General features: G+C 65.4%; 1 protein-coding gene across 3 annotated transcripts; it reads right to left on the bottom strand.

Moving 5' to 3' along the window:
- Positions 1–1,515: 1,515 nt before the first annotated feature.
- Positions 1,516–49,198, bottom strand: BRSK2 (BR serine/threonine kinase 2). 3 transcript variants are annotated; one of them, XM_061156301.1, is made up of 21 exons: positions 49,105–49,198; positions 20,890–20,984; positions 20,611–20,696; positions 18,253–18,393; positions 17,269–17,385; positions 16,803–16,836; positions 16,547–16,615; positions 16,223–16,369; positions 15,632–15,663; positions 15,175–15,339; positions 14,992–15,089; positions 14,770–14,920; positions 13,220–13,285; positions 11,333–11,393; positions 10,459–10,666; positions 10,173–10,221; positions 6,910–7,033; positions 6,187–6,367; positions 6,014–6,103; positions 3,730–3,777; positions 1,516–2,588 (listed from the first exon to the last, which is right to left on the bottom strand). In XM_061156301.1, the coding sequence occupies exons 1-21, from the start codon at positions 49,196–49,198 to the stop codon at positions 2,413–2,415; spliced, it is 2,232 nt and encodes a 743-aa protein (XP_061012284.1). In that variant the 3' UTR covers positions 1,516–2,412. The 3 variants fall into 3 exon arrangements, with proteins under 3 accessions (XP_061012284.1, XP_061012288.1, XP_061012293.1); XM_061156305.1 differs by lacking the exon at positions 13,220–13,285; XM_061156310.1 differs by lacking the exon at positions 13,220–13,285 and having other exon boundaries at positions 1,516–2,187.
- Positions 49,199–60,948: the final 11,750 nt, after the last annotated feature.

Raw genomic sequence — 60,948 nt, 5'->3', positions numbered from 1 at the left:
ACGGCAGCATCTAGGAACAGCCGGTTGGGTGGCTGGAAGCCAGGGATGTTGCCGCCCCCACCACGGGCGAGACGGCCGCCCAGCCCCCAGACCGGGACGCTGCGCTGGTGCGGACGGCTGGGTGCAGAGAGGCCCCTCCACGCGCCGGGTGGCGGCTCCGAGGGCCTCGTGCTCCCCGCTGGGGGCCCAGTCAGGGGCTGCCCTGCGTCCCTCCTCCCGGCTGCTGCCCTCGCGTCGTGCGGCTGGGCGGCCCGGGGCCCTCAGGAGGCTGGGCCTGTCCCCAGCATTGCAGCAAGGGCGGGGAGGGGGGGGTGGGCTGCCTGCCAGGGGGTTGTGGTGCCTCCACCCCTGGCAGGGACCACGCTGCCCTGCCGGCCCGCTGTCCCAGGGCTGCCCACCCGCCAGCCCGTCACTCCAGGGCTGGGCCACACGCCCCTCTGCCTCTTCCCGCAGAAGGGAGTGGCGAAAAGGAAGGTCATCGTCCCAGAAGGGCTCAGGTGTGATTTCAGGGTGTGGTCTCAGGGAGGCAGAAGAGGCACAGTGGCTGGGCGGGGGCGCGCCCGCCCGGCGCCCGTCCCCAGCAGAATGCCCTCCTGGCGTCCGCGCCCCACCTGGCCCAGCCCCCGCGACGCCCACTCAGGTCCGCGGCCCAGGTCCTCGCTGGCCAGGCAGACGTCGCGCCATCACACCTGCTGGCTCAGTCCCAGGCCGCCCCACGTCCCCGCCCGCCCACCCGCCCGCATGGAGACTGGCGTGGGTGACTTTACGGAAGGAATTTATTGTTCGGAACTAAAGTTGCTCACAGTTATTTGATGGGGTACACTGGGTGGGGCTCGTCCAATTCCGTGACGTCTGTGTGTGTCCGAGTACAAAAGAGGGAGGCTAACGAGAGGTATTGCTTTCCGGTCCTCGTCTCTGGAGGAGCCCCTCCCACGGGGGCCGCGTGGCTTTTGCTGTTATAGGTGTTTCGTTTTTTGTTATGTACTGAGATCCCAGCCTGGGGCGGGGTCAATGGAAGAGAAGCATTAAAATGTATCCACGACGGGCGAGCAGGCAGGTGGACGCGACGTGGCCTTGTGGCGGCGCGGGCATGCAACCCCACCTGCCGCGCGGCCCTCCGGGTGCAGTGACTCGCTGCCTTTCTTTGTCCTTGGTTGTTTTTCTTTTTTTTTTAACTTTTTGTCATTTTAGTAAAAAAAAAAAACCCTTGCAATGCCCCCTGCCGTCTTGCATGTTACGTGTAGGGGGCCAACTCGGGCCTTCCCCGGGCCCCACACTCGGACACAAAACCAAGATGGGCCCCGGCCTGGGCCCCCCAGGATGGAGTTGCGTCTCCTCGGGACCGAACCTGGGACAGAGCGAACCACGCCATTCTCTAAATATATTTATATGTGTGTGTATAGAAAGAACCGAACTCCAAGTCTAGCCCTGCCCCGCGGCCCGCCCCCCCACCCCAACACCCTTCTCCAAAAACAACCAAGAAAAAAAGTTTATAAAAATATCTTGCAGGAATTCTTTAAAGTTTACAGTAGCTTGCCGGCGCTGCACCGGCCGGCTGCCCCCAGCACCCCAACGGCTCTGTCCACGGGGCACCTCGGCCCAGACCCCACCCTGCCCAAGACGCACACACACAGACAGACAGACGGATGGACAGACGGCAGGACGGCGCTGCTGCTGCCCCTTCCCTGAACAGAGAAGAAACTCAATAAGTTAAAACAGCAAATAAATAATACTGATCTCGGCCAGCCTCCGGGCGGGCGGGCACGCTCGGCCCTGGGTCTCTTTCCACCTGCGGCGCCCAGGGAGCTGGGGTGGGACGCGGCGGGTCAGGTGGGCAGCGCTGAGGTGCATGGATGTGGACGAGGAGCGGCGGGGAGGGGTGGGGCGCGCCGGGAAGAGGCCGAGGTGGCCGGGCCAGACGACTGCTTCGCCCCCTCGGGCCCGCCCCGGAGGCCGGCTGGACCGGCCGAGGGCGCTGGTCAGCGCGCGTCCAGTCGGGGGGCCCGGGTCCTCCTCCCCATGGCCATGCGGAGCTGAAACTGGGCAGAGCTGCCGCGCGGGTGGGCAGGCGGGCGGGCGGCGGGAGGAGGGCGGGTCTGCGGCAGCTGCCTTCGGTCAGCCAGAGTCCGGCGCGGAGCACGGAGGACGGCCTCGTGGAGGTGACATGTTAACTTTTCGGGATAATTCCTGGTATCAGAGTGGAGACAGTGGCGTTGTCAGAGACAGGCAGAGAGAGAGACAGCGAGAGAAAGAGAGAGCGGGCCCGGGCGGCCCGGCCTGGGCTGCAGACCCCGGGGCCCCCTTTCCTTTCCTCCCCGGCTTCACGACAGTCTAGACGGACAGACGGGCGTGGCCCTCGGTCCACACGGGGCGGGCGGCGGGCCGCGCGAGGGGAGGGGGCTATGTGTCTGTCTAAGGCTGCTCCCGGCGGGCGGCGGGCAGCCCCGTCCTGGCCGCGTCCTTGCCCGCTGGGTACTCGGCGTCCCCTCCAGGGCCGGGGCCAGCGGCCGCGGAGTCCCCGAGTGGGCCGTGGGCACTCCGCTTGGCGGGTGTGCTGGGGGCCTGGGCCGCCTGCCCGTTCTTCTCGTCTGAAAAAAGTTGTTTAATTACGTCAAAGAAGTTACTCAATGGGCTGCCTGGGTGCACAGAACAGAAGACAAAAGAAAAAAAGAAAAGAGAGAAAAGGGGGGAGGGAGGGAAGAGAGAGAACAAGACGAATGAACCAGGGGCCCGAGAGGGCGTCTGCGCGGGCGCACGGGGCCGCGGCAGCAAGCGGGGCGGGTGGCCGGGGGGCTCGAGGCCTCTGGGCAGCGGGCTGGGGCCCAGGCCGGCAGGGACCCTCCTCCTCCGCCAGGCCTCCTGTCACCCTGCATCTTCAGCGGCAGGCCGGCCCAGCTCTGGAGTCAGAGGCGGAAAGGCCAGGGCCAGGCGGGACCCAGGGACTGGAGGCCAGAGCCAGTGTGCCCATCACACTCCTCCCGGGAGGCCTGGAGCCCGGCCCCCGGCCAGCCCAGATGGCACAGCGTGGACACAGAGGTCAGCAGCGGACAGACAGACGGACGGATGGGTGGACACGCATGGAGCTTGAGTGTGGTGGGGGCTGGGGCAGGCAGCCAGAGTGGGAGCCCTGGTCCCGGCGAGACCGTCCCAAGGGAAGAGGAAGGGGCAGCCATGGGGGCCCAGCCCACCAGGGACCCTGTGCTCCTGGCCCCGGGACACCTCAGCCCCTCCTCCTAAGCCGGGCCCCACCCGGGCAAGAACGGGCAGGACCCCCTCTCTGCTCCGACGACGGAGCAGCAGGAGCCCCACCCCGCCCCTTCCAGGGGGCAGAGGGCCTGACCCCAGCCTGCGGCCCAGGGATTAGGGGACCCCTGACCTTGGGCCGGAGCCCGCAGCTGGGAGCCTTGCTGGCCTTGGGGCCGAGGCGGCCCTTCCTGCTCTGAGCCTTGAAGTCCCTCCCTGGCCTGCCCTGATCTTGGGTTGGGCCTGCGGCCGCTCTGGGGACTGAGTGAGGGAGGCAGCTGGTGGCAGAGGCTGGGGGCTGGGCACAGCCGGGCTCCTTGGGGGCCAGCGCGGCCACGTGTGCATGTCCAGGCTCCTCAGGTACACGGGCACCCCAGGACAGCCGGGGGTGGGGGCAGCACCCACCAGGAGCAGGCTGCAGGGGGTGCAGGGGTGAGCGATGGGGTGACAGGCTGGGGGGCCCAGGTGCGCGTGAGGGCTTCTTACCACATTTGGAAAGCCTCCCCGTCATCATTTCCATACAGTTAGTGGTGTCTGGAGCACAGAACGGAGAGAGGAGGGGAGACGTGTGAACACAGCTTCCAGCTCAGACCTCCAGCTGGGGGCAGCCTCAGGCCGGGCCCTGGGAGGGGGCGGGGCCCTGGGAGGGGCGGGGCCGAGGGCAGGGCCCTAGCCACGGGGTGGGCGGGGCCGGGGCCAAGGGTGGGTGGGGCTGTGGCCAAGGGGTGGGGCCAACGCAGGCGGGCTAAGAGGGCCGGGGCTCAGAGCCGGGCAGGGCTCCGCAGAGGGCAGCGGAAAGCGGGGCCCCTCTCCTGGGCACTGGGGGGGGTCGTGCCTGGCCCTCCCTCCCCTCTGACTCTGGGCCCAGAGCATGTGCATCGAAGCTGAGAGGTCCAAGCCTCTGGTTGGGGTCTGTGCTGGCTACCTTTGGGTCCTCAGCCTACCACTCACTCTTTGACCCGCTGGCTACAAGGCTCCCCTTTGCCCCAGACTCAGGGAGGCACCCTTTTCCCTACCCTCTCCACCCCCTGCTGGGCTGGGTCGGGTGGGCTGGGGGTGGGGAAGGCAGCCAGGCCCTCTAAGGGCCCCTCCCTGGGCTGTGGCGGGGCCCTGCCGGAGTGGCCACCAGGTCTCAGCCTGGAGCCCCAGGGGGACCCCAGCTTCTGCACCCCTCCCCTCGTCCAGTGGCTCTAGGGATGAACTCTCTGGACAAGCGAGTCCAGTATGAGAGGGAGGGAACAGGTAAGGGCCAACCCCTGGAAGGGGCTGGGACTCCTCAAGTCCAGGGCTCCCTGAAAGAAGGCAGGGCAGAGGCCCAGAGCCGGCACCCAGCAGCCTCCAGGGAGGAGGTTCAGACCCAGAGCTGACGCGGGGGTGGGGCCTTGCAAAAAGGCTCGGTCCACCAGGTTTGCTACTGGGCCGGGGCCTAGCGGGGGGATACTGGCTGACGGGAGGGGGTCCCCTAGGATGGGACTCTGCCTGGCCAGGAGCAAAGAGGGCCCGTGTCCCTGTCCTCCAGGCAGTTCGCCAGGCCCCCTGCTCGCCTCCCGGGACAAGCTGTTCTTCCCCAGCTTCGGCCTCCCCCTGGAAACACTGCCTCCTCTGAGGTGGGGGCATTAAAGGCACAGCCCCCAGGCCAGCCAGCCCCCAGGGCCAGGGGAGTGGGCCCCCTCTGTGGGTCAGAGCCCCCCAGCCCCAGCCCCCCCACCAGTGGGGCACACGTGACAAGGGGCAAAGGTGGAACACAGACGATGGAATGAGCATGGCAGGGCGGAATGGACGGGGGCCGCTTGGCCTCTAGGACCCCACACACAAGCACAGACGGTCACGGGGGCCCTGAGAGGGGGGCTCTGAGGGGGGCTCTGGGCTGGACCCTGTGCTCCCCAGGCCCACAAGGGCCTCGCGGTCAGCTGGCATCTCCCACCGCGAACCCGCGCCGCACGCCCTCCCTGACACGCCGCTCACCACTCATGCACGAGCCCCAGGGCTCACCCACACCTGTGCGGCTGCAGCCCCTCCCCGGCAGGGCCCAGCAGGGCTGACGCTCAGGCTCCCGGGCCTCCAGCACTGCAGGCCTGGGCAGCGCCGGCCCCTGTGTGCCCCGCTCTAGGCCCAGCTGGGGGGCCCCTGCTTTGGATCCCCCTGTCCTGCCCGTCTAGGGGAGGGTGGGTGTGGGGGACAGCCCCTCACATCAGCCAGAGTGGGTACCAGAGTGGGTACCACCCCCGCCCAGGAGGATGCTCTGTGGGGGACCCCAAGGGCGCAGGGCCCCGGCAGGACCCTGGTCACTCCAGAGGAGCCCGCTCTCGCTGGCCTGGGGCCGGGTCGCCCCAAGTCCAGCTGCTCAGCTGGGTGCTGGGCCCGCGTGGCCTGTCCAGGGCCGGGAGGCGGCCGCTGGATGTGTGGGCGGGCGCAGGGCGCCCTCCTTGGGCCGGCCTGGCTCTCGCAGAGGACCTGCCCACAGCCCCCTCCCTGCCCCGGCGGTGGGGCCGGACACCTTACCTGCCAGCGTCAGAGGCTACTCTCGTAGCTGGTGGCCACCTTCTGGCCCTTAAGCCCAGCACCCCAGCTCAGTCCCGGAGCTGGCGGGGGGGGTTCTACAGTGGACAAGAGGCGCCTTTCAGCGTGCGTGCGGCCCTACCTCCCTGGTGTGCAGACGCCGCTGGTGGGTGGGCCCTGCTCCCTGGGCGCGCGGCTGCGGGCCAGGCGGCTCGTGGATGGGCCGCGCCCCGTCCCCAGCCCTCGCGGCCGAGCGGGGCCCCACCCTCACCTGACAAGTGCTGGGCAGAGGGCTGCTCATGTGTGCTCAGCAACTGGGCCTGAATGGTCTCCACGACCCTCTTGAAGCGGCGGCTCGGGCCTGGGGGAGACAGGGCAGGTGAGGGGCAGGGCCGGTGGGGCCCCCGCGCCCGGGGGCGGCCCCGGGCCTCCCCAGCGACTCACCAGACAAGAGCGTGAACGTGACCGAGTAAATGCCGTTCTCCTTCTGCGCGGCCCCGCCCTCCGTGTACGTGATGTCCACCTGGAACTTGACCGGCTTCTGGAACACGGCCGGGCCCCCCGTCGCCTTGTACTCGGCCCGGAAGCTCGTCTGGGAGATGACGCTGTGGCTGAGGCTGGGGATCTGTGGGCGCAGGCGGCGTGAGCGCGGCCTCCCCTTGTGGAGCCGCCCCCTCCAGCCCTGGCCCCCAGGCCCCAGCGGCGGGGGCTCTCCGCCTCAGGCGGGTGGACCCCGACACAGGGTGGACCCCGACACAGGGCAGAAAGCAGGGCTCGAGTGGTGGGAGGGGAGAGGCCGGGCCAGAGTCTGGGCCGCGTGTAGGGGATGTGCACCCCCGGGGTCAAGGCCCGGCTCTGCTGGATGCAGACCTGCGGTTCTGGTTGGGCCAAGCAGCCTCTGCATGGAGGGGCTGCAGGGCGACCCACCAGGGGGCGCGCGGGGCTGCGGGAGGCGGGCAGTCTTGAGGCCCCAGGCGAACCCCCCAGACCTGCAGAGCCCCCCGCCCCATGACGAGGCCTCAGGCCCCTCCTCAGAGCAGCTGTGTGTCACCCCACCTCACCCCCGCCCCCAGCCTGGGCCCGCCCCAGGGGACCCCCGTCTCCCGCCCCCCCGGCCCTGCCCAGGCCGGGGTCCCGGGGGCAGGGACCTCGTGGCATGAGGCTTACCGACAGGAAGGCGTGGACGATGTCCGCTTTGATGGAGCTCAGCGGCTTGTCCTTGATGACCACAAAGATCTGCTCCTCCTTCTCCAGGCTGATGAAGTTCCCGAACCAGGACTTCTTGGCGAGCCTGGGTGCAGGCGGGCGGCTGGTCAGCTCAGGGCAAGCCAGCGTGCCGTGAGCGCCGGCCTGTCCACCCCCTGGGCTGCGGGCAGCTCGCTGTCCTAACTGGACCCCTACCCTGGCCCCAGCATCCTGACCCTCAGCCCACAGCCCTGACCCCCACCATCCTGACCTGACCTCTGACCCCATCATCCTGACCCTCACCCCACAGCCCTGACCCCCACCATCCTGACCTGACCTCTGACTCCATTCTGACCCTCACCCCACAGCTCCTGCCTTGACCCCATCATGGTGACTGTGACCCCCCACCCTGACCCCCATCCCGGCTGTGACTGTGACCCCATCTTGACTCCACTACCCTGACCGACTCCCCACCCTAATCGTCCCTGCATCCTGACCCCCGACCACCCCCGCCCGGCCCCGCAGCCCTCACGCTGGTCCCACAGCCACCCCCCTCCCACCTGGGTGTGGGCAGCAGCCACTGAGACCCCATCAGGAGGGGAGAGTGGGGGGCGCCCTGCCCTCAAGCGCCCCCGACCCCAGCCTTGCGTTACGCCGCGGTTTGGGGGTGACTTGCGGAGCGGCCTCCCTGCAGTTTCCAGGGAGAGGTACCCATCGGGGGCTCTGTGGGTGGGGCGGGGGGGGGGACCCTGCGCAGGTCTGCCCAGGGTGGGGGCAGGGATGGGGTCAGAGGACAGGGTTTGCGCCCCAGATGCCACCTGCCCTCCCTCTGTGCCCGGGGACTGGTGCCCGGTGCCCCCGCCCAGGTTACTCCTGGAACACCGAGCTCGCTTCGACCCCAGGGGGCCCAGCTGCTGCGTGGGGCGGAGCAGGGGCCACCCCGGGGACCCAGGGCAGCAGCACCCTCTCGCATGAGAGCCCGCATCTCGTGGGCACCCAGCCTGCACTGCCCATCACCCTCCGTCCCTCTGCTGCGTCCGAGGCCCTTCTCTGGGCTGGGCCGCCCCTCAGCACACACGTCCTGCCTCCCGCATTCAGCCTGTGTGGGCCCCTCCCGCAGAGGACAAGGCCTGGGACTTGCTTCTGAGCAGGAGGGCGGTGGGCCTCTCCCCGGAGATCAGGCTCTGAAAGGCCGGCCTCCCCCTGGCCAGGGGCCTCCACCTCTTGTGGACAAACTGACACGGTCAGACACAGCGGGGACAGACAGATGTGATGCGGAGGCCTGCATGGCCAGGAGCCTGAATCCTGCCAGTGACCAGCTGAGCCTGGAGGTGGATGGAGCCCCAGATGGGCCTTGAGATGACTGTCACTGGCCAAGACTCTAAGACGGGACCCAGAGGCCAGGTGGTAGACGAGCGTTGGCGGGAGCGCCTGCCCGACGCCAGCAGCTCAGCGTGGACACGGCCAGGGCTCAACAAGCAGGGGCCCCACCCAGGCCAGTCTTGCTCGCAAGGCACTGGCAGCATGAGCGGTGGAGCCTGACGCCCCTCAGGCGCCGGGCTGGGTCATGGCTTGCGGGGTATCCTCCCGCTGTGCGGCACCGCTTTGTCTTGACCGTTTCTGGAGCTGCTCTGAGGCCCCTGGTGACGCCACGGTGGCTGGCAGCCTGCCCACAGAGGCTGTGTCCACTCACGGGGCCGGAGCCGGCCTCTGGGCGTGGCCTCCAAGGCAGAGACGCGGGACCTGCCCTTCCTGGCCTGCGGCGGTCGCTGGCCACCTTCGCCTCCTTCCGCACACCTGCTGGCTCTGCAGCTGTCGGCGCATCAGAACGCTGCAGGCCTGAAGTTCAGACGAGGGGCCAGGAGGCGACCCTGGAGTCCGCGGTGGGGGCCAGCGCCCCGTCTCCCTTGACGAAGAGGCCAAGAAACAGGAGCGCTCAGTTGTGCACTTGGCGTCGGGTCTGACGGCAGCCTGAGGGGCTGGGAAGGCCTGTGAGGTCCAGTCTGGGCCCGGCTGGGCCTGTTGGTGAAGGCATGTTGTCTGATAGCAGCTTTTACACGTGCTGACACGGACTCTGAGCCTCACCCACTGGGGGAAGGCGCTGAGAGCAAAGGCTGGGCCTCCCGGAGGAGACAGGGCTCACAGGCCCGAGATGAGGCACCTGCCTGATTCCCTGCCCACAGAGCCCAGAGTCTGCGCCATTGTGCAGGCTGGACGCGAACGCTGCGCACACACAACGGGCCGAGGCTGCGACCACGTGGGGGGCACGTCTCTGGGCGGGCAACCACGACCTCACGAGGAGTGGGTGCCGGGGACGCCCCTGCCCCAGAGCCACCCATCTGCTCCCCCGTCACCCACACCCACTGGATGCCAGCCAGGGCCCTTGGCGGGGGGACGAGGCCTCCAGGACTTGAGCGTGGGCGCGAGAGGCTGTGGGCCGCCTGCACGTGCTGTCCGCTGCTCTGGGTAGGCTTTTTTTTTTAAGCTTTTCTGGAAAACCTAACAATTAAGTTACAAACGTGGTTGCCAGAGCTGCTGATGACAGCAGGAAATCTGGCCGAACGGACACCAACGGGGGTCCCAGAGGCCCCGAGACCCTGCACCTGGGGCTGGCGGCCCCGTGGCTCCAGCCTAGTACTGCGTCCACAGGCCCCATGCGGGGTTTCGACACTGCGGTAAGGGAGCTTCTCTCGCAGTGAGGTCATGGCAGCCCTGCCCACAGCCACCCCGCAGGTCGCGTTCACACGGTGAAGGGAGAGAGGCTGGGGCCTCTAGGGTGTCTGGGCCGCAGACACGGGGACTTGTGTCCAGAAGCCCAGGCAGCACTGCGCCCCTGTCACCTCAGGGCCGCGCTTCCGCCTCATGCAGGATGGTTGGCAGAGGCCCTTCCTATGAGCACTTCACAGCTGGCCCCCAGGGGCTTGGGGCCCGCCAGCTTCCCTGGGTGGAGCCCGTGGCTCGCAGCAGGAGTGGAGTCACTCTGAGGCGCGGCTGTGCCATCCCTGCCGCCTGCGACCCCCCCACCCCAGCTTCGGAGTAGCTTCGGAGCAGATCTGGGCAGGCCCGCGTCCCCCTCCGCCCGGCCCCGCGCCTGCCCTGGCACTCAAGGTGGAGACGCGGGCGGCCCCACCGCCCTAGTGACCCCGGCCTGACACCCAGGGTCCATCCTGGATGCCCACGCACTCCACATCCAGGCAGCAGAAGGAGCCGGCAGCCCACACTCGAGCTCAAGCAGGGCCACTTACTCTGGGGACGACTCCGGGGTCAGGTTGGACATCTCCTCGGGCGTCGGAACTGCGCAGGAAGGACAGGGAGAGAGCGCGGTGAGCGCCCCGCCCCCAGCAGGGCCGCCTGCACGGGGAGCTGTCCGCTCTCCTGGTGCTGAAACCAGGCTTCGCCTTCCCGGGCCTCCGCCGGCGCCGCGGTCTCTGATGGCGGCCCCGCCCCCCGCGCCCCGCCCGGCGGACTGGGTGGGCTGCTGTGCCTGCCCCCGGGACGGACAGTGCCCCCGCCGTGCCTGGCCACGCTCACCTTGCAGTTTCCGGCGGTGGAAGCGGGGTGACCCCAGGAAGCTGTTCTTGATGGAGTTGAGCCGCGTCCTCCAGGGCACCCCTCCCACGCTGGGGCTGGACGGCGGCGTGGGGTTGGGCGTGCCGGCCGGGCTCTCCTTGGGCGTGTGCACGGGCGTCCCCTTGGGGGTAGGGAGGGGACTGCCCCTTGGAGAGGGGTGAGGGGTCACCTGTATGGTGGGGACAGATTTGGTGTTCGGTTCAGTCCCGGTGGGTGGGAGCTGGGCAGGCGACGGCAGGGCGGGTGGGCCCGGGGGCGGGGCCAGCTGCGGGCTGAGGCCCCCTGGGACAAGGGGCTGGGCCTGGGTGCCCGCCGGGAGCGGGTTGGACTTGGCGCCCTGCAGCGGCTTGTCGGTCAGCTTGGCCTTGCTCGGCAAGGTCTGGGTCTTGGGGTTGGGCCGCGGGGCGGCCTGCGGAGGGAGGAGGTGTCCAGGCCGGGAGGCGCTCCGGCAAGCTTCAGGCTCCGCAGAGGTGGCCGGGGGGCAGGCCACAAAGGGGAGCTCATGGGGCGGGGGAGGCAGGACGAACTTTCTAATAGGCTACAGGGCAGGCAGGAGCCGCAGGGAGAGCAGGGGGCCCCCCAGAGCCCAGCGCGCGCCCCGCCCCCCGCATGCCCCGCCCCCCACAAGTACACACAGCGCCAGGAGGACCCCAAGGCAGGAGGGGGGAGCAGGCGGGCGGGGGGAGCGTTCGCCACAAGAGGAAACGACACACGAGAAAACAAAACAGAGAACGTGCAGTTAGCGAGAGCAGCCGGAGCCCCAGAGCAGCACGCAGGGCGGGGGTCCGCCCGGCCGCCCCCTACCCGGGCTCGCCCTGGCGGGCAGCTCACTCACCCGGGGGCTGCTGAGCGGGCTGGTGGACAGGCCTGAGGAGGCACCGCTGATGGACCTGGACCTGGGAACACAGGCGCGCAGAGCAGCTCAGACGGCGGGGGGTGGCCACTGGCTCCCGGTGCCTCTCTTCTCGGGGGCGCCTGCAGAGAGCCCCGCAGCAGCCCCGGCCCAGCGCATGCCTGGCAGTGCCCAGGGCGGGCCTGCCGTCCCCACCAGCCTCGCACCAGGCCCAGGAGGGCCCGGGCCCCTGGGGGCCGTTGGAGCCGGCGGCCTGGGGGCTCCTCTTCCCCCCACGCAAAAGCTGCCCCACGTCCGAGGCCCGAAGCCCCAGGTCTGGAGGGCAGAGAGGGGCCCTCAGCAAGGCTCGAGAGCCTGGTGAGCAGAGGGACGGGGGAGGCGAGGCTCCCGGGGTCCCCTCTCCGTGGGCCCACTGACCCGAGCCCAACTGAACCTCCAGGCTGAGTTGGCACAGACCCAGAGTCCTGCACTCCGCCCAGCGCCTCACCCCCTGGTGCCTGGGCACCAGCCCAGCCCCTCCATGCCCACGGCCCACCCGTGTGGCCCAGAGCCGCCCACCACCCCGCCTCGCTCGTACGGCGCCTGTGACGGCCATCAGCAGGGACACAGACTCTGTCCACCCCGGCCCTATGTGGCCTGCAGACCTGGCCTGGGCACAACCGCACAGAGGTCACTGGCCCAGCACGCCCGGCAGAGACCACCACGGCCGCTGCCCCCTCGGGGCAGGAACCGGACACCTCTAGGGCAGGGCCGGGCCTGCGGGGCCTTGCTCCACCACCCATGTGGCCTCGAGGGAAAGGAGACGCCCGCTCACCCCTGGGCGCCAGCCATCCTTAGAGGAAGGAAACCGGAGGGGTCGAGGCAGCCACAGGAGAGAAGAGGACAGAACAGAGTGAAGGGCGGCCGCACCGCCCGCCTGGCCATGCTGCCCACGCTGCGGCCAGCCCCTGGGCCTCGGGGAGGAGCCGGGCCCCCGCAGGCCAGGCCCCCGGCACCTGTGGGCTGGAGCCCCACAGCGACGACCCTCCGACTGCCCCCGCCTGACGCAGCCACAGAGCCGGCACGGCGCCGACCTTGCCCTCGGCAGCCCCAGCCCAGTCCGCCTGCGTCCACCGGGCCGGGCCCGATGCTCTCAGACGTGACAGACTGAGCACAGAGCTGGGGCTGGTGGCGGTCCCGGCAGGGGCCCACCCCCACACCGCAGCCGGCAGGGGCAGCAATCGCGAGCTTGCCGCTCGGCACAGAGGAAGCAAAAAAGCAGCACATAGAGATGGGCCGCATCCACACCCTGCTGTCTAACCCTGGAAGCTGAGCTGCGGGAAGGTCACACCAGCAGCCGGCGGGGGAGGGGGGGGCACGGAGGGGGAGCCGGGGGGGCCAGAGCAAGCGAGGCCCCACCACGGGCACTGCCGCGAGCAGCGGGCCCTACAGGCGGGGCGCCGGGGGCCCGGAGGGCTGGGCCACGTGCAGGGCCTCCTGGGACCCACACGGCCCCTGCCCCTTCCTGGGGAGCCTGCAGCGCCCGGGACAACCACCGCCACTCTGGTCCTTGTGGACAGCGGGGCGGCCCCTGGACATAGGCCAGTGTGGAGTGGGGAAGGGTAGCCGAACAGGCGCAGAGGCCCGCTGACCACAGCCGAAGGCAGCCCAGGGCCCAGGGCGGGCAGAGTCCGGGTCTCCTGGCCCACCTTAGGGGGCCGCATTCCTCCTCCTGGGCGTCAGCCTCAGCTGACCAGCCCTTCCCCCGGCTCGCGGCTCGCGGGAAGGCTCCCTCGCCAGAGGGCGGAGGCCACCCGAGGCCCAGCCCTGCCCCCAGGCCCGCCCGCTGTCTGTGGGGCTGGGGCGGGGGATGGGGGGCAGGGTGTATACCTGTCTTCTTTGCTGAATTGGGGGTGGGCTTCAGCGATATCCAGGCTTTTACTGAACATTGCTTTACTACAGCGGGAACAAAGCGAGAAAACAGAGTTACTGCCGCGGGCCCACCAGGCGGTCCAGGAGGCCGGCCCTCCACACCTCCGAGCTGGGCACAGCCCGCCGGCCGAGGCCAGGCGCACAGGAGGGCCGGTCAGGCGGGAGCGCCCAGCGCTGGGCAGGGCGGCCTGGCCTGCCTCGGAGGACACCTGGCACCGCCCAGGGGTGTGGCCTGCCACCAGGACAAGGGGCCAAGCCAGGGGGGAAGCAGCCTCTGAGGAGGAGCAGAGAGTGCAGGGGGCTGGGGTGGGGACCAGGGAGGGGACGGCTTTCCAGTGACCCCTGGGGTGGGTCACCCCTGACCGGTGACCCCTGACCCCGCCTCAGCCCCCTGCAGCCCCTGAGGCACGTGGGCCTGAAAGGCAGAGCGGAAGCCAGGACGGCCGCAGGTGGGGTGTGCGGGGTTGGGGGAGGCTGGTGAGCCCCCAGCCTGCCCACAGCTGTGGAACCGGAAGCCAGCGCAAGGCTCGGGAAGGATGGTGGCGGCCTTTCTGCAGGGCCCCTCCAGGAGAGGCATGCTCCAACAAGCAGGAGGCGGGCACAATCCGGGCAGGACCTTCCTCCTGCTCCTCCCTGCCCCCTACCCCAGGGCAGGACCCGTGGGCAGTGGACCGCAGTGGCTGGCAGACCTGGAGAGGGCCCCAGAAGCTGGGACCCCAAAGGGTGGGGGCTGGGACCACTCAGGGTGGGGGCCGTGGCCAGTGGGTCAGTGGCCCGTTTAATCCTGACAGTGGCCCATAGCCTGCAGCTCCTCAGAGGCCTGGCTGGCCCCAGCGCCAAACACCCCGCTGACCGGTATGGCTGGGGCTCCGGCAGTGAGACCTTCTGCAGAGCTCCCAGCCCAGGGCGTCCCTGAGGGCTGAAGGCCCTGCCTGGGCAAGGAGGCTTGGTCTCACCCAGCATCTCGAGAGCAGCAGAGACTCTGAAGGGCCCCGATGCCCATCCCTCCTCAGAAACCCCCACCCCAAGATTCCATGTCTCTGACCCCTGCATGGCCACAGCTGACCCAAACATGGGCTCAGCATCAACCAGGGTCAAGCCTCCTGGGCTGCGGTTCTGAACACAGCTGCCCTGCGCCCAGCCCAGCCTGGCCCTGCCCAGTCTAATCCACTCCGGCCTCGCTCCATCCAGGATAGCCTCACTCAACCCAGTCTGACCCAGGCCAACCAAGCAAAGCCCTGCCCCGCTCAGCCCAGCCCAGCCCAGCCTGCTCTGGCCCAGAGTTCGGCCCAGATCACCTTATTCCAGCTAAGCCCAGCCAGCCAGCCCAGTCCAGCCCTTCCCAGCCAGCTCCGAGCAGCCAGCGCAGCCCATGCAGGCCCCCGCCCCCGAGGCACAGCCCAGCCCAGTGCCAACGCAGCGGCCTTGGCCCAGCCCCAGGGCCGGGGTGCAGAGAGGAGCCAGGCCCGGTCCAGCGCCGCCCAGCCAGGGCGACAGGAGGCACGCACCTCTGGCCATGCTGGGCCATCTCCAGGGCCCGCCGCGCGGGCACGGGGGAGCCGCCGTCAGTCACGCTCAGCACCTCCATGGACTTCCGCTCGGGCCGCCGCTTGCCGTGCCGATTGAGCATTGGAGAGTCCACGCGCTTCCGGGGCGGGTCTGCGTGCAGAGCGGGGTCAGGGCCCGGCAGCCCGCAGGGGCGGCGCGGGCCGGCCCCGGGGACCCCGTACCTATCTCGTTCCTGGGCGGCAGGTCCTCGTCCTCGTGGCTCGGGTACCTTTCCTTCCGGTCCAGGAGGAGGAAGTAGATCATCTTCTCCTGGTTCTCCCTGCAGAGGGTGAGAGGTGCCGGGAAGGGTGGATAGGGGTCCCCGGAGGGCGGGACCCCGCCCCCAGGCAGGCCCCTGGACGCACTCCTCGGACAGCAGGTCCTGCAGCAGCTTGTTGCGGTCCCGGAAGCAGCCGAGCGAGTGCATGCTGTCCAGCACGTCGGGGTCGATGTCCTCCAGGCTGGGCAGCGAGCGGATCTGCACCTTGCGGGGGACGGGCTGCTCCGGCTCCGGCTCGTTCTTGCCTCCTCTGTGGGGACAGGGCCCAGTCACTCCCTCCAGCCACGCCTGAGGCTCCTCGCCCGCTCCCCGGCCCTGGGCCTGAGTCCTGCTGCTCTCCCTGTGCCCGGCCTCTGCACATCTCCTGCGTCCTGCCTGTGCCCAGCGCGGGCCGGCCAGGGTCCCCGAGAGCTGGCCGGGGGCCACCGAGGCTGGAGGCAGGCCTGCGCTGGGCCGGGCCCTCCCCCCACGCCGTCCCTAGCGGGCCCTCCGGGCCACAGAGGCAGGCAAAGCGGGCGATGAGGGCAGGAAAAGCTACTTACATATACCATATGTGTTTCTGAATGTGCTCTAGCTACAAGGAAAGAGAAACAGGGAGTTAGTAGGAGGAAGGAGCGGAGGCCGCGTTAGGAGGCCAGAGGGGCAGGAGCGGAGGGGCGGGGCAGGAGGCTGAGCAGAGCGAGCCAGTCGCGGGGTGGGGGGAAGACAGGTGTGGAGCCGGGGGCAGGCGGAGGGGGGCCATCCCAGACGCCTGGCCAGCACCCTGAGCCTACCTACCCACGGGGGAGAGAACAGGCCTCCCCGGAGACGGCGGGGAGCTAGGGGGAGCGGGGCTCCGGGGTGGCAGTAGGAGCCCTCCGGCGGGGCTCGGGGCGGGGAGGAGGAAGGGGAGCAGGGGGCAGCGGGGGCGCTGGACGCAGGGAGAGCAGGAGGCGTCCGCCCCGACGGGGGCGCGCTGGGCCTCTCTTCAGAGCGGGGCCCCCAAACCCTGGTCCCCCCAGACGCTGGCTCCCCCCACCCCACCGCCGGGCGTCCCCGACCCTGGTCCCCCCCAGACCCTAGTCCCCCCGAGCCCCGCGCCCCGGAGCGAGTCCGGAAGAACCGCACTCAGGGCTCTGCCCCGGCGCACGCACCGTGAGGCGCCGCGCCGCGTCCACCTCGATCATGCCGCGCAGCAGGCTCTGGCAGTCGGGCGGAATAAAGTGCGGCATGTGGAAGACGCCGCGCTTCACCTTCTCCAGCAGCTGCCTCAGGTTGTCGTCGTCGAAGGGCAGCGCCCCCTGCCGGCGGGGCGGGGTCAAGGCGGGCGGACCCACAGGGCGGGGCGTGGGGGGCGTGGGGGGCAGAGGGGCGGGGATTGGGGGGATGGAGGGGCAGGGGGCGATGGGGGAGGAGGTGCGGGGGCGAGGGGCGCTGGGAGGACCGACGAGGCGGGGTACGGGCGCAGGGAGCCTCACCACCAGCAGCGCGAACAGAATCACGCCGCAGCTCCACACGTCTGCCTTGCGGCCATCGTATTTCTCCCCCTGCGGACAGTCCTGGGGTTGGCGGGTGCGCAGGGCCGGAATTCTTGCGGGGACGGAGGGTCCGGGAGGCGCTGGCCCCGGGGGCGGCGCCTCGGACAGGCGGCCAGGCCCCGACCTGGGGGTCTGCAATCACCGGGGCAGGGAGGCCCCTTGTCTGGACAGGGGCTGGGGTGGGGTGGCTACTTACCCGGATCACCTCTGGACAGGCATAGTGGGGCGACCTGAAGGCAAAAGCCGAAGTCAGGGCAGGAGGCTCAGGACGCACCATGCCCCGGCCATCCCATCCCCTGGACTTCTGGGCTGCCCCGCAGAACGGCAGTAGGTGGAGACTGAGGGCGGGGTGACCCCCGCTCCATGCCTCCAGACTCTGCCTGGCGTGGATGCCCTACTGGGGCGTCCCAGGGCTTTGCTGCCAATTCTCCCACAACCTCATACCCTCTGCATGCTCCCGGGAGCCAGGGACCCAAGGAGCCGGCGGGCTGAGGCAGGACCACGGGGCACGCCTTATTCCCGCCCCGGCAGCCCCACGGGGGAGCCGGGCCCCTGCCTCCAGCCTAGGCCGCGGGGCCACCTGGCGGGGCAGCCATGGGCCCAGGCTGCGGCCACCGTCCTGGCCCGTGTAGAACCGGAGGCCGGCTCGGGGCTCAGCTCACCCGCAGCTGGTCTCCAGCAGGCTGTCGCCAACCTGCAGCGACGCCATGCCGAAGTCTGCGATCCGGATGTTATTCTTCTCGTCCAGCAGAAGGTTTTCTGGTTTCAGATCCCTGTGGCTGGAAGGAAGGCGGGATTGAGGCTGACCGCCGCGGGAGCCCTCGGCCCCCCTAAAACCCCGCCCTCACAGCACGAGGCCAATGGCAGCGCAGCCTGCTGACGTCACCAGCGGCCAATCGGAAGTCTCCCTCGGGCCGATGGCTGCAGGGTGGCAGGATGGGCGGACAGGGCTGCCAGCGATGGGCACGCTCTGCTTTACTCCCTAGAGTGTCTCCCCTTTCCTGCTTCCCCCACCACATCTCACACGTGTTCTGGGCCCTTCCCCCACCACACCTGCTCTGGGCGAGCACCAACCTGGGGCCCCCAGACCAAGGATGCCCTGGCCCCGGGGCCTCTGAAAGCACCAAGGAGATTTGGGTGGGCACCTGGCAGAAAGCTTTCTGATGCCCCGAGGGGGTCAGTAGGGATATACTGTCTGATCCAGTGAGGGGCGGGGGGAGTGCAAGAGCCGGGGCAGGCACACTAGCAGGGATGGGGCCTACTCGGTGGGGAATGGGGTGCCTGGGGCGCCCGCACAGAGATCCAACCAGTGCGCCCTAAAGGAAGTCAGAATGATGAAGCTGAAGCATCAATACTTTGGCCATCTGATGCGAAGAGTTGACTTATTGGAAAAGACCCTGATGCTGGGAAAGACTGAAGGCAGTAGGAGAAGGGGACGACAGAGTGAGATGGTTGGATGGCATCACCGACTCAATGGATATGAGTTTGAGTAAGCTCTGGGAGTTGGTGATGGACAGGGAGGCCTGGCGTGCTGTAGTCCATGGGGTCGCCAAGAGTCAGACACGACTGAGCGACTGAACTGGGGTGCCTGGAGGGGCAGAGGGGCACCTGGTGGGGGCAGGGCGCCTGGTGGGCGGGGCACACACCATATGGAGTGGCTGTGGCAGAAGTCCAGCGCAGAGATGATCTGGCGGAAGAACTTCCGGGCCTCTTTGGGGGTCAGCCTCCCCTTCTTGACCAGGTAGTCAAAAAGCTCTCCACCAGACACGTGTTCTAGCACCAGGTATCTGCAGGGGGCAGGCAGGCATTGGGTGGGTGCACCCAGCCAGGCCACCGCTGGCCAGAGGCGGTGGGCCACCACCTGGTCCCAGCACTGCCCCTCGGCAGGTGGGCACCCACCCACTCCCCTCCTGGCAGGCCCAAGAAACAGGCCCACACTGAGCCTCAAGGCCAGAGAGCACTGAGGTAGCTGACCCTCTCGTGAGCCTGAGGTTTGGTCCTTCCAGGCCCTTCCTGGGTTCCTGGATGAGCGAGGACACGTCAGATGCTTAGGCCCTGAGGGAGCCGGGGGCCAGCAGGGCAGACCTCAAACGGGATGGGAGCGGGCAGGGCACAGCTGGTCTGGGAAGATGTGTGGTAGGGTGGAAGGAGGGCCCGGGGAAGGAGGGGCCAGGGTGAGGAGGAGGGGCCTGGGGAGGAGGGGCCAGGGTGGGGAGGAGGGGCCAGGGTGAGGAGGGACCTGGGTGGGGGTTCAGATGGCAGGTAGAGATGGCCCCCACTTGGCTCAACACAGCTGGGTGGTGTATGGGGGGAACCCCACAGCCCTCTGAACCGAGAAGTGGGCTGTGTCCGAGCTGAGCCTCCCTGAGGAGGAGCCTGAGGGGCTGGTCTCTGGGGTGGGGTGGGCGGTGGTCCTCAAGGGAGCTGGGACTCAGGCTGAGCACAGACCCTGAGGAACCCCTGGTGGGAGCTGGGCAAGGGTGGTTCTGGTGGCCTGAGGGGACTTGGGGACAGGAGGGGGTGACAGGGGCCATGTGGTGGGACCAGGGCAGTCAGGGATGGAGTGTGGGCCTGGGGGGCGGGGTGGCATCAGGAGCTGGTCTTACAGAAATGGAGGGGCTGGTGCAGGGGCAGCCTGTGTGTGGCGAGGAGGAGTTGGGGGAGGAAGGGCCTGGGACACGGGGTGGGGACACGGGGTGTCAGCGGGGAGAAGGGCGGTTCCCGGGGCCTGCCCTGTTCCTGAGAGGGGTCCAGGAGGTACCCCAGCTCAGGAGCAGAGACCCCCGCCTGAGCTCCCACCTCCAGGCTCCCAGCCCACCCTGGCACCCGGGAGGGTGCTGGGCCCAGCAGCAGCCAGGCTGGCCAGCCTGTGTCCTCCCAGCATCCCGCCCAGTCACCCAGCCTGTCTTGACCGTGTCCCCCACCTGGCCTGCCATCCCTGGTCCCTCCCTGCTTCTAGCTCATCTTGGGCGGCCTCCCAGGAGCCACACTATCTGCCCAGCAGCCCCATAAGTATCAGAACAGCAGGACACGTGACTCTCTCCTGTGTGCAGACATGGGCCAGACCTGCCCAGCACCCACCCGCACCCCAGGCTCACAGGCCATCACCGAGACACGACCAGGTGGGTCCTCAGTCAGGTCAACGGGGGTGAGGTAGACAGGAGGGGAGACCCATGGGTCGTGCCCGTCATCGTGGTCCTGATGGAAGCTCCAGCTCACCAGTGTTGGGGGCCCAGAACCACCCCCACCTCCCTCAGCCCCCAGGCCTGAGGTGCGGGTGCAATGTTCTTCCCGGGGCCCCATGGGGGCAGCTTGTCACACCGTCTGCCACTGAACACTCGGAGGGGGCTGTTGGTGGGGCGCTGGGCCCCCTGCTCCCCCAGGGCTGCCCAGGACAGAGCCCCCCGGGCTGGCCAGCCTGCGTGCATCAGGGCGCAGTCAGGGCCGGGCTGGAGGCCCCGAGGGCTGCGGCCACGGGCCTGCGGGGGCGGTGCCAGGCCGGCGTCCCGCCCTCACCCCCTCGCTCCGCCGCTGTCCCAAGGAGGGCGCGGGCCCTGCCTTCAGCCGCGCCGCGGCAGCAGCAGACCGACGACCCCTGGTGACCCTGTGGGCGGGCGGCCCCACCCCGGTGCGCTCGCTGAGGCCACGCGCGGGAGGGGGCACGTGCGCAGGCTTTGCACGCAGTGAGAGGTCCGCCGGCCTCAGTGGTGACGGAAGGGCAGCCAAGCTCCGCAGCCGGACAGCAGGCCGTGGCGACGGTGCAGCCAGCCAGCCTGGGTCCCCACGCCGTGAGGAGCACGTGGGGGCTGCGGGGGCTGCGCGAGGGTCACGGGGCAGGGGAAATGGCCTGAGTGGCTCCTGCCCCTCGACCCCTGCCTCCGGCCCCGCCCCCCGAGCACCGTCCCCAGGAGGCCCTGCTCCCGGAGGCCCGTCCCCGAGGCCCCGCCCCACAGTCCCCGCCCCCCGGTGGCCCCGCCCCGCTCTCCGCACCCAGCAATACCTACAAATATTTTTTGTTTTCATAGACGTCGTGCAGCTTAAGGACGTGGGGGTGCTCGATCAGCTTCAGGATCGCGATCTCCCGCTCCACCTGCGGGGCGCCGCCGTCACTGGGGGCTCCCCCGGGGGTCTCCCTGCCCCCCGGCTCTGCCCGGTCCCTGCCCGCCCACCCCGGGGTCCCCTTCCGTGAGCTCCCAGCTCCTCACCCGGGTATCTGGGAGCATCTTGAACTTCCTGCCCCCAACCCGGTCGCCAGCGGCAGGGCCCCCGCCCTCCCCCCTCACCTTCATCAGTACAGACTCGCTGAGCTTCTCCCGGTTGACGATCTTGACGGCCACCTTCTGGCACGTGACACAGTGGATCCCCAGCTTCACCAGGCCTGGGGGGACAGCAGGCCTCAGAGCCTGTCCGGCCAGGCCATGGCTCGCACCCTGCCCTCAGGGCCCCTCACTCAGCCCCCTGCCCCGCCTGGCACATCCTGAGCCAGACCCCAGGAGCTCTCTGCCCCCACTCCCCAGGCACCAGCCAGAGGCTGCCCCGAGCACAGTCCCTGCCCCACGCCACACAGCGTCCTCCAGCCTGGCCACAGTCCGGCCTTCACTTCCTCGCCAGTGACGCCTAGAGTCCCTCCCCAGTCCCTCAGTGGGGAAGGCAGGGTGACACCTGGTCCCACACGGCACCCCCCCCACCGCCAAGGCTGGGCCTCACCGACCCTGCACCACTACCCATCACCCTCCTTCTGGCCTGAGGGACGCTGGGCACCAGCTCACCCGGGACACCGGTGCAGGCGCAGGGCCCCTCCCTGGGCAGGATGATGTCAGCGCACCTCTGCTGTCGCAGCATGCTGCAGGGACCCTCAGTCCTGCTCGCTGCCTCCCGGCCACGCGGGCACAGCCAGGCACCTGGCCCTACCACCCACCCTCCCCGGAAGATTCGCTGGCAGAGCCCCTGACAGCCTCTCTGCCTCCTGGGCCCCACCTGGACATTCCCCGATGGGAACGGAGGTGACCACCACAGCTGGAGCCGCCTCCAGCACGTGGGAGCCCAGAGGCAGCCCCGGGGGAGACGCGGGGCTCCCAACACCGCAGCCTATGCTCAGCCTGGGCGGATGCCCGTCTCATTCACGCTCTGCGCTGCTCTAACTGCGACCGCGACACGGCTCATGGCTCCGACCAGCTGGGTTTGCACTTGCCCCTTTGGATACTGCTGTGGGGCAGCGCTCAGAAAACTGCGAAGTCCTTTGCTTGGGAAGCAAATCTCTTGCCACATCCAGGTTCCCCTAAGGGGCATGCGTCTCTTTATTTGACCATTGGGGTCGTTTCGTGAGCGCTCACACCGTCCCAGCAGCTCGCGTCCTCCTCCCCGCCCGCTGCCTCCTCCCCGCCGCCCCCCTGCAGCCTCACCCATGGGCAGCGAGCTCGCAGGTGGCTGGGAGGTGATCCGTGCTCCCCAGAGGCATGGGGGCCAGTCAAGGGCCAGGGACCAGGCCTGGTGGAAGCCCTGAGCCCTGAGCCTGCCCTTCGTCAGCTCAGGGAAGGACGGAGGCCCCGCAGGGGTGCCCGCTGAGCCCCAGCTCTCGCGGGGAAGGGCTGTGGCTCCTGGGGCTCTCACCAGCTGCCTTTGATCTGAGCCTGTGATTCAGGTCAGGAGACAGCAGAGCGAGCAGCGGTGTCTGCGATTCAGAGCTGAGACCCAGGGCCTCCACGCCTCCAGGACGGCCTCCAGTATGGCAACCGGGACTGGCACAGACCCCTCCCCCAGACAAGGTGGACAGGCCTCAAGGAGCCGCAGCCACAGTGGCCCGGCTGCTCCCGGGGACATGAGCCCCTCTGAGGCCCAGGGCAGACGCGGGACAGACTGCAGACACAACAGGGGAGGGTTCCTGGGGAGTCGCCAACGGCCCTACCGCCGAGCCTCACACCCCGCACGGGGGCCTGGCACACTAGTGCACACACACACCCCTACACACGCGTCCTCAGGAGGCAGGACTCAGAGACACGTGGCCAACGAGAGAACATGAGCTTCACCTCAATGTCGGCCTGGGCGGGTGACGCCGACGGCCCCATAAGTGGGGTGTGAGGTGGCTGCCGCCACCCCCCCCACCCCGATAATCACAGCAGGCAGCCTGCTGACGGCACACAGGGGCCGGGAGGATGGAGAACCCAGCGGACAAGGCGCCTGGGACACGCCCCACGCAGGCGGGGAGCTGCTCTGGGCCCGGGGACCAGGGACACGTGGCCAGGGCACAGCGGGCTGCCCTGAGCCGTGTCCCAGAACTCTGGTGGCTTCCTCCTTGCCTTCATCTTCTCCCGCTTGTTGCCTCTGTCCCCAAAATTCCACTGTGCACGGATTCCTACACACCCTGCAAAGGCCAGCATGGAGGCGCCTCTGTCAGCTGGAGCTTCTGGGCCCCTGGGTACGCCGGTCTCCTGCAGCCCCAGGGCCCTCTGGGCAGCAGGTTTGGGTTTCAAGCAGCCCCACCACTTCCCTGGAGCCAGGGAGCAGAGCGCACCCTCAGGAGGGCCTGTGAGGGAAGCCCAGGGCCGCCCTAATTACCAGCCCTCCAACTGCTCAGGCTCATTTTCCAATTGTGACTTTATCTCTAATTATTGTCTTTAGAGCAAATTCAGGCACACTCAAGAGAAGAAAAGTATACAGTGTCACAGATAATTGCTGGAGAAGCTGGCAGTCCTGCTCAGGTGGCGGGCGCCCGGGGCTGCAGGGAGCGCCCCTCAGCACCCCAGCAGGCACCCACATACGTGTATGGACATGGGCAACAACCCCCCGCAGGCTTCCTGAGCACAGCCTGCGGAGTCCAGGGAGCCAGGGGCCGCTGGCTGAGTGCAGACCCCCGCACCCAGGCCCAGGTGCTGACCGCAGGACCCTTCCCTACCCAGGTGGCCCAGCCTACCGAGCAGCCCTGCCCTCCCCTCAGCCACTGGGCCCGAGAGCCTCGAGGCAGTCACAGGAGGCAGGGCAGTCTCCAGGCCAGGCTCAGCACCCTCTGCGGCAGGCGCCCGGCTCCCGCCCCCAGCTACTGGAGGAAGGACGGCAGAGCCTTGGGGACCTGGGAGCGGGGGGAGCAGGAGGGGGAGGCGCGCGGCTCAGGCTGCGGCCCTGGGGCCCCAGACCTGCAGGGAGAAAGCTGGAGGGCCTGAGGGGTCAGAGGCCGGGTGGGGTGGCGCTCACCCAGGCCCTCTGGTCATCCTTGACCTCCCTTTTCTTCTTGGTCATGGTGCTTCGGAAAAGACCCTTTTGGAGGGCTCAGCAACCCAGGGACCAGCTCAGAGAACAGGACAGAGTACAAGGGACCGCACCCAGGGGTGCGCTGCCTGGGGCTGGACGGAGGTCTGGACAGAGACGGAGGGGACCTCTCACCCCCGGCCCAGCCCTGTGGCCCCGCAGGGAGTTGAAGTCGAAAGGGAGAGGGCGCAGCAGGACTGCCTGGGGACCCCCCTCCCTACAGACATGGCGGGGGACACTCCCCAGACTGCGCCCTAGCCTCCAGCACTGTTTCCCCCCCTTCCCTGAGCAATGAGAGTCTGCAGGCCTGGCCGGACGGGAACCGGGCTTCCCTCGCCGAGTTCTCAAGATGCCCAACTGAGGTGGGCTGCCCTGGGCCCCCAGCCCCCGCGGGCGGGCAGCACAGCTCAGCTCCCCAGGCAACTCTTCCCCCGTCCTGCGTCCTGAGCGAGGCCCCCCGGCCGTCCACCTCCACTCCACCCGAGACCCCTGCTGTGGCTTCTGCCACGCGCCCCCCAAATGAGGGTGAAGGCTCATGAAAGGGTGGGAGTCAGCTTGTCTCGGGAGGCTCTGGGGGAGGGGGAGGGCCCCAGCGCCGAGTGGGCACTGTCAATCTGAGTCACTCTGTACGCAGGGAGGGCGCGGAGGCGGAGGCGGAGGCGGACTGGAACCCACTTCGCTGCAGCGCCGCCCCCCACCCCGGGGCCGCTGTCCGTGGTGCTAACGGAGCAGGGGCTGCGGACGCCCAGCGCGGTCTCTGACGACCCCAGGTCTTTGAGGGACGGGCCACACCCGCTCCTGCGAAGCCCCCTCCGTGTGCCCACACCGACCTCCCCGTGCTGGGGCCTCGGGCCCGGTGACCAGGCCGAGCGGGAGGGGGCACAGGACGCACCAGAGCCCAGCGCCAGGAACCCGGGGGCCCCTCCCTTCAGCCTTCCGCGGAGCCAGGAAGAGGGAAGGGCAGCCTGGACACCCCCCGCCCCCTCAGAGCCCCTCTCGGTGCCTCAGGAGACACCAGCGTGCAGCCGCTGACGCTCACGGGGCCACCTAAAGGTCACTGACCCTGGGGCAGGTGGCCAGCCCTCCCCATGACTGTCACTGCGCCACTGGACCATGTGGTCAGCTCCCCGGGGCCACAGGCACAGTTGACGGCGACCCAGTTTCTGCCGCCTCTGCACACCTCGCGGGGGGTGTGGGGGACGCTGCTTTCCCGGGGTGGATGGAACAGACAGCCCGCCGCCCCTCCTGCGGGGCTCTCCCTGGACGAGGGCGGGGGATGCCACTCCACATTGGCTCCTGGGGAGATGAGTCAGCACAGCTGGCCACCTTGAGGCGTCCCTGCCTCCCAGCTGGCTTCCCACGCTGGCACCGAGGAGCTTGGAGGGCAGTGGAGGCAGGCACGGCTTGTTAACGTAACTGAGAAGGGGCAGGACAGGGCTGAGTCCCCATCCTGGGAGGGGCTGCCTCTGGTGTACCGCTGAGAGCCTGCGGGCTGCCCGTGACCATCCCCGGGACCAGAGCTCCCCAGGCCCTGCACCCAAGGCCAGCCCAGTGGCTCCTCTGAGGAGGTCCTGCTGAGTGGGGGTCTCAGCTGCTCCTGCAGCTTCCCGGCTCTGCTCTGGCCACACACCCGCCCCCCACCTGAGTGCCAGCCCGCCCTCACCGGGGCTCACATGTGCCCTCTTGATGCAGAGAGGGTGGGTGGTTGTGGAGGCAGAACTCGGGAAGGAGCCCAGGTTCTCCATGAGCCCCAGGCCGGAGAGGAGCCTGTGCCACCCAGGGGGCAGCCAAAGGGGGGGGGGGCAGGGCCAGGGCAGGCCTGAGGGGCTCCCCAAGAAACTGCGTCCAAGGAGCAGCCCCTCCCCCAGCTCCCCAGGCTCCACCAGGCAGGAGTGATGAGGCAGGAGGTGCAGGCCCGGCTCGAGGAACCACGCGTGTCTGCACCTGCCACCTCGGTACCCTGCTGTCCATTCACCTCAGCAGAATGCAGCCCCACAAGGACCCCTGGTGGCCCCCAGGGCAGTGTGGTCCTCCCCAGGGACCCCCGGTGACCCCCCCAGGGCAGTGTGGTCCTCCCCAGGGACCCCCGGTGACCCCCCCAGGGCAGTGTGGTCCTCCCCAGGGACCCTCTGGTGACCCCCAAGGCAGTGTGGTCCTTCCCAAGGACCCCCGGTGGCCCTCAGGGCAGTGTGGTCCTTCCCAGGGACCCCCTGGAAACCCCCAGGGCAGTGTGGTCCTTCCCAGGCTGCACCAGGGCTGGTCTGTGTGGCCAGTGGGACATGGCAGAATGGACAGCGTCCTTTCTCCAAGGTCAGATGCTAACAAGAGCTCAGCTTCCTTTGGGATCCTGGGGGTCACTGCTCGAAGGAGCCTGCTGCCTTGTCTCAATGCGATACCCCGTGGAGACACACTGACCCATCTCTTCCCCTGACACGGCCCCCTCCAGAGTCTGCCTGGGTGTGGGGGGGTCCTGAGGGTGGGCAGGAGGCCACCCCACTGGTGTGAGGGTTCACCCCTTGTGCCCACCTGGCTCTCCTCCTACCCCCCACCCACAGGTGTTGGCTGTGGGCGAGAAGCCGCAGCTCAGGCTTCCAGGAAGGGCACTGGCTCCTCGCTCTGCAGGATGAGTGCTCCGGGTGGCGGCTGAGCAGCCCTGCCCACGGGCAGGCATCCGCCTGGGGCCCCAAACCCAGGTGTGCAGGGGTGGAATGGAGGCCCACGTCCTGATACCTGGACCCCAGGCATGAGCCTGTTTGGGAACCTGGCCTTTGCAGAGGCACTTAAGCCACAGATTTCAGGAGGAATCGCCCTGTGTGTAGGACAAGTTGGCCTCAAGGCCAAAGACAAGGCTCTCACAAAGAAAGGCAGACGGAGGCATGGGAGAAGGCCTCGCGGACATGGAGACAGGCCGCAGCGGTGCTTCCACAAGAGCCGCAGGCCACCGGCAGCCGGGGCGAGGGGCCAGGCCCACCTCCCTCAGAAGGTCAGAGAGCCACCTGCAGACTTCCGACCCCCAGAGCTGAGAACAGACTCTTGTTGTAACGACCAGGCTTGCGGCAGGTGTGCGGCACAGAGGGCTGTGCATGGGGCCGTCGGCTCACACGGCATCCACCCTGTCTCCTCTCATCACACCCTCCTGGTACATTTCAGAAGGCTTTCCCTTCATTCCAGAGGATGCTACATAAGCACGGGCTTCCCTGGTGGCCCAGACAGTAAAGAATCCACCTGCAGTGCAGGAGACCCGAGTTGGATCCCTGGATCGGGAAGTTCCCATGAAGAAGGGGATAGCCACCCACTCCAGTATCCTTGCGTGGAGGACTCCATGGACGGAGGAGCCTGGCGGGCTACAGTTCCTGGGGTCACAAAGAGTCTGACATGATGGAGTGGCTGACACTTTCACTCTTCTACGTAAGCGTCTTCCCGTCACTCACTGTTAGGTGGGCCCCTCCTCACGCCCACCCAAACGCAGCAGAGGCCTCATGCACTGGAAACAGGCAGTTCCCAAGAGTCCTCAGCACTCGTGGGGGCCTGAGATGTAAGGACAGGATTGGGAGGGGGTGGGGGTCTGCGCCTCCACGAGAGCCGACACCGGCAAGCCCAGCTCTCTTCCTCACCCTGCCTGCACCGGGCACAGCGCTGGGGAGGGCGCCTCATGGGCCGCAGACCCGGCCACCTTGCGCACGGCTGAGACCCCGGGGGCGGTGCCCTGGGCAGCGATTGGGCCTGGATGCGGCCACCTGCTGCAGCCAACCACCACCTAGTCAGAACTAAGGCCCCTCCGTGTGTTCCACTTGAACCCTGACCCTTGCAACAGCCCCTCCCTTCCTCAGCAAGGGAAACAAGACCAGGTCAGGCCTGCGCAGCCCCAAGGCCCGCTCACTGCCACTGCCGGAGGGGTCAGGGCGAAGCTGCCCCACGGCCGGCCGGCCCCGAGGCGGGCCTCCCCGCTGCCCCCTCAGGACAGGCTTGGGGAGTCGCAGGTGTGTTGTGCAAACAGGCGGGGGCAGAAGAGAGACGCTAGAGCGAATACCGGCCCTTCCCCGGGGCTGCGGATGGGCGGGTTTCAGCACCACGGACAGGAACCGGCGCCGGGCAGTGGGAAGGGCCCGCCCAGCGAGGAGCCAGAGCTCCGAGGCGCCCCCTCTTCTCTGGGCCAAGCAGGCGGCCTCCTGCACCACATCCCCGGCTGTGACCTCTAAGCCCAGACACCCCCGACACTAGCCCCAACCTCAGGAGAGGCCCGCCACCAGCGGGGCCTGGTGCCCGGATGCCGGGCTCCATCCGCACCCCCACAGAGCTTCCCACAGCCCGAAGAGCCCTCGGAGTCCAGGAGAACACTCTTCAGGAGCCCCCACCTTCTGGGGGTGGGGGCACGGCCAGGACTGGGCTGGTGGGGGATGGGACTCCAGGGCCCAGTGGGGTCCTGGGGGAGGGACCCTCCGTCACTGGGGGATCCTCTTGGCTCCCTCCAAGACTGAGGGAGACTGCTGGGACAGGGCCCACGGTGCTCTGGGCTGGCGCAGAGGGAGCTGGGGGGTCGCACGGAAGCCAAGCCTCACCCCCACTTGCCGCTGTTCGTCCCACCTGCCGGCAGCTTTGCAGCCCGCTGCCCAGCACTCTCTCCGAGTGACTTCCCTTCGCACCTGCCCACCCTGGGGCCCATGCGCGGCTGGGGAAGTTCTGAGGCTGCGGGCCTCGCCTTCAGTAGACAGAGACCTGATGAATAAATGGAGAAAGGCCATGGAGCCCTGTCCTCCGCAGGCCAGCAGCGCGCTAGCTCCATCCGCGTCCCTGGCCGCGGCCCCAGTCAGTCCCTTGGCCTGGACTTGAGGCCTGGCCACGAGGACGTCTGGGGGCGCCCTAAACTGCCGCCCCCTCTTCTGAGCTCCCTGGCAGAGTCCAGGACCGCCTCCCTGGAGGCTTCAAAGTCTGCTCCTCCAGGCGCAGCGCAGGGAGAGCGGAGAGCTGGACCTGGGGGCATCCCCACCGCCCCGGGCGCCCCGGGTCCCAGCCCTGCGGGCGCCTGCCCAAGGGCTCACTTCAAACAGGCCGCCGCCTGCGCGCAGGGCCGGGGCTGACGCAGAACCGCGCGAGAGGGGCGGCTTCTTTGAAGTCGCCGCCACATCAAAGTGCGCGCGCTCCCCCTCATCCGTGCCCCGCCCGGTGCTTCCCGCGGCCCCTCCTTTCCCGCCCCCGGGCCAAGCTCCTGGCGCGCCCCCCGGTTCCCTCGGGCTCTCCTCCCGGGGGCCGAGCTCCCCAGCCTCCCCTCCCCCTCGGGTTGGTGGGGACGCCCTGGTGGGGATGCCCGCATCGCGCGCCCAGGCTTCGCGCGACATCCACCCCGGGGGCGCCCACGCTTCCGGGCTCCCCGCGACACCCTCACACCCCGCCCCGCGCTCCTCCGGGGCTGGGAATGAGGCCGCGACGGGAGGACTTGAGCCGGGGGCGCGCCGCACCGCGCGGCTCACGCTCAATATAGACTCCGCGGATTCCTTCGCCCACCAGCGCCAGGCAGGCGGGAGGGGGAGGGGGCGGCGCACGTCTCTTGGGAGACGACTGTTCACGCCCCGAAAAGAACCTCTCAAATTAAATTAATTAAGCCCTGAAATATTTCACACAGCACTGTAGCCGCCTCTGCAGGGCTCCCTGCCCGCCCCCGCTACAGCACCCAAACACCAGAGGCGGCTGCCGGAGGCTCAGTGGGGCAGCCCTCGACCCAAGGGAGGAAGGAGATGGGGGTTTGCTCCCCACCAGCCCTCAGGCGCCCTGCCCGCCTCCGTGGCCATCCTGTGCCCCTTTCGCGGCCCCCTTCCTGCTGGGACCTGAAGGCCCTCCCCAGCTGGGCCAGCGGTGGGCACAGAGATGCTGGCAGGGCCGCCCATCTCTCCTGGGGGGCTTGCCTGCCCTCCCCCCAACCCCCCCCCGCCCAAGCTCCTGCTCAGCTTCGTGCCCAGTAGGAAGGTGCTGAGAGACACCACCACCGGAAGCCCTGGGATGAAGGCTCGTTGCCAGGACCAAGCGGAGGGCGGAGGGAGGGGCCGCAGTGACCCTGGGGACACAGACCCTCCTCCCCAAGAGCCGCTCAGCCCAGGCTCCCCAGGTCAAAGCTGAGAAGGGGCAGGAGAGGTTGGGCACCTGCTGGGCGTGAAGGGGATGCTGACCACCCCGGCCTCCGGCTCAGCAGCTGGGAGACCTGCCCCCACCACAGGCTGGCGTGGGCTCTGGAGGCAGCCAGGGACAGGAGCGCCCTCCGTGGCCGGGAGGTGCCCGAGGCGTTTCCCAAGCAGGCCACACTGAGGCGCACGTGCAGAAGCAGCTTCAGTGATGACGATGGTGAATCAGGAGAGGAAGCGGGAGGGGGGGACCGGCCCAGAGGACTCTGCCGGTCCAGGTGATGGCAGAGCAGAGCCGGGTGGGGCTCTGGGGCCAGGGGGCAGGATGCTGGCGGGACCCGGGAGGAGGTCAGCTGGGGGTCAGCACCAGGAGAGGCTGCCAGGGTCCTGCCAGCCAGACAGGTCCGGGCCCCTTGTGTTGGCCTCCTGCTGACCCCACCCCACGGATTATAAGGAGAGATTGAAAGGAGAGACCTCAAAACCAGGAACCTCTGGAAGGAGGAACGCAAGTGATGGGGGCAGGGCAGGGGCCGGGCCTGCCAGCCTCTGGGGTGGGGTGCCCGAGAGAGGCTGCAGGTGCCAGCGCGAGCTGGGCCTGGGATGGGGCTGCAGGAGCAGCCGGGCACTTACCAAGGGTGCAGCCAGGGGGGCAGCCCAGGTCAGCATCCCCCCTAAGGCCGAGAGTGCAACACGGCCGGGGACACAGCCCAGGACCCCAGGGGCCAGGAGGCACCCGAACGGCCAGGCCCTGCCCTCAGCACGCCCCCACCAGACACCACACACTGAACTCGAGGCAGGAGACGCCCCGGGAGAGGCCTAGGAAACCAAACATTCCTGAATCTCCCACAGGTGGTCAACAGCCAGGGGGTAAACAGACAGCTTTAAATTATTTTACTGTTTATTGCATTGATTTACCAGGACTTCATAAGTTGCTACACCTATAAAACAAGAAATCCCCCAAAAGGAAGAGAAAACAAGAGCTCTAAGATATAACAGTGAGAGAGAAACTGCTGAAATAAAGACTAAAAACATGAGAAAATGCCCAACCAGGCAGAGCAAAAAGGCAAAAAGAAAAAGTGAAACAGAAACAGATGATCAGCCCACGATGAGACCCAAAGGGAGTAGCCGAGTGTACAGAGTTAGTGCCCGGAGCAGAGGGTCCTGCCAGAGCAACAGGCCCTGGGTCCGCCTGTCCACTGCCTACAAGTGGACCCACATCCAGGCACAGCCTCTCAAAGATGAGGTCACGGAAGCTTGCTTCATTCATTCACTCATTCACTTGACAAGTACGCACTGGGCTTCTCCAGGGACAGGCATTCAAACCAATGACAAAAAAAGAGGTGTCCACACCGTGGGGCTTTACACCCTCGAGACACCTGGCTAGAGCTGGACAGAAAGTCACTGAAGTGACCACCCAATCCTGGCCCAGAGAAAGCCCTACCACCCTCCATGCCTGACGGGGGGAAAGGTGAGCCTTCCTGGGGGACCCCACTGATCTTCTGAATAAATGACACCTGGTGCACAATAAAGATGATGGCATACACAAAGAAGCAGCAAAAGGGACCTAGACCTCCAGAGAAAAAAACAGCCAACGAAGCAGGCTGCAGCTGACCAAAGTGGCAGGATTTTCTGAAAAGGACTTTGCAATAATATTACAAAATATCTTTTTAATTAGAGGAAAAGATGCACAAAAAGAATTCATTGAATGGACCACACAGCAGAAGAAAGGACCAGTGAAATCTAAGACAGGTCAACGTAGAACATCCAGGCTGAAGTACAGAGCGCAAAAGAATGAAAACAGTTTGGCCCTCGGGGCTCCCTATGAGGGTCTCCCCAGAGGTCCCTGGTCGAAGACTTTGAGGACAACAGCTCTAGAGCCACCTCTAAAGAAATAATAAAAGAGGGGTGGCTAAAACACTACGAGAGGAAAGGAAGGGGAATAATTTTTAAAAATACCTGCTTGACACCAAAAAAGGCAGGAAAGGAGGACAACTGTACAGAGAGCAGATGAGACAGAAAACAGAAAGACGGCAGACATAAGCCAAGGCATGTCAGTAATGACACAACATGTAAATGAGCTAAACGCTCAGACTAAAAGACACTCAGACGGGAAAGGGAAACCCAGGCTGAAAGTGAGGGGAGGATAAAGATGCTCCAGGCAGGCCCTGAGCACCCGGGGCAGCAGAAGCTCGCCTGGGGTGACCGTCCGCCAGCAGAGGAGGGCCAAGCTGATGGGGGCACTCCAGCTCTCAGCCTGGCGGGATCAGAGGGTCCGGAGACGCGGAACGGCAAGGAGGGAACGAAAGGGCAGACGCGGGGTTTCACGAGTGAAGGAGGCTGTCCGCCTGGGCCCCATGCTGCGGACAGGGCAGGTCTGCCGAGTGACCGCAGACTCGCACCGCAGGGGTCGGGCAGCCGGGTCAAGGGGCAGGGGGGAAAGACTGGCTTCAGGGAGAGTAACACCTTCGAGGGGCCCTGATGCAAAGAAAAAGGCAGGAGAGTCAGATGGGCGCCTGGTCCCATTAGCACTCGAGGTCCAGAGCTCACAGGGGAGCCTGAGTGTGCAGAGGGGGCACCTCCCAGGCCGCCTCTCCTGGGAAGTCACCTGCCGAGAGGTCGCGCCAGACCACAAGGAAGCCACCATCCCACCCAGAGGGGTCCTGGGAACCCCCACCCGAGGAGGAGGCCCTTCAGAGACACACAGCAGTCCCGGGGCAGGACCGAGGGCTTTGCCGGGAGAAAGGAACCCGACAGGCTGGGCGGCCTCCCTGGAAACCTGCACGATGAGTTTCCAGTAAACACTGCAGTGAAAAAGAAAGGCAACGGGGAACGCCAGGAAAACCAAAGGACTCTTTGAGAAAGCCATGGATGGACGTCCCCGGCAGTCCAGTGGTTAAGCGACCAGACGGGGCCTACAGGAGGGACGCTGTCTGTAGGAACCTCCAGCCTGGCCTAGCGGAGGACGTGGCGGGGGCAGGGGGCACAGGGTGGGCTGAGGGGCCTTCACCCCACAAAGTCGCGCCCCTCCCCAGACGCAGCAGGACACAGTGGACCGGAGGGGCCGTGGGCCCAGGACCCGCCGGGGCTTGGTCACACTGGGCTGGCACCCCCAGGCGGGCTCCCCTGCCGTCAGGGGCTGCACGGGGCGACGCTGCTGCGCTCAGCCAGCCCGTCTCCCACCCCAGGGCCGGGGCTGCAGCCAGGCTCACTGCCCAGCCACAGCCCCCCCACTGCGCTGTGCCTGCTGACCCAGGCTCCTGGGGTGTCTGGGGGGGAAGCACCAGCCTCGAGAGGAGGGGAGAGGGCAGGGCGGGCAGGACACTCACAGAGGCGCCTGTGTCTACAACCTTCCTGGGAACCTGGGCTGCACTGGGGGCCAGAGCCCCCCCCAAAGGATCCCAGCTGGTCTCCAAATCCCCAGCCTCCTCACACAAAGCCCTCCCCCTCCTCTCTCCTGCCAAACCACCATCTGTTGCCATGACGACGCCGGGAGCAGACAGGCAGGGGCACTGAGCTCCCCCCCACCCCAAGCTCCCTTCAGCTGGGCCCTGGGCTCAGAGCAAGCCGCTGACTGCAGCCCCCATGGGCCTCAGGGACCCCTGCCCCAGCCCCAGGAGCACCTGCCTCCTGCCCAAGCGGCGAGGCGGAGCCCCCTCCCCTGCCCGCATCCCCTCGCCGTGGTGCTGGCCTGCCCAGCAGGGCCTGTCCTGTGCTCGGGGTGGCTGCTGACCTGCCTGGTCTCTGACCCACCTCCCCTGCTGCGCCCTGCCGCCGTGAGGCCCCAGCCTGTGGCCAGCCCCACCCAAGGAGCAGCACCAGGAGACCAGTCCACCCTTGACCCTACCCTGGGGCGGCTCTGGGAGCCCCGGCGGCCTGGCAGGAGGTGCCCCAGGTCAGCTTGAGCAGAGCAGGGAGACCCCCGAGAAGAGCGGCCAGCACACGCGGAGGCTGTGGCCGGGGAGGACACGCGGCCACAGGCAGCTCTCACGCCTCTGCCAGGCAGACACGTGATGACCGCTCTCAGCACAGGGCCCGGGCTCGGACAGGCTCCGTGACCGGCCCGGAGTTGCCCAGGCTGAGACCGGCGGAGTGGAGGGTTTTCCTTCCCTTGCATTTGCTGAGCCCAGGTTGCTGCCCCATCTCAGCAGCTCTGGGAAGGAGTCAGCGACTTGAGGACTTAAAGTGCCAGAGTGTTTCCACCCTGCTGGGACCGGCCGACCGCCTCCCCAAGGCGTCCAGGCCCCTTCACCCCTCGCCCCAGTAGCCTGCTCACGGTGCACAGCCCGCCTGCCCTGGGATTTCCCATGAACCAAGTTGCTGGGAGACACACAGCCAGAAGTGACGCAGGCAGGAAGGCGGCCTGGTGAACCTGGCCCTCCTACGAGACGAGCTCTTTTAGAATCCACCAGCGCCGGCTGCTTCCAGGAGCCGAGGAGGAGATCAGCAATTCCCATGACAAACACCAGCGTCCAAGACACCCAGGCAGGAGCCGTGGCCCGACCAGAACCAGAAAGAGCCGTGTGCAGACCTGGGGCCTGAGATGCTCCAGGTGTGGCCCCAGCCCCAGGCCTGGCCCAGGAGCGGGGAGCGGGGAGCCGGGAGCCAGGCGGGGCTGCAGGCAGAGCTGGGGGCCCTCGCCGTCTGCCCAGCTGCCCGTGGGTCTGGGAGGTGGGGGTGGGAGGGAGCAGGGACAGCCTGGGGCTGCAGTACGACACCCCCCACCCCCTGTGGTCACCATGTGCCCCCCAGGTCCTTCCAAGGGCCACTGCCCCGGCACCCGTCCACCCGGGCGTGTCCAGGACCCCCGCGCAGGCGGGACCCACTCAGGGCTGCGGAAGGACGCGCTCACGGCAGGCAGAGCAGGGTCAGGGCCGGGGAGGCCGAGGTGCCCCCACCCCAGGCTGATGGGAGACGAGAGGGCCAGGGGGCGGGGGCTGCCTTCAGGGGCTCAGGGCCCAGCCAGAGATGCTGCCCCCAGGTCGGCAGCACGCAGTTGCCATGGCGATGACAGGGGCGGCCCCCAACTCACTCCCCGTCCCACTCTGCGACCCCGTCTCCCAGCCAACTCCCCATACCCAAGGAGCCCCCGGAGCCCCCGCAGAGGGTGGACGCTCCTCCCCAGCCTAGGTACCCTGGCTGACACCCAGAGCGAGGGCATCACAGCCCCGCGTCCAGGCTGAGGTTTCCCTGTGTGCGGCAGGCCCCTGGACCCCCTCAGCCACACCACCGAAAGCCCATCCGCCCAGCCAGCGTCTCTGCAGGGCGCCCACCTACTGTGCGCTCAGCGGCCCCCACCTCCTCCCGCCCTGCTGGGCTCCTCGGGGGGCCGCGGCCAGCAGGCAGGATGCCCCGGGGGGACTGCGGCCCTGTCCAGGGGGGCACAAGCACTGTGGAGCCGTTAGTTCTGGGGTGCGCCTGACCCAGCGATGGCCCACAGCCAGCCGGCTGTGTCCAGACAGCCAGTCCTCCGTGTCCAGACCCCACACCCACTCGCGTGGGGAAACCCTTGCAGGTGGCCAGGGAATGGGCTCCACTTCCAACGGTGGCAGATGACCACGTGAGGTTTTTATTAACTGCTTTATCAACTCAACACTGTAAAATTAGCCCAATGAAACATTCTGATTGAATTCAGCAACTGTTCAGTAATTCAATCTGGTAAATTGTTTTTTTTCCCCCCAAGCTGGTGCCCTAGTTTCAGAAGCCTCAGGACTCGGGGCTGGTGACGGGGCCGCCGGCCAGGCGTCTGTAAGAAGGCGGGTGACCGGCTCGAGGGCAGCAGGGGGCCGGGGGCAGAGGGCGCAGCCGCCGCGAGGGCAAGGCGCGAGGAGCCCCACGTCCGAGGAGACGGGCCGCCAGGGGCCGGGTCGCACCTGCCGCATGGACGCCAGGGTGACGGGAGGCCCCGCCGGGCGCAGCGCCTTGGCCGGCAGCTGTCCAAGCCCCGGGGATGCCGGGCGGCAGAGGGACAGAGTGGGGCTGACGGGCAGGAGCGACACAGGGTCAGTGACCCGGGGCCTGGCGCAGGAGGGGAGGGGAGGGGTCCCCACGGAGCTGACAGGGTTGCCTCGGTGACGGCGACATGGCTGGGGACGTCTGCCCTGGGAGACCCATGGGAGCGCCGCCTGCCACCGCAGACACAGACAGACACACCCACAGCCTCCCTGGGGGCAGGTGCGGCCCACGCGACGGCCGGGCGTGCGGCCCCTCCAGCACGGAGCCGGCCCAGGGCTGCTCGGAGCTGAGCCAGGGGCGGGAAGGAGCCCCGGGGCCTCCCTCAGCCCCCACCCTGTGGGGCTGGAGCTGCGGGTGACCTCCCAGCCCCCAGCACAGGACGCAGGGAAGCTTCGTGCAGGGCAGGAGCCTCCCATCTGCCGCCGGCCTGGGCTCAAGAGGAGGAAGGCACAGCGTGCTCACTGGCGGCCGCACCCCCGCCCAGCCTGCCTGGGAGGGCTGCCGGGTGGGTCTGGGAAGCCACACGCGCACCCACGGCCCAGCGGGTGGGGCAGGGGCACGGCTGCAGGGCAGACAAGCACTCCGGTCAGTGGCCAGGAACTCCTGCCCCTCCAAGGGCACGGAGCCGGGGCCACAGGACCACTCTGCCGTGTCAAACATGGACTCTGCTTTTAAAAAACCCTCATCCACATTTTAAAAAACTGTTTGCTGACTTGGCTTCCCCAACCGCAAGACAGGTCTTCTGTCCTACCCTCCCCAGGGCCAAGAAGCCTGTGTCCCCACCCCGCCTGTGGGTCGGAGGGCCGGGCACCCCGTCCTAGACTCATCCCAGGCTCGGTGGCCCCGGGCAGGAGAGGAAGGAGGCTGCAGGCAAGCTCGGGGCGTGGTCTCAGCCTCTGCACCCACACTGTCTGTGGAGCTTCGAGACCGCAGGTGGGGGCGCCCGATCTCGGGGAGTCAGGGGCTGGGGCTGGGCATGAGACAAACAGCAAGGCGCTGGGCAAGCTCCCTGCCCGGGCCCCTCAGACAGACAGACAGACCCACACCCTGCCTGCGGTACCAGCAGGAAGTGAAAAACGCCTGTGGTCTGAGCCCCGCCCGGCCCAGACAGGTCAGGTGTCAGGAGCGTGCGCCTGTCCCCGGAAGGGCGCCTGCGGGTGTAATCGCCAGTGTGGGGTAAGAATAGACGCTGCTCGGCGGTCAGCAGGCAGCGCCCCTGAAGGACAGAGGGGAGGAGAGAGGCAGAGCGCCCGCCCACACGGGCCCCAGCGCGTCCATGGGGGCCAGGCGGCGGAGCCGGGTGGGCTGCCCACCCCTGCACCTCCTGCCCTTGGGAAGCAAATGGAAGGGCCGGGCAACGGGACCTGCCCGCCGCTGGCACAATTGTGCACGAGGTCTCAGGACGGGAGCCCAGCCCTGCAGGGATGCTGCAGAGCGGCCCCGCCGGACGTGCCGGCCCCAGGACCTGCTCAGTGTCCCCTGGACCTCTGCCCTGACCCCTGACCCCACCCCAGGCAGCAGAGCCTGTCCCGTGTGCGCCCCCAGCACACTCCCAGGGACGGGCAGGAGAGGCGCTGGGTTCGCGCACAGCTGCCCGTGGGCCCGTGGGCTGCAGGCCGGGCTCCTGGGGGCCTGGACCCAACGCCTGAGGAGGCGGAGACACACGCCGTCCTGCCAGCACGGGGTCCCCGGGCTCTCGCCCTGCCGGCCCCCACCTACCCGGGTCCCCAAGCCAGAGAAGAGGAGGGACGCAGGCAGCCAACCTCTCCATCAACACCCGCCCTGAGCCGGCCTGGGGCTGACAACTCCCCAAACCCATGATGCTTCTGGGGCGGCCCCGAAGCACGGGCCGCCTGGCAGCCCAGAGCAGAGGCGCCCCGTGGGGACAGGAGCCGGCCCGCGGCGCCCCAGGCTCAGCAGGACTCACCCAGGTGGGGAACCCGAGGCCCAGCGAGGAACCGCAGGGCCCCCAGGACAGCACCCGCGCCGTGCGCCGATGCCCACGCGCCTGGAGTCTGCCCAGGGCCCGACGGGCGCGCACGGGGCCCTCCCCTCCCCAGGGCCCACGGGGGGCTCCCGGCAGAGGTGGGAGGGCAGCCAGGGCCCCAGGCCCAGCCAGAGCGGACAGGCCCAGGAGCCGCCCTCCCTGACCCATGGCTGCCTGTCTGGTCCCTGCGCCCAGGTCAGGGCTGCCCCCAGCAGCGCCCGGCCTGCTTCACCCAGATGCCACGACGTGTCCACCGGCCAGAGACCACCGCCTCCCGCAGCAGCACCAGGAGGGCTGCCAACCAGTCCTCGGTCAGCGCAGGACCCCTCGCTCACCACCTGCCGGGCGTGACTCAGAGGGGCGGTGAGTCTGCGAGGTCGGGGCCCTGGTCACCTCTGGAGGCCCGCAGCCCTGACTGGCCCCAGGCTCACTCCCCGGCCTTTGCCCAGAAGCGGCCAGCGGCCCAACTGTGCTGTCCCACCAGCCTGGATCTTGAAGGGGCGTCACCAGTGTCACCCCAACTGGGAGGGGACCCCACACCCCCTGCTGCGGATGCCAGGGCAGCTCACAGATGCCCAGAGGAGGGCGTGCCCTGCAGAGCGGGCGGCAGGAAGCGGGGCCCCTAAGTCGAGGCCCTACAGCCAGCCGACCCCAAAGGCGGGCTGTGGGACAGGGGTCTGAGCACCCCTCTGGCAGAGGGACGGGCGGGCACGGGTGGCACCAGGGCGGCAGCCGGCTCTCATGGACGCGGAGACGCCAGGTGCTTGGCAGGGCCAGCAGTGAAGCCGACCGTGCACCTAGGAGCGCGGCCCACAGACCCTGGGCCCCTGCAGCCCCCGGGAAGTGTCCGGCACCTGCCTCCCAGGCGGCACAGCCCACACCCGCCCACAGGTGCCCTCAGCTGCCCCGCGGCATCTGCTGGAGGAGGTCCTATCTGTGCCACTTTATAATTAGTCACAAATCCCCAGGGATTGGGGTTTAGAGCCAGCAAACCTCCAATCTGAGAGGAGCTCTCGCCTGGAGAGATAAGCCAGCGTTTGACCCTTCCCGTCTGCCCAGCCCAGCCCCCACCCCACACACGGGGACACTCCCTCCGCCCCAAGGCCTCAGTCCATCCCAAATACAGCCTGTCCCCGGCCTCCCCACCTGCCTAGCACAGGATGATGTTTAGTGGGGATTGGAGCTGGGGACGCTCGCTTCCTGAGTCCAGGTCCCAGGCTGGGGCAGGGGCTGCAGACACAGCCTAAGGCCGGAGGACCCTCCCTGTATGTGCAGGGAGCTTGGCCGAGCCGCCCAAGGCTGAGCCTGTGGAGGGCAACACCTGCCCTTCACACCCACCACACCTGTACCCCGAGGGGCTCAGGCAGGCAGACCCCAGACTCAGAGGGTCAGTGCAGAGCCCGGCCCACGGCTGGTCCCCCCCCTCCCCGGGCCACCCCGATGTCCCAGCGTTCTGCAGGAACGCCTGCGTTTCATGCACCCTTGGGTCACAAGAGCCTCGAGATAAGGGGATCCAGGAGGGAGCCAGAGCCTCTCACGGCTTGCCCACCCCTCCCTGGGGCACCCGCAGCCTACAGCGCCCGGGCACAGGTGGGTGACGGTTCCCAGGGAGGCACCTCGCGTCGACACGAGACCAGAGAAGGTGCTGCAGCCTCGGGAGGCGAACAGCGCTCGCTCACGGGCACCCTGCCCTCCCCTCGCCTGGCCAGTCAGCAGCAGCCCCAGGAGAACCGGCCACCAGCTCCTTCAGCCCAGGGAGGGGACTGGGGGCCGGGGTCTCCCCCAGGAGCACACGAGGCGGCTCCCATCTGCCCCTCCTCAGCACAGAACCAGCCCCACACCGGGAAGCCAGGTGCGGGAACTCACCGAAGACCCCAGGCCTGTCCACAGGCCTGCTCAGAGCTGCAGGGAACGTGGGCGGACAAACTAATGGCAGCCTCCCTCCTGCGGCGCCAGGAAGCTGCGAATTCAGCACCGCCGCGCCGGACAGCTCCACCCGCAGGCCGCCCGGGGCGAGGGCCTGGCGCCAGGCTGCAGGCCGCTCAGGCCGGAACAGGTACGCCAGCGGCCGCCCAGCCTCATCCCTGCAAGCCCCGGAGGAGGCTGCGGCAGAGACGGGCACCGCCCCAGGGCTTGCACTGCCCTCCTGAAGACTCACAGGGGCGAGTGCAGGGGGTGGGGGTCCCATAGGCAGCTGGCCCTGGGCGCAGGGGCTCCCAGCAGCTGCGGCTGTCCTCAACTGTCCTGGGCCTGAAGAGCAGTTCTCCCAGGTCACTGGGCCCCCAGTTCTGCATGGAAGCAGGCACCCGCGGTGTGAGCCCCTTTAGCAGGAGCACGTGCCCCAGCCTCAAGCAGCCCTGACGCCAGGCGGGAAACCCCAGACCCAGACAGGGCGAGGGGTCCGGGCTCGGGGGCTCCCGAGTGAGGCCACATGTTGCAGCCACAGGCCAGACGTGGTGGCAGAGGCGACCCAGGAGGAGGAGCTGGAGGCACGGGCTGGGGGTGGGCAAGGTCGAGGGTGCCCCGCCGGAGCACGGCCTGCCTCGCACAGCGTCCATCCGCCCCCGTGACACGGCCACCGCGGCCTGCGGGCGGAGCCGGGACCCAGCGTGACAGGACATGGGGCGCCCGCCTGCCCCAAGCTGTCCAAGCTCTCCAGGACGGCCTCCCTCAGCCTCCCACCAGCTGTGTGAGGCCCCCTGGTCCGTGGCTGTTCCTCACCTACACCCCCAAGGGCTGCAGCGGCTCGGGGCTGGGGGGCCAGGGGGTGACCGGCCACCATTGTCCACTGCCTCAGGCTCACTCGCTGCAGGACAGAGCTGACCCTGGGAGCTCCTCACAGAACAGCCCCCCTGGGCCTGCACCCACGTGCACCGTGAGCGGGGCAGCCTTGGTGGACCCACTGCCCCCGGGCAGGGCCAGGCCGGCATCTCGCGGTGCGCTGCCCGCCGGCACCAACGGCCATCACAGCAGGGCTGGGGCGGGAATGAGGGCGGCCAGGCCACAACCACGCAAGGCTTCCTGGGTCCAGCCGGCCAGCGTCAGCACCCCCGAAACCCGAGTCACACATGCTGAGGCGAGGCCCGCACGACCTCCAGGGGCCGCACCGGGGGCCAGAGGGGCTCGGCCTCCAGGAAGCAGTCCCCACCCACCAAACCAGCGTCTGACGGGGCTTCTGCCAGCTTTGGAAATCAGCCTTGACTTCTCAGGATGCTAAGCATCTGGTACTTTTTAAAAGAGTATCTTTCAGACCCAGCCCTGAAACTCACAGTTCAACAATGTTTGGGGAGCGGGCTGAGGCAAACTGACCCTGTGACTTGCCGAGGCTGGGTGGGCTCTCGGGGCCCGGGGGGCTCTTTTCTCTACTGCTGTCTCTGGAAGTGCCCGTATGCGGTGGGTTCTCATGGGAGCCCAGGAATGTTGGCCCTCCTGGGCGGGCCCCTGGAACAAAGGCGTCTGCCGGCCAGGTGGCGGGAGGCTGGGCACGAGAGGTCAGCGGGAGTGAGGGCACGGGGGGAGGGGAGGCAGGCCGCGCCCAGAGCGCCGTGTGCCACGGAAAGGGACAAGACAGCCCCCCCAGCCCAGGCTGCGTCCCCCCGGGGGGCCCTCAGCCCGGCACAGCTGGCTGCTCTGCCACAATCCCCAACCACTCTGCCCACTCACTGCCCCCAAAACCAGCGCTGCCCAGAAATATGGCTGCCGAGGGGAGAAGCAGACACAACGCCCATCTGTCCCATCCTGACGCTGCCTCCCCCCGGCCCGCAGCCGAGGCCACGCATTCGGCCCAGGGGTGACCGCCGCTGCCAGCCCCCTCCCTAGTCCCAAGCAGGCGCGTCCCCTCAGGGCATACCACCCCACCCCCCACCCCAGGGCCAGGACAGGAAACGGAGGCCTGGAGACGCGTGACTTTCCCACGGCACAGCCTGGGCTGGGGGTCCTGCCCCACGGGCTCTGCACCCAGGCTGACCACAGAGACCCCGGACAAGAGACCCCAGACACTCTGTGCCTTCTGGCTGGCTCCCAGGGGTGCCACCATGGGCCTGGGACGGGGCGCCCTGTCCAGCTCCTTTCCGGCTCCACAGGGCTGGCCGAGGGACTCCCGAACGGCTGTGTAACTCTCAGCTCCTCAAACACACCAAGGCCCCCACCCCGAAGGGCGGGGGCTGGGGAGCTCCACATGCAGCCCTCTCCAGGGGCCTTGGGCATCCCCAGGTCCCCGCACTGCCCACCCAGCACCTGCCCCGCTCCCCGCAGGGAGGAAACAGGCCCACGAGGCTGCCCAGCTCCTTCGCAGGCCCGCCCGGATGGCGGGTCGGGGGGAGTCTGCTGGGGGCTGCAGAGCCTGCGCCCCTCCGTGGGCAGGTCTCCTCACGGCCTCTGCAGACCTGGGCTCCCACGGCCCTGCCCACCTGTGCCCCGGCCTCCAGCTGGCGCCAGAGTCAACGCCCGAGGAAGCTGGACCTACGGGCCCAACGCACTGCTGGGTCCGGCTCAGGGGGAACTAGGAGCAGGAAGCAGCAGCCTTGGGGCTGCGGCTGCTCTGGCCTCGTGGCCTGCGGTTCAGACCAAAGCCGGCCATCGGGAGGGACCATCGGGAGGGCCCCACTGGTTCCCGGTGGCCACCCCCCACCCCTCCAAGTAGGCTCCGCCGCCTCAGCCTCCACCTTCCAGCTCCTCCACTGAGCCGGCGGCTGCCAGCAGCTCTGGTGTCACCCAGGGGCACCGTGGCCAAGCCTGCCCCCAGAGAGGCCACATTCCTGGGCGAGCAGCCTCCCGCCGCCCCCAAGAACCGCCCACATCCTGACGTGTCCTCAGTGCCAGCCACGTCATGCAGGTCAGGCGGGCCTCCCAGCTCTGCCCCGGGGTGAGGAGGGCCGGCCTCGGGCCTGGCTGAGCCCCGGGGGCAGCAGAGGCCTGAGTGCCCTGTCCTCAGGGTCCGGCCGGGGGCGGGGCCGCGGCCCTGCGTGGACAAGGACGGGCCGGCCCCTGGGGACCGTGCAGGCCAGCAGCCCAGCCAGGGGTGTCCCAGGACCCCACGTTGGTGCTGGACACGCACTGATCTCGGGACCCTGACCCACCCCAGGGCACAGGGGAGAAACTGAGGCGCAGCGGCCTCCCGGGGCCCTGAGGGACAGGAAGAAAACCCGCAAGAGGAGGACGTTTCCTGGGCCTGCGCGGGGCTCCCAGCTGCCTGGCTCCGGAACACTGGCCCCTCAGAGGCTGCAGAACAAGGCCGGAGCCGCCTCCCAGGGCCCAGCCCGGACAATCCCCGCTTTGTCCCCGCGGCCTCAGCTCCAGCCCAGCCTCCGCCTTGTCCCGAGTCCGAGGCAGCTGGCCCCGCAGCCCTGCTTGGTGGCCGGCAGCTCTGCCTGGGGCGGTGCCTCAGGCAGGCCGTGGGCAGCTCCAATGACCCCAGCCAGGACCTGGGCGCTGGGCTCACAGAGGCCCACCCCGGGCCTACCACCCAGTGCAGGCCGGCCTGGCTGCCTTGGCCGGCCTGCGGGGGACGGGGGTGCTGGCCAAGCCTGGCACTGGGGAGGGATCCCCTGCAGGACCTGCCCGGAGGTGCCAGCCCACTCTGTGTCCGAGGACTTCTCGCAGAGTCCAAGGCAACACCAGGGACCACCCACACGTGCAGGAGGCCCTTCCCCTCCCCCGAGACCCTCAGTGAACCCTGGCAGATGCTGGCCCGCTATATGCTGAGCACCGCAGGTGAGTCCGGTGCTGCAACTGGCCATCGGGGCCTCACAGAGGCTGTGGGGGGCGCTGGGGCTCAAAGCCTCTCGAGTGCCAAAGCCAGGGGTTGGCCCTGGCTGAGCCTCCGGACGGTGGACACAGAATCGCCCCAAGAGGAACAAGGCATCCACGAGGGCCTGGGGGCCTGGCTGCATGGCGGGGGAGGCCAGGCCCATAGCAGCACCCCAGGGGTCACAGGCAGGCCCCGTGACCCATGCGGTCGCAGGCCCCGAGGGGCCCCGCTCCGAGCAGCCAGAAGGTGCAGGTGGAGCCGGCAGGAAGGGATGCTGTGAGCAGGCAGCCGGAGAGCAGCCGCCTCTGTGGGCACTGCCTGACCCTCTGGTGCCCACTGGCCTAGAAGGTGCTCTCCAAACCGGAGCACGAGGTGGCCACCAGGTCCCCCGGATACTCCTGGTGCCCGGCAGCCATAAACCCTCCCTGGGCCCACGGGCACCACAGCACGGCCCACGTAAGCTGTCCATGCACGGGCTCTGACCCTGGAGGACCTGTCCGCTCCGGGCACACAGAAGGCGCCGGCAGCGAGCGGGGCACACGAGCAGGCAGAGAAGATGCGGCCGGGGCTGCTGCCCGGCCTCTCATGACGCCAGACTCTTCTCCCCGACACCTGCAGGCCCAGAGACCTCCCCACAGACAGGTGCCTGCAGTGAAAACCAGGGGAAGCAGCAGCCAGAGAAGGTGTAGTGGACAGCTGGGACCTGGCGTCTCCTGGCCGAGCCCTCGCCACCCCACCCACAGTGGTCGAGGTTGGCTGGGACAGGCCAGGGCGGGGGAGCCAGCCCCGGGGGCCCAGTGCACATGTGCCCCCAACACGTACAGCCCAGCCTGCCAGTCACCAGCGAGGCTCGGGGAGGCCCTGGCCACCGTCCAGCCGTCCGGGGCTGAGTCTGAGACCCTCCGCTCCTCTGCCTGGAGCACAGTCAGATGGCTGCCTGTCCAGCGGGGATCCCCCCAGAGCCCCGAGTGAGGATCTGCCTCAGAGCCATGGCCAGTGTTGGCCCGGCTGCTTCCAGAAGAGCCAGGCCTGGCCTTGTCCACAAGCCACTCTTGGACAGACAGCTCCAGAGATGATGCTGGCACATGTGGGCAGAAGCGGGCCCCCGCACTGTGCTGGGGGCCGCTGGTCCCCATGCTCCCCGCAAACCCCACAGTGCAGATGAGCCCTGGCCGGAGTGGCACCAGGCAGCACCCAGCTCCGCCAGAGCAGGTCAGGCCTCTGCCCCCCGCCGCATCTCTGCAGAACCTGGCACCACAGCCAGTGACGAGGCAAGGGGGCGGGGCGGGTGCACGAAAACCCACAGGTGTTCAGAGCCACAGGGGACCACGGTGGGCCGGGGACACTCTGGGACCGGGGTCCTAGGGCTCGGTCCACACAGGACCCTCCCATCCCTTCGGGAAAAGGCCCCCCCTCTGAGGTGAGACCCCCCCATCACCCCGGGGATCCTGTGCAGAGCTGCCCTGTGTGGACAAGCACAGCCCCCCAGGGCTGGCTCCAAGCCTAGGCAAGGGGCTTCCTGGAGGAGGGTCTGTGCCTCGGGAGGACGGCCGAGCGGTGTCTGTCCCAGCATCACTGACGGGGCGCCAAGCCTTTCCAACCCCCCCAGGAGGCAGGGGCATAGGTGTGGGCTCCCCACTGCCCCCCAGCTCTGCCCACAGCTCCTCCAGGACAGGGTGCCAACGTCTAACCAGGGTGCCGTGAGCATCGTGGGCTTTCCCACGGCCCCTGGGAGCCACTGTCCTGGACCAAGTTCAGATTCTGAGCCCACTCCCAGCTTACAGAGTGGGTTAGACGGACTGGGTCTGGCCTGGGACACAGGGTGGGAGGTTCCGGACCCACAGCAAAGGGCGACGTGGCCTGCGGACCGCGCTGACCATTGGACAGGACAGCTGGTCCACGTGCGGCCAGTGGAGGCCCACCCTACCCAGCCTGCTCTGCCCACCCAAGCGGGACGCTCACTCCTCCGGGCCTTAGCCCCCCATGGTGCCCCAGGCTGGTTCCTGGGCCGGCCCCTCCCTGACCATCCCCAGGGCCGACGGGCTGTAGCCACTGGCTGGCCGCACAGCCGCCTCCCTCTGTTCAGGCTCCTGAAGCGGACACAGCCCTGCACATCACCCCTCCCGTCTCCACCTCTGCCTGCCCCTCTGCCCCCTGTCCTGCTCTGAGCCACGGGTCACCCCAGGCTCTGCAAACCCTCCCTCCAGCTCACCTGTCTCTCCTGCTCACACCTGCCTCTTCCCAGCTCACCTGTTTCCCTCCAGCTCACACCTGTCTTTCTTCCCAGCTCACCTGAGTCTCCCTCGTTCACCTGCCCCATCCCATCCCAGGAGTGCCCTCCAGCCTGCCTGCCACCAGCACCCACGTTAATTCTCCCAGGGGTCCCTTGAGAGCCTGGAGGGGCTCTCCCCACCAGCACGCCCATCACCTTGTGAGCCTGCCCACAGGCAGCAGGGCGGCCCCCCGATTCCCTCTTCCCTCTTTAGCTGGACGGACCCCTCGCCCGAGAGCCCTGTCTCAGCCCCCATCTCCTCCCCGCTGGACAAGGGGTTTCCAAGGGTGGACTCCACCTCCTCCCGTGGACCCCGGTGCCCCACCTCCCTGCTGTCCTCCCCAGGGTCCTCCTGGCCGACAGCACTGAGCCCCCCGCGCCGGGTCTGCTGCGCCCTGGGGGAGTGAAGATGGCACAGCCCCTCCTGGCCTCCTCGGTCCCTGCTGGACCCACTGGGGGTGCCTCCCCGCCACTCCCCCCCAGTTGAAGAAGCCTCTCCTGGACAAGCAAGTGGACTCCACCCTGCTCAACGACACCGGCCCAGCGGGCCTGGATGGCCCTGTCCCCCGACCGACCAGGAACCACAGTGCAGCCGGGGTGAGGGCCCTCACCAGGCTGCCTACAGAGGTAGTGCCAGGCCACTAAGGACAGCTGTGCAGAGATGACGTCCTGACCACCTCACCAGCCCCAACGGGGAGGCCCAACGCTGCAGGAGCGACGGACCCCCTCCCGGAGCCCAGCGCCAAGGGAGCAAAACAGAACCACTTGTGGCTACAGAGGCGCAACAGAAGTGCAAACTGGACCCTGCCAGCCACCAGAGGGACGTCGAGCCAGACAGAGGAGGTGGCTCTGTCCACACCTGCCTCCCACGCCTGTGGCATCCCCCACCCCATACCTGATTCCCCAAAAGCAGTGTCTCGAGGGAGAGCGGCGGGCCCACCTCCCAACAGGAACCCCGCCCCCGGGACATGGGGTCAAAGTGGCCGGATCAGCCACTGCATGCGGCCCACCACCCTGACGTCTACCCTCAGCTCCCCTTTACAGAACCTTGACAGAGGGCGGGCCATGCATGGGGAGGTCGGAGGTGTCCATGAGATGAGGGGGGCTGGGCTGGACCCCCCCACACCCCAGGCCTGGAGGGGCTGCACGGCTCAGGGGGAGCTGCTCCCTCACAGCGCACTGTTCCCTGAGAGCTCCGGGCAAGAAGCCTGGCCCCCAGATAAGGTCAGGCAGTTATCTCAGGAGTGAATGGATAGGCCTGGGAAGTCACAGCTTTCTGGGCATTTGCTGGCAAAGAGCAGCCTGCAGGCCAAGTGAGCAGGCCTAGTGGATGCAGGCCATGAAGCTCCGTGTCCACCAAACTCTAGGTGACCCTGCTACAGAAGGGACAGAGAGACGGGCCAACAGGAAGCTGGTACTCCAACCATCAGGGTCTCAAGGGGCAGCTCTGAGCACTCAGGCCAAGAGGAGCAGAGGACAGACAGACCCCCAGAGGGGCCTCACCCAGAGAGCGGATCCCACTCTGAGACAGGGGCCGGAGGAGCTGCTTCTAAACATCATGGGGCCTGTTGTTCACACACCACACACATCCTTTTGTGTTCATTACTGTTAATTACAGTGGAAACCTCCTGTAATTAACCGCACGACAGAATAACTCAATGAAGAGTACGGAGACCAGCCCTACCCACGGAGACAACGCTGCCGTGTAATTCACTGCTGTCATCGCTTACAGGCCGATGTTTCCTTATAATAACATTTTATTGGTACGATAATTAGATTATTTCACTGCCTCCTGCATTCTGCTGCCCCACGCCCTTCCCCCATTGAGGATTTCACAAACGACGGTTGTTTCTCCCAGGAAACATGCGTATTTGAACTCAGCTGAACACGGGCTGTCTGCCACCTCCTCCTTGAACCCGGCCCCGCCGCCCCCACTTCCAATGCCTGCAGTAGAGCCCGGGCCCCAGGTGCCTCGGCAGCTGGCAAGAGCTATCCACCCAGGAGGAGAGGGAGAGCACCCACCTCCCCCGCCCAGGCACCCTCTCTCCACCTCAGTTACATCACAGCCCCCACCCCACCCCCACCCAGCCCCGAGCTTGGCCCACTTTCCTCCCACCTCCAGGCTCCGCCTCTGGGCCGCCCTGGGGGCCTTGGGGAGGGCCGGCAGCGTCCCTGGCTGGAGCGGCTCCCTCCTGGACGTCCAAGGAACTTCCCAGGGAGACAGGGGAAGGAGGCAATGCCGATCGGACCTCTGGGCCGCGAGAGAGGCCCATCCAGGAGTAAGAGGAAAATGGCTGAGCGCAGCCTCTCACAAAGCAGATGGGGAACTGGCCGCCGGCCGGGTCTAACCCAACCGCCAGAAAGACCGCCGGCCAGGAGCAGCCGGTGAGCCCCCTCCTCCCCTTCGCCGGGGGTCTGCTCCGCTGCCTGTGTGGGATCCCTGGGCCGGGCTCTGCGCTCGGGCCCGTCAGCAGCCTCCCTCGCCCTCCCCCGGGGGAGCGCAGTGTCGCAGACGTTCCGAGCCGAGGCGGGGAGGAGAGAGAGGCGCTGTCCAGCCCCGTGAGTCGCCCGGGCGCTCTCCCACTCCCACCGTGAGGGAGGACCCGGCCTGGCCGGAGCGGCCGGTCCCCGCAGGACGCGCGCGGCGACCTCCCCGCGCGCCGGCCGCCGGAGTTGGGGTCGCGGCCGGGGGCGCGCGGCCCGGGACGCAGCTGCTCGGGCAGCACGCCGATTAGCGCGGCCGCGGCAGACGGCAGATGGGCTCCCGCCCGGCCCCCTCCTCCCGCGGCACAATGGGCCGGGCCGCTCGGGCTCACAATGCGGCCGGGCCCGCGCACCTGCAGCCGGGCCGAGGGGCGCTGGCCCGGCTCGGGCCCCGCCGCTCGCGCCGCGTGTCCTTGGGCCGCGCCCGGCCGACCGCAACCGCGCGGCCTGCGGGACTCCGCGGCGGGCCTGGGCGCCTGGCCTCCTATTGTTCGCGGCTCCGGGCCGGAGCCGCGGGCCCGGCCTGCGGCGCCCAGCTCGGGGCGGCCTCCTTCCCCGGCCCCCGCGCGGAGCGCCCGGGCGGCGGGCCTGCGCGCCCCGGCCCTCACGGTCCCCTGGCTCCCCCGGCGCCCATCGGCGCCCCCGGCCCTCCGGCCCCGCCGCGGGCCGGCCTCCCGGCACCGGCCGGCGCGCACGCACCTGTCTGCCCCTTGCCCAGCGTCTTCTCCAGCCGGTAGGGCCCCACATACTGCGCGTGCTGCGCCCCGCCGCCGTCCTTCCCCGTCGATGTCATCGCTCCCGGGCCCGGCGCCGGCAAGGTGGGCGCCCCGGGCGGGCGCGGGCGGGCGGCGGCAGGGAGGGGCCGCGTCCGCGCGAGTCCGTCCGTCCGTCGGCTGGGCCGGGTCGGCGGCGCCCGGCGGGCCGCGCTCGCTCCGAGACCCCGCGCCTCCCCCGCGCCGCCGCCCCCCGCGCCTGCGCCCGCTCAGCTACGGCCGGCGCGCGCTACCTCCGCCTCTGCGAGAAGACCGGGCGGGCGGGGGCACAAGCCTGCCGCCGCCGTCGCCGCCGCCGCCGCCGCCGCCGAGGCCCGCGCCCCGCGCCCCCCGCGCACGCCCGTCCGTCCGTCCGCGGCCGCGCAGCCGAGCCGAGCCGAGCCGAGCCGAGCCCGCACGAGCGCAGCCCGACGCAGCGGCGGCCGCGAGTGGCTCCTGCGTCGGCCAATCAGCAGCGCCGACCAATCAGCGGCCTCCTCTGCCGGCCCCGCCCCCGCCCCGTCCGCCAGGCCGAGGCCGGCGCTCCCGGGAGCTGGTCTCCGGGAGGCGAGGCCGGGGCGGCGTCCGGGCGGGGCCGGGGCGAGGCCGGGGCGGGGGCGGGGCCTGCGCGTCTCGGGCTCCCTGCCCACCGCCCACCCCGCCCAACCCTCCGGCCCCGCCCAGGGGGCGAGCTTCGGTTGCCTGACGGCCCGCCTTTGAAGCGCATCCCAGGACCAGGCAGGCGGCAGGCCTTGGGGTGGATGGTCTGCGACCCCGGCTCCCGGCGTCGTCCCTGCTGGGCGCGACCACCAGGGTGGAAAGGCGTTACTAGCCCTTCCGCACCCGCCTCGCTGGGGCTGCGGCGCCGCGTGGCGCGTGGCCCAGCCGTGACCTTGCGCGCCCGGAGTCAGTGCCCGGGACACCGCGCTCCTCCGCTCCGTTTTCTCGGGCACACGACGGTGACCAGCACAGCGGAGTCAAGAACTCATCCAAGGCCACACGGCAGGCCTTTGCGCTGGCCCACCCTGCGGAGGGAAGCCTGACCTGGGGGCCCGGTGTTTCTTGCGGAAAACACACGTGCTGCCTGAGCCAGGGCCGCAGAGACGGGGGTAGTGGGGGGCTGTGGAGGGGGGGCAAGAGAGGTGAGGGCCGGGAGCAGGGAGTGCCAGCCGTGCAGGTGCGGACCCCGCACCCTCTGAGCGGCTGCGTGCCCTGCTGTGGCTCCGATCTGCCACCAGGTCCTGGGTGGCCACGTTTCTCCGGCAGGTTTTCTGCGGGCTCCAGGGCCTCAGCCCCAGCCCGTGCTCCAGTCAGGGTAATGCCCTGCTCCGGCCCAGCCTGTGTCAGCTGGCTGTGTCAGAGGGCTGTGTCAGCTCAGGGAACCGCAGATCGTCCCAGCACCCGCCCTGGGAGGGCTGGCTTGCGTTTTCTCCCCTCTCTCCACTCAGGAAAGGGAGAAAGCCCTCCAAACCCCAGCCCTCCGCCCTTGCAGGTCCCCCCTTGCTTCCTGCTTGTTTCTTAAAAAGTTGCAGACTGAGTCTTCAGGTGGCAGGTGCTGGGTTCCCCAAAGATGTGCAGGGCCTCACCCCACAAAACAGGACAGCTCCAGGCTTGGGGGGTGGGCACAGGTTTAACTGGATATACGGAGAGTTTGGGACTTTGGACGGGAGACTCCAGGAGCTGAAGGCACAATAGGAGTCATCTGGTCAGGGTGGGCAAGATTCGGGCTAGGGCCATCGGCAGACAGAGGAGGGCGGCATGCCCAGGCATCTGGAGGAGGGGCCCCTGCCAGGAAAGGGACATGCCCTGTGGCCTCCCTGTCTTCCTCTGCTGGAGCCGTGCCTGCTGCGGTCCCCTGCTTTCCCCAGCCTGCAGGACTCACCAGACACATCCTTCTCGTGCCCTCAGCAGCACTGGCCAGCTAACCATTCTTATCTGGATACTCTTGGGCTAAAGCGCCTGGCTTTCAAGATTCCCAGTCCCCACCCACACTGCACCCTGTGCCCCTGGGGTCTTCCCTCTCTGGCCACTTCTCAGTCTTCTGTGTCCGTGCAGCCCACACCTGTCATCATTTCTCAGGGCTCCCTGGGGGACCCCGCTGCTTGCCTCTCCGTGTTCTCCATGTCCACTTCTAGCACATTTCTGAAGCACCCTTGCCAGCTCCACCCTCACTCCAGGGCCGCAGGGCAGCCTCCCTCCTGCACCTCTCCTGGTATCGGTTGCACAAACTCTCAAACTCAACACAGCACAGAACCATCTTTGTGCCTGGCCCCTTGTGGCCGGGCTTCCGTCTGCCTGGCCCAGCATTGGCCTTGATGCAAAGAAAGTCCAGGGGAGAGGCCTCACTGGAGGATCTCAGCAAACCTTTAAAGGAGAAATAACACGGTCACTGCAGAGTGCTTTCAGAACACAGAGGAGAGAACTCTTTTGTGAGACCATCTTAACCCTGGTACCGAGTCCAGAGAGGACACGGCATGAAAAGGAAATTTAAGTCCAGTACACCTCATAAGGCCAGACAAAAGTACTTAACGGAATATTGAAAGAAGAATACAAGGGCTTGCCTGGTGGCTCAGTGGTAAAGAATCCACCTGCCAATGCAGGAGACATAGGCTTGATCCCTGATCCTGGAAGATCCCACATGCCTCGGAGCAACTAAATCCCTGTGCCACAACTTCTGAGCCTGCGCTCTCGAGACCAGGAGCTGTGACTACTGAGCCCATGTGATGCAACGACTAAAACCTGAGCGCTCTGGAGCCTGTGCTCCGCACAAGAGAAGCCATCGCAGTGAAAAGCCCGCGTACCACAGCTAGAGAAAGCCCATATGCAGCAACGAAGACCCAGCACCGCCAAAATTAAATTTTTTTTTTTTTACAAAAGGACAACACATATGACCAAGCAGGGCTAATTCCAAGAATGTAAGTTACCATAACATTTCAGAATTGATGGATGTAGTTCACAATGTGAGTGGTCTGAAACAGAAAACCACAAAATCATTTCAATAAATGCCAAAAAAGTAAGGCATTTGGCAAAAGTCAATGCCCATTTATGGTTTAAACACACACACACATCAGTAAACTAGGACTAAAAGGAGCTCCTTCAACTGACAAGGGCGTCCCTGATAGCTCAGTTGGTAAAGAATCTGCCTGCAATGTGGGAGACCCCGGTTTGATCCACTGGTTGGGAAGATCCCCTGGAGAAGGGAAAAATACCCACTCCAATATTCTGGCCTGGAGAATTCCGTGGACTGTATAGTCCATGGGGGTCACAAAGAGTCGGATACGACTGAGTGACTCTCACTTCAACTGATAAAGGGGATCTAGAAAAACCCAGTGACATCACTCTTGGTGGTGAAAGACTGAGTGGGAATGAGGCAAAAACATCCACTGCCACCAGGTGGCGCTAGTGGTAAAGAGCCCGCCTGCCGATGCAAGGGATCTAAGAGATGTGGGTTCCATCCCTCAGTCAGGAACGTGGCTGGGAGGAGGGCACGAAAACGCACTCCACTATCCTTGCCTGGAGAATCCCATGCACAGAGAAGCCTGGTGGGCTACAATCCATAGGATCACAAAGAGTCAGAAGCGACTGAAGAGACTTAGCACACACGGATCACCGCTTTACTAGAGGACATTGCCAATGTAATAAGGCAAGGAAAATATTTTTATGTAACTGGAAAGGGAAAATTGAAACAATCTTGATCCACAGATGACATTTTTACCTGTAGATTAAACTACATGATACTCCTAGAACTAACAAGTGAGTTTGGCAAAGTCACAGGATAAAAAGCCAAAATATAAAAATCCTATCTCTGTGTCCTAAAAGTGGACAATTAGAAGTTGAAATTGTAAGAACAATATAATTTATAAACAGAATAAAACACCATGAATTATTTAGAGGTAAATTTAACAGAATGTGTGTGAGACATGTACCCAAAAAAACTATAAAATATCGCTGAGAGATCTAAAAAGACCTAAATGCATACAGAGTCATGCCGTGTTTGTCACCAAGCCAAACCTGGATCCACTCACCCAATGTGCAGCAAAGCCAATCTTCTGACCCTGGATTCTGATGAAGAAAAGTGCGATTCATCACAAAGTCAACCAAGGAGAACGGGCAGCTCAGCTCATGCTCAAAAGGCACAAACTCCCCCACAGCTTTCAGGGGAGGGATTTTATAGGCAGTGTGGGGAGGCGGAGGGGGGGGGGGTTCACAGGGCGTGCACAATTCTCTGATGGGTTGCTGGTGAAGTGTCGGGAATCTCAACCATCAACCATCCAGTTCCAGCCAGTCTGGGGTCTCCATGCTGGTAGTCAGCTTGCAGTTAACTTCTTCCACGTGCAAATCAACTCGAGGATATGGCTCAGAGTATTTCCCGTAGCCATCAAGGAGGAACCTTGACTTTGACTCTCATTATTTTGTCTTGCTTGACTCCTTGCCTTTGTTTCTGCATTTTCTCACTTCTCTGATTAAATTTGCTCTTCAGAACTCAGGGAAGGCCTAGGAGGCTGAAGCCTTTCTACGTACAAGAGGTGTGGGACCCAGAGGGAGTCTGTGCCTGAAGCCCCCACAGGGTCCTGCTCGGTTTCACAGTCATGGGTTTCAAGACTGTATTGTTAAGGTGCTGGTTCTTCCCCATATTGATCTGTAGGTTCAATGCAATTTCCAGCAAAACCATCCAGTTTTTTAAAAAGACTTTGACAAGATGATTCTAAAATTTCTAAAGAGATACAAAGGACGAGGGACATTCCAAGCAATGATGAAGAAGGAAACTGAGAGACTTATACTACCTGATTCCAAGTCTTATAAAGCTATAGCAGATAAGACAGAACAGTGTTGGCTTAAAGATAGACAGATAAATCAAAGGACAAGACTAGAGTTTAGAACTCAGTCCTTGCATTTATGACAAGAGGTGTTCAACAAAGGTGCAGAGGTCAACTAGCAGAGAAAAGATAGTCAATTCAGAAGAAGGTACTGAAATAATTAGACATCATATGTTAATAAAGAAACTTGGGGCTTCCCTGGTTGTCCAGTGGTTAAGAATCTGCCCTGCAATGAAAGGCACACCAGTTCAATTCCTGGTCCAGGAAGATCCCACACGTCTTGGGGCAACTAAGCCCATATGCTACAACTACTGAGCCCAGGCTCTAGAGCCCAGGAGCTGCCAGGGCAGCCAAAAATAAATAAATACAATTTAAAAAAAGAACCTCAAACTCACTCACTATGTTTGATACAAATATCAACTAGACTAATGCTTATTCATATTAACTAGCAATAGTACAGATATAAGTGTAAGAATTATAAACATAAAACTGCTAAAAGAAAACACAGAAAAACAATCTTTTTGTCCTTGAGTTTATAGGAAGATTTCTCTATAAAATATGAAAAGCACAAACCATACAATTTTTTAAATAATAAATTGACCTCATCAAAATTAAAAATATCTGTGCTCCAAAAAAACACTGTAAAGAAGATGAAAAGCCACAAATTGGGAGAAAATATTTGCAAAGCACATCCCAGGAATGGATTCACGTTGTGAGTAGACAAAGAACAGACACCACTCAGTAAGAAGACAACTTGATTTAAAAACTGCGGACAACAGGACTTCCCTGGAGGCACAGTGGGTAAGAAGCCAGCTGTCAATGGAGGGGACGTGGGTTTTGGTCCCTGGCCCGGAAAGATTCCACGTGCCACGGAGCAGCTAAGCCCACGTGCCACCACTGCTGAGCCCGCTGCTGCAACTGCTGAAGCCTGCGCGCTATGGGGCCCCTGAGCCACGATCCACGAGCCCCTGTGTGGCAACCACTGAAGCCTGAGCACCTCAGAGCCCGCAAGCCCACGACTGCCGTAACTGCTGCGCTGTGACTACTGAGGCCCACGGGCCTGGGGCCTGGGCTCTGCAACAGAGAAACCGCTGCAGTGAGAAGCCCGCCCACCGCAACGCAGAGGAGTCCCCGCGCGCCCCAACCAGAGGAAAGCCCACGCAGCAACGAAGGCCCAGCCTACACAAATAAAATAAAGGTTAAGACTGGGCAAGGCGTTTCAACCAAGAAGAGGAAAAGATGGCAAATAAGCACGTGGGGGAGAAAATGGCCAAAGTGATTGGTCACGTGATCCAGGAAAGGTACAACCACAACTACAGGCCTGTTGGAACGACTGAAACTGCCGGTGCGGCCGACGAACACCTCCTGCTGGGGCGCTTATGTGTGTTGCTGATGGGGATGCAGACGTCTGGCCACTCTGGAAATCAGTCTGGTAATTCCTTATAAAGTTCAACGCACACGTACCACACAATCCAACAACCCCAGTCAGAGGTATTTTCCCTGGTAAGCGAAAGTTCGGTCCACTTGAACCAGCATGCCAATGTTCGTAGCAGCTTTGTTTTTTGATTTATAATGTTTTATTTTAGTCTGTGTAGAACCAGAAGTGCTGCTACTTGAACACATCATGGTTTGGATTATTGCACACGACAGTTGTACTGAAAGTGGAGGCATCTCCAAGTTACAGACTGTCTGAAGCTGCTTTCTTCTTTTTAAATTAATTCTCATTGGCATATAGTTGCTTTACAAAGTTGAGTCAGTTTCTTTTTTTTCCATCTATTTTTATTAGTTGGAGGCTAATTACTTTACAGTATTGTAGTGGTTTTTGCCATACATTGACATGAATCAGCCATGGATGTACATGTGTTCCCCATCCTGATCCCCACTCCCGCCTCCATCCCCATCCCATCCCTCTGGGTCTTCCCAGTGCACCAGCCCCGAGCACTTGTCTCATGCATCCAACCTGGGCTGGTGATCTGTATCACCCTTGATAGTATACTTGTTTCAATGCTATTCTCTCTGAACATCCCACCCTCGCCTTCTCCCACAGAGTCTAAAAGTCTGTTCTGTACATCTGTGTCTCTTTTACTGTTTTGCATATTGGGTTATCGTTACCATCTTTTTAAATTCCATATATATGCGTTAGTATACTGCATTGGTCTTTATCTTTCTGGCTTACTTCACTCTGTATAATGGGCTCCAGGTTCATCCATCTCATTAGAACTGATTCAAATGAATTCTTCTTAATGGCTGAGTAATATTCCATGGTGTATATGTACCAAAGCTTCCTTATCCATTCGTCTGCTGATGGGCATCTAGGTTGCTTCCATGTCCTGGCAGTTGCGTCCGCTTCCATCGTACAGCAAAGTGAATCAGCCGTCCGTATACATATTGGTGGTTGCTGCCGTTGCTTGGCTCAGTCGTGTCTGACTCTCTGTGGCCCCCTGGACTGCAGCCCGCCAGGCTCCTCTATTCATGGGCATCTCAGGAAAGAGTACTGGAGTGGGTCGGCATTTTCTCCTGCAGTCCAGGGATTGAAACCAAGTCTCCTGCATTGGCTGGCAGATTCTTTACCACTGAGCCACTTGGGAAGCCCACATATATATGTATGTGTGTGTGTGTATATAAATATTCCCTCTCTTTTGGATTTCCTTCCCATTAGGTGCCCACAGCGCACTGAGTAGTTTCCCTGAGCTATATAGTAGGTAAAAGCAGCTTTATTTATAGTGGCCAAAAATTGGGAGCAACCCAGATGTCCTCCAGTGTGTGGTAGGATGGGTGGACACCTGCCCCACAGTAAACGGGACTGTGGGGAATGCTCGCCGTGACTCAGATGAATGGTGAACACATCACACCGAGAATCCGGGCTCAAGAGGCACAGAGTGATGTCACGTATGACATTCTGGAGGAGGCAAGACTACAGTTGCAGAAAGCAGACTGGGGCTGCCAGGTGTGGGGCGGGGGATTGGAAGCTGCTGGCAGAGGGAAACACTGGAAGGGATGGGCGTGCTCTAGGGCCCCGTTGTGGTGGTGATGCAACCGTGGCTTTTGTCAAACTCATTGAATCATACACGTAACACAGTTTTACTGCATGTGAATTTTATTTGGCTAAAGCTGACTGGCACAAATGGGATCTACCCAAGGAGCTGAGGGCCAGGTGGAGAGAGAAAGCCTATGTCCTCTGCCTGTTTTCAGGATTCCCTGGCTGTGGGCAGGCAAGTGGCAGAAGGCTTCCTGGAGGAGGCGGGCTTGAGCTGCCTGAGGACCTGAGTGCAGAGCAGAAGACAAGGATACCCAGCTGTCACTGGGTCTTCCCACGTCTACTGCATGGGGTCAGGGCAGATACTGTGGGTTCACAGCACCCACAGCCCACGCACAGGCTCTCAGGAGGACGATCTGGAACGAGCAGGCTTGCTCACTCAGCTCCATGAGAGGCAGAGGGCGGTGGACCAGCCTTGGCAGGAGGGCAGGGTGTGGGACTCAGGCTGCAGCAGCTCCCCCAGGAGGGGGTCCGGGGGCCACACGGGGCATCTGGCTGGCTGTGACGGCAGCAGGGGGGTCTCTCTCGCCTGCCCACCATCCTGCCCACTTGCATCCCCAGGGACAGAGGCTCCAGCTCCATGGCTCCAGCACTTGCTTCTTGAGGTCAAGTGCAGATGGACTCATCATTCACTCATTCCATGTGGCCTGAGACTCATGGCCACAGGGGTTAAAGACGGTGTGGCAGCCCCTGGACACAGAATCACACAAGTAGATAATTAGAAGACCTGGCGGCACAAATGAGCTGGGGAGATGCTCCCAGCCCTGAGTCACCAAGTCACCCCCATGGAGGTATGTGGTGCTGGGTGTGAGCGAAGCCCGCAAGGAGGGTGTGCAGCGCTGAAGACAGGCCAGAGGGACGCGGAGAGATGGGCCCCTGGGCGGGCCTGCGAAGCCAGAGGAGGGGGGGCAGTGGACCCAGGACGGGCGGAGGGGACGCAGTGGGCAGAGGAGGTGGAGGGGGCGGAGGGCGGGTGGGACCATGTGTTCTCAGGCTCCCTGGGGAAGATGATGCTTACGGGAGTCTTAATTACCAAGGAGCGTGTGCTCGTGGAGAGCATTTCTACACAAGTGTCGTGCTTCTTTTGTTAAATGTATTCTTAAGTATTTTATTCTTGATTATGTTATTATAAGTGTAAGTGTTTTCATAATTTCATTTTCAGATTGCTCTTGCTAATATATAGAGATGCACACGATTCTTGCACTGCCTCTTGTGAATCTGCCAACCTTGCTAGTTCTGGTAGCTTTTAGTAGATTCCTTACATTCCTTATATTCAAGCTCAGGCTGTCTGCATACAGAGACAGCCCTACTCCTTCTTTTTCAACCTGGATGCCTTTATTTCTTTTTCTTGCCTTATTACCCTGTCCCAAACCTCCTGGAGAGTGTTGAATAAAAGTGAAGGTGAGCAGACATCTGTATCTTGTTCCTAATGTCAGGAGGAAAGCATCTAGTCTTCTGTTGCTAATATAGTGTGAGCTGTGGGATTTTCCTAAATACCCTTTATCAAGTGGAGGAAGTTCACTTCAATTCCTAATTTGTTAAATGTTTTTATCATGCAAGGGTGTTACATTTGGTCAAATGCTTTTTCTAAGTCTGTTGAGGTGGTGTGGCTTTCTAAAATCCAATTGATGTGGTGTATGACATTAATTGATTTTCAAACACCAAAGCAACTTTGCATTCCTGTGATCAATACCACTTGGTCATGGTACATAGTGTTGATGGATTCAGTCTGCTAACATTTCGTTGAGGATTTTTGTGTCTATATTTGTAGGGTATACTGGTCGGAAGCTTTCTTTTCTTGCGGTGTCTATATCTGGCTTTGCTATCAGGGTGGTTCTGGCCTCGTAGAACGACTTGGGAAGTGTTCTGCCCTCTTCTTGGAAGGGTTTGTGAAGGATTAGAGTTAATTCTTCATTTGTGTTTGGTCAGATTCACCAGAGAAGCCATCTGGGCAAGGGTTTGTCCTTGTGGGAATCTAAATTGTTAATTCGATCTCTTTACTTGTGGTAAGTCTATTTGGATTTTCCATTTATTTTGGAGTTAGTTTGGTTGTTTGTGTCTTTCCAGGAATGCGCCCGTCTCCCCTAAGTTGTCTAGTTGGTTGGAGCACACGTATATTCACTTGAGTCCTTTGCTGTCTGGGTCTTCCCCTCGGCCTCTCAGGGGCTGAGGAAAGTCAGGTCCTGTCCCCACTCTGCTCGTACCTTCCATGGCTTCTCATACCCCCAGGCCTCCTCTCCCACCAGCTGGCCCACCTCACCCTGGCTCCTTGCCAGGTACCTGGGTACCAGGCCCATTTGTCCCCACAGCCTGGAAGGGCCTGCATGTTCTTCATCAAGTGTCAGAGGATTTGTCTGCCAGCATGGCTGTAACAAGTCCCACAAACAGGCCGGCTTAAACAGCAAACGTTCACTGTCTCCAGCCCTGGAGCTGGAATCCCAGACCCAGGTGTCGACAGGCCTGGGCCTCCTGAGGCCCCCCTCCTGGGCGTGCAGACGGCGGGCTGTCTCCTCCCGTGTCCTCACCGGGTCATCATTCTGAGTGTGTCGTGTCCTGACCTCCTCTTCCTGTAAGGACTCCAGGCCTGGGGGATTAGGGCCCACTCTAGTGACCTCACTTTGCCTTGTTTAGTTGCTAAGTGATGTCCAACTCTAGTGAGCCCATGGCCTGTAGCCCATTTTGCCTTGATCACCTCTTTAAAGGCCCAGCTCCAGACATAGCTGCAGTCTGAAGTTCCAGGGATTAAACACATGAATCTGGGGAACAGGATTCAGCCCGTAACCTTGAGTTCTCCCTAGGCCTGACACAGCCTTGCCTCTAGAAACGGGCAACATTTCCTTCCAAAGACACCACATCCCTCTCCCCTGCTCACCCCTCTCCCCTGCTCACCCCTCCCCTGCTCACCCCTCCCCTGCTCACGCCTCTCCCCTGCTCACCCCTCCCCTGCTCACCCCTCCCCTGCTCACCCCTCTCCCCTGCTCACCCCTCCCCTGCTCACCCCTCCCCTGCTCACCCCTCTCCCCTGCTCACCCCTCCCCTGCTCACCCCTCCCCTGCTCGTCATTTCCTTGTCCACAGCAGGTATCATCTCCTGAGGTCCGTCCTACATTACCTTTGGCTCATCCCCTGCTGAGGAGCTCAGCCCTGTGAGGCAGGATCCTTGTTTTGTTTCTGGATGAATCTTGGGAGCCAGAGCCCTGCCTGGCACAAGATTGGTGCTCAGCCAACGAACCGCTTCCCTCCCTACAGGTCCTTGAGTAGCATGAGCTCCAGGGGCTGCAACAGGTGCAGGCATCGTAACGGTGTTTCCCAGGTCTCCTGGGGACAGAAGCCACAGCTCTCTGCATCCTCTCTGTCTCTCTCTAATCGCCTTCCCTTCTCTCTCCCGGAGACCCCAGGAGCAGGTGGTGTGGTTCCAGTCTGAAGGCAGGAGCAGACTGGTGTCCCAGCTCACATAGTCGGGCAGGAGGGATTCTCTCTTACCTGGGGAGGCTCAGCCTTCTGGGCTATTCAGGCCTTCAACTGATTGGATGAGGCCCACCCACCATTGGAAGAACCATCTGCTTTACAGAGTCCACCAATTCAGATGCTCCTCTTATCCAGACACACCAAGACTCTTTGGACATATATATGTATATTTAAATTGTTAATTGGATGGTAATGACTTGTGTTGGTTTCTGCCATACATGAACATGAATGAGCCATAGGCGTACATGTGTCCCCTCCCTCTAGAACCTCCCTCCCACCCCCCACCCATCCCACCCCTCTAGGTTGTCACAGAGCACTGGGCTTGAGCTCGCTGCATCACACGCAAATTCCCACAGGCTACCCTTTGTCCATATGGTGACGCACTGCGTATGTTTCCACGCTGCTCTCTCAGCTCACCCCACCCTCTGCTTCCCTCACAGTGACCACAAGCCTGTCCTTTATCTGCGTCT

Source organism: Dama dama, chromosome 2 (genome assembly GCF_033118175.1).
Source record: "Dama dama isolate Ldn47 chromosome 2, ASM3311817v1, whole genome shotgun sequence".
Taxonomy (NCBI): domain Eukaryota; kingdom Metazoa; phylum Chordata; class Mammalia; order Artiodactyla; family Cervidae; genus Dama; species Dama dama.
The sequence above is the reverse complement of the archived record's forward strand: the minus strand, read 5'-3'. Positions and strand labels throughout refer to the sequence as shown.

What these genes read in the sequence shown, in the direction of transcription:
- BRSK2 (XM_061156301.1), bottom strand. Translation starts at nt 49,198, where the DNA reads ATGACATCGACGGGGAAGGACGGCGGCGGGGCGCAGCACGCGCAGTAT. An exon ending in CAATTCAGCAAAGAAGACAG is followed by an intron (nt 11,394 to 13,219) that starts GTATACACCCTG and finishes CTGTGTTCCCAG; the next exon opens with GTCCAGGTCCATCAGCGGTG. An exon ending in GCCCGCTCAGCAGCCCCCGG is followed by an intron (nt 10,667 to 11,332) that starts GTGAGTGAGCTG and finishes CCCACCATACAG; the next exon opens with GTGACCCCTCACCCCTCTCC.